The sequence below is a fragment of the Lathyrus oleraceus genome, chromosome 6 (genome assembly GCF_024323335.1).
Source record: "Lathyrus oleraceus cultivar Zhongwan6 chromosome 6, CAAS_Psat_ZW6_1.0, whole genome shotgun sequence".
Lineage (NCBI taxonomy): Eukaryota > Viridiplantae > Streptophyta > Magnoliopsida > Fabales > Fabaceae > Lathyrus > Lathyrus oleraceus.
Window position 1 is genome coordinate 521,717,866 of NC_066584.1, and position 72,089 is coordinate 521,789,954.

The 72,089-nt window shown below is 34.5% G+C and overlaps 3 protein-coding genes, 1 long non-coding RNA gene and 1 other non-coding gene across 5 annotated transcripts; 2 read left to right on the forward strand and 3 right to left on the reverse strand.

The window, feature by feature from the left end:
• Positions 1-3,924: 3,924 nt before the first annotated feature.
• Positions 3,925-17,228, reverse strand: LOC127096555 (F-box protein CPR1). The gene is made up of 2 exons (XM_051035109.1): positions 16,374-17,228; positions 3,925-4,026 (listed from the first exon to the last, which is right to left on the reverse strand). Exons 1-2 carry the CDS (start codon positions 17,226-17,228, stop codon positions 3,925-3,927), a joined length of 957 nt encoding a protein of 318 aa, XP_050891066.1.
• Positions 17,227-27,492, forward strand: LOC127096556 (uncharacterized). The gene is made up of 3 exons (XM_051035110.1): positions 17,227-17,242; positions 18,765-18,862; positions 27,217-27,492. The coding sequence occupies exons 1-3, from the start codon at positions 17,227-17,229 to the stop codon at positions 27,490-27,492; spliced, it is 390 nt and encodes a 129-aa protein (XP_050891067.1).
• Positions 27,493-30,661: 3,169 nt separating this feature from the next.
• LOC127092293 (uncharacterized) lies at positions 30,662-31,643 on the forward strand. Its single transcript, XR_007792151.1, has 2 exons — positions 30,662-31,004; positions 31,085-31,643. It is a non-coding gene; the product is annotated as an uncharacterized LOC127092293 (long non-coding RNA).
• Positions 31,644-33,851: 2,208 nt separating this feature from the next.
• Positions 33,852-33,958, reverse strand: LOC127098915 (small nucleolar RNA R71). The gene has a single exon (XR_007793599.1). It is a non-coding gene; the product is annotated as a small nucleolar RNA R71 (small nucleolar RNA).
• A 24,592-nt stretch (positions 33,959-58,550) lies between these two features.
• Positions 58,551-59,896, reverse strand: LOC127096557 (F-box only protein 8-like). Its single transcript, XM_051035111.1, has one exon. It carries the CDS (start codon positions 59,894-59,896, stop codon positions 58,676-58,678), a length of 1,221 nt encoding a protein of 406 aa, XP_050891068.1. The 3' UTR covers positions 58,551-58,675.
• Between the last annotated feature and the right edge of the window lie 12,193 nt (positions 59,897-72,089).

The following is a 72,089-nucleotide window of genomic DNA, read 5'->3' on the forward strand; positions in this document are numbered from 1 at the left end:
ATTAGATTCATTTACAAGTTTGAGTTAAGAAAAGATTTTGAAAATGCAATGACATAAGGCCAAAGTTTCTAATTTGCAGTAAAGAGTCTAAGTTAGAAAACACAACCAAAGAAGATTTGAAAAAAAGGGGAGAGATTTGAAATTTAAGAAGTGGGAGGAGATGAAGAGACTAATACTAAGCAAAAATTTAAAAGTTAAGATTTGAAACTATCTGACCAATAGGATGTAATCCAATAGACAAGAATGTCATATAGAAATCCACATTTCCTTTGGATTTTATAATCAAGCAATATCAATAAGCAAGTAGAAATATGAAGAGCATGGCATCAAATAAATATAGCAACATCCAAGCCAGCAACTTCATAGTCTTCTTCTTAATCTCCCCATGTATAAGATGACATACTCCGTGAATAGCTCAAAATAAGGCATTAGACACAGGTTCAAAGTGGCATTTGCATCAAGACCATGTAGCAGATGAACTCAAGTGGATCCCATACTTGATCAGATGAAATTTCAAATCACAAGAACTTGGTTTCAGAAATGTTGGCATTGGCCAAATCCTTTTGCATAGGGAATGTTGCCTAATTCTAAGTCCAAAGCTCGGATCAAATCCAACAGTCCACACAAACATTTTTTAGGGGTTTTTATTGTTTATTAGGTATGTTAACGTCCTAAGACCACAAGCACAAACAAGATACACAAACAAGTATATACAATCACAATATATGACTCAAGGGAGCAAATTGAAAATGACATTAATATAAACAAGTTAAATGATATGTAAAATGGCAAATGATAAATGGCTTGAATTTAAAGTGCATAAAGTAAATGACTTGAAATTAAAAGCAACAATAATAAAAGTTAGTCAAATGTTACTTGATTAGATGTTAGTGGAGTTTTGCTTTTCAATTGTTTAAGTCATCCTTTGGAGAACACTCAACCCTCTATTCACAAGCATGGGTCCTTGAACCAAGACATCTTCCAAAGGAATGAAAAAAGGCCAACTTTCCACACAATACCATGAAAGGGGGGAGACTTACAATCTCACTTACTAGAATTCTATGCCTTTGAGTCAAAATTTAACACTATGTTAAGTAATCGCAATTGGACTTATGTAGAAGTCACAACTATCTAAGGCCAGGCAATAGAAATTTTGGTGTCAATGCATGTTAGAGATATGGTATGATGGACCCTCCTCCTAAAACATACCACACACCAAATAAAATGATCAAAGGGTGGACCTAATCTCATCCATACTTGTATTGGTTCATCTAACACAAAGACATTGATGAACCAATTAACCTTAGGATATGGAGACTTCATTGGTCAATAAGATGATTAGGATAGAAAGGGATTGAAGATGAAGAGGGAGGGAAGGTGAGACAAACACAAATTGGTCATGGGAGGAATTTTATCAAATTAAAATCATTCATTCATTTTGGGAGATGAAATGTACATTTCATCAATTCCCTAAATCCAAGGATTTTAATCCAACAAAAGTCAAATCAACCTTGTCCTAGGCCCAAACACATAGTCAAACTTCACAAGTCAATAAAAATGGCTCAACATAATTTCTACTCAATTAAACAATTAAAAACCAAATTAAAATGCATTTAAATTAAATTATGTTTGATCGAAAACCAAAAACCTCTTCAAAACACCAAATAAATGGCCAATAGATTTATCATAGGTCAAACAAGGCCAAAAGACCTTGGAGAAAAAATTTCATTATTTTTTAATAGTCAGAAGTATTTTAAACAATTAAATCATGAAAAATATCAAAATTGATCCAAAAAATAGTTTTAATTCATAAAATAAAGATAAAAATATTTGAATTTTTTTGGTGAAAGTCCCATATTTTTTGGATCAATAATGAAATTAATATGAATTAATTAAAACTAAGCAATTAAATGAAATAAACAGAAATTCAAAAAATGAGAACCATCTGATCTCCCTCATTAATTGAGCTGGCATATCAGATGGTGAGAAACAAGCGGTCCACCATGCACCAGGTCAAGCGTGCTGCAACAATTATAATCAGAACCAAAGGCTGAGATTAAAATATTTTAAATGGATCATGTGGCTGAGATGTGTGACAATAAATCACCGGAGCCAGAGCTTCGGTCTTCTTCTCTAGTGGACCTAACCAAACTGGTCCACCATCAACCATCTCCAAAATGAAAAGGCAAGACATGGATTTAAATTAAAAAATGCTTAGGAGCTCAAATCTGGCCTCAATTTTGTCCAATTCCAAGTATATGAAAAGATACAGGGGTTGAATTTTGAGGATCATGAACTGAGTTACTTCGATTTGACCTCAAAAAAACTCAATCTTGTAGCCTACATTGGTAGGACTTCATCAAACCAACAATCAGTCAAAATGGATGAGTAATAAGGGAGAATCAAAGAAGAAAAGTTTCTGAAGTCTCACCTTCGAGGAGTTTCAGATTAGCTTGATCTTGCTTTCAGTTTGGCTTGGCTTGACTCTAGAAGCTTGCAAAATATGATTTGGATGGTTAAAAAGCTTGGACTCTTGGAGTTTCAATTCTAAAACAGAAGGAGAATTGAAACTCGATTTCTCAAGAAACCTTCAAGATTGTGCTTTCAATGGTGTTTGGGGAAGAAGGGGGTCGAATCTTGGGCAAGAGGGATCCTATTTCTGATCTTGAAGGGTCTTAATTATAGCCAATGTGAATGATATTTGCACATTTCCAAATTTGGAAAAATTTCAAATTCTCCCTTGCATGGATGCATGGGAGTGCATTAGTCTCATGAGATGATGTCATCTGATCCAAAGTTCAATGTACTTCATGCTTAAATCATGTTAGAAGCTCATGCAAATGTATATGGAAAGTGGAACTTGAAATTTTCCAAATGGTGCTTTAACTTACACCCATGTGCAAGTCCCTCAATTTTAATCTAAATGAGATGATATTTGATTTTTTGAAAGATGAGATAAAGGGGAACAACTTTCATGTTGAGTACTTTTTCATTTAAAGCTTGGATCATGATCAATTTTGAGGTGGAAGTTTGGGAAATCAAACATATTTGAAACTTTTCTAAGTCCCAAGTCAAATGTTCACTTCTTCCACCTTAAATAACTTTTTCTATGGATTTCAAATGAGAAAAATCCCTTCATCAAAGTTGTATCTCTTTCAAACCTCTTCAATTTGGTCATGAATTTGACCTCATTTAGATTTGGCATTAAGGAGTTATGCATTTTAGAAGTTGAGGAAAATCACTTGTTCAATGGTATTGGCTCAAAATGACCTATACTGTTTCCTCTTGACACATGCATTTGCAAATTTAATTTGCACTTCCTCTAAACATCAAAGTTGAAGTAGACATATTGAATTTGACCATGTAATTTTAATTGATCTCATCTCATAAACATTGAGCAAGTTATGGTCTTGGGAAGTTGACCTCCAAACTAGGGTTTAGACAAAATGACCTATAATCTTTCACCATAGAAAATGACTTTCCAAGCAAAACTAGGTCTTGACTTCAACATGAAAGTTTTTTGGAATGTCATCTTGAGTAACTTTGCGCTTGTAATATTTTTCATATGACATAAATTGTAGGAGATAGGGTCTAGAGAACCCAATTTTGACTAGTTGACTTTCTCTGGTCAACCACCATGAACCATTGTAAGACCCCAATTTTGACCCTAAGATCCCTCATGCTATCTCATCATATGCATTAGCATTGAGATCATACCTTGACATCATCCTTACCCCTCTTTCATTGGGTTTGTTTTGGCATTAGCATGAAGGAGTTATCAGAGAGAATATCATTTCTATTTTGGCCAAACCAAAAAACTTATGCATCACTCACATGCGATATTGTTCTAGTTGTTGTCGCTTCGTGCGTGCTACATGACTATGGTCATGCATTTCCGCACCACCCTTGTTGAGGGTTGTCACTTCACTTCTCTTCTCTGTTAAACTCATCCACCATCGTCATCTGTAACCATCTAGCCACTGCCAATGCAACTGTCGATTCGTCACCGCAAGCGACGCCTCCATCCTTCATCCATTAAATAAAGTTTATTATCAAGTTATCAACACAAGAATTTACCTAATTATTAAAAATAAACATGTGAAACAAAAATCATACTCATTCAAATTAAATTAAATAGAGAGTTGAATATTTACGAATTGTGACACATCATAAAAAATAAGGAAGACTAAATAAACAACAAATATATTTTCGTGCGTATTTTCCTGCGTATACATATCCACAGAAAATTCTTTATCTGTGGACTTTCCTCTAGATAAACATGTAGATAATCAAATTTTAGACAAGTAAGTCCGAAGACAATATATCTAAATGTTTATATATATTGCTTCCGTATAGATATACTAAATAAAATGGAAGCAGCTATGAATGATTTATCCATTATGAAAGACATTAATTAGTGTTTATTTATCTATTTTTTATTATGAATAATTATATATATATATAATATATATATATATATATATATATATATATATATATATAACATTGTACCGAGAATTTTTAATTTCCGATAGTTCAAAAAAGTTGGATTTTTCCTTAATTTTTAGAATTTCCAGTGATATGTAGGAAATTTTGAAATTGGCGGTAATTAACTAAATTTTTGCTTTTTTTTTCTATTTTGCAGTGAAGTCTAAGTGAAAATACCACACCATTGCAGGCATGCCCACAGATAGAGAGACATCCCAGGCTAGGGTTGATGAGGCAGAGTCTTTTCAACTACGGGTTAGACGAGTCGTTTCAACCGGTTCACATTGGAAATGGTTGGCTGAGCAGGGGCAGATATATGCACCCCGTAGCACCCGATACCGAGTGAAGTGGTGTCATTTAGAAGCTGGAACTCTATTGGAGGTGCAACACCATTGAAGTACACTTCTTCCTTAATCAAAAATTGACGAAGGGGCATTTTGAGATGTTTTTCTCAAAAACAAATGACCTTTATTTATACAACTTTAAATTCATTCCTGGCCACACAAAACGGTCGGTATAATCACAGTCGTCCAAAACTGTCTGCAAAATCGTAACCGTTGGAAATCTTATAAAATTGCACTAATGGAAATTTCATATTGGTTGAAATTTTCGGTATAACATAATACTTTTTAAAAATACCTGTAAATTTCAAGCGTACCGAATTTTTTTGAAATTTCTAGCATTAATTCATACCCGAAATTCTGAATACACTATTAGTTAATTGTACCAGAATTTTGAAATTACTTTCGAAATTTTTTTATGCAAATTTAATTCAAATTTTGAGCAGGGGAACTTTTCAAATTATGAAATTAAGTGGGATTCCAGGTATAAAAGAGTGGATGACATGTTAAATCCTCCTTCCTTGGTCATAAAGGTGAGGCATAACTGCCCATTAACTCTACAACATTGACCCAAACGAGCGTAAATACTTCTCGCCTAAAGAAAAATGGGACTCTAAATCATCATACATATCTTTTACAACCCTAAAGAGTATCACATTCACAATAACCATAATACAAGACTGGCATAACAGTCTGATTGCTATCAAGCATCGTCGGTCACTAGTGTAGCGGTAAATTTTTTGAGTTTAAGTTATTGATTAACTTAACACATAAAGCAAGAGTCGTCATCGCACATTTATTATTTCCAAAAGAAAAGGGAAAAAAGTACGAACAAAACCCAAAGAAAATTAAAAAAAAAACTAATAAAAAGAGAGGGGTCATACAATATTTTCACTTCACCCTTCTTGAGCTTTCACAAATCGCGGAGCAATGGAAGCACATACCACATAAACAATGCTCCTATATTAGGATCGGTGTTTAAAAACCAGATCGAACTAGCTAGTCAAATTGGGAATGAGATCTGATCTGATTGTTGAACCGAATAAATTATTAAAGGAATGGGCATCGACCAGAACCGATAAAAACCAACGAACCGACAATTTTAAAAAACCGACGAATTAAATGTTTGTTTTTTTCTTAAGACAAAACAATTTCGTTTTGATAAATATTTTTAAGAAATATTTATAATATAAATAGAATTTAAACAGTTATCTCTCCTTGAATTTAATTTATTAACCACTACAATTATTTTGTTATTCGTGCAATTAAACTTTATTCTAAATTTATTTAGTTTTGTATTATTTTGTTGTGTGGGATGACTATCTTTAAAAATTGAATTTAAAGAATGAATTTGTAAAATTGTGATATTTTGAAATTTTGTAGGTATGTAGAGTCATCTAGTTCGATCGGTGAATAAACCGAATTATCCGATTTAATCTGATTTAATTATCCAATTTGACCAGTGACCTAGTGGTTGACCAATGAACCAGTGACCCGATCCGATTTTTAAAACATTGATCAAAACAAACCTATTTTTAGACTCTATCGATGACGACATGTATTAATGTGCCATGGATTTGAACTTCAGTATGATATGAGCCTATTTAAGTCATTTACACAACAAATATTTAGTTACTCTTACTGAAGCAGCAGAGGGACCATGCAAAACAAAGGGTAAGAAAAAAGGAGGAAATGGTGAGTGTTGCACTATGTGTTGTCATTAGAGGAATATAGACGCACAAGGAGAACAGGAGAAGAAACATAGAAGAATGAACGTCTTTGTTTTTATTTTAAAACCAGAGTTTTTTAACATGAACAATTCAGCCAAACGGTTTTAACAAGTTCCTCTATTCTGATCCCACAAGCTTCACAGCAAATTCAACTGGGTTTGAAAGGTAGGATCATGTGATCCTATATGCGTCAACTAGCAATGCATTGCAAGAAAACCCTAATTTTAGGTCTTTTTGCTTCGTTTCTTCCAAAAGAGTCTGAAAGTGCTAAATATCTGAAAACAAGGGAAAAAAGAGCATAATAAAAATAAAATGATAATAAAGTCCTAATAAACATGTAAAATCCGAGTCAAAAACACGGTGTAATTCGGTGTGATCAAAGACCTTCGGTCTTATGCCTACGTACCAACATAAAAATAAGGGATCAAAACCCCGTAGTTCGTGGTAAAAATTTCAAAGAAATTGGTGAATTAATTTTAAAAAAAGTTTAGTAGAAAGAGGCACAAAGATGGCCAAAGATTTGAATGTGGTTGTTAGTTCTTTTTTGTCCCTTTGAAATTAAAGTCAATATGGTTAAGTTCATTCACAAGCTTGATTTAGGAAAAAGGTTAAAAATTCAATGGCATAAGGCCAAAGTTTCTAATCATTAAAACATGTCTAATTTGAAAAACACAAATAGAGAAGGCTTTGAAAAGAGGGAGATATTTGAAATTTAAGAAGTGGGAGTAGATGAAGAGGTTATCCTAGACAAAAATTTAAAAGTTAAGAGTTGGAAAGATCTGACCAATGAGATGCAATCGACAAGACTAGAATGTCAGATAGAAAGCCATTTTCCTTTAGACTTTATCAAGAAACAAGCATAAGCAATATCCAAGTAAACCATATGAAGACCAAGGCATCAAATAAAGATGGCCATAATATCCAAGAAAGCACTCCAATAGCTAACAACCTTCAATGTCCTCCAATGTATCAAATGAAATATTCCCTTGATACACTTACAAAAACAATGATCAAACACAGAGACAAAGTGACAAGTGAACCAAGGGGAACTCAATGCTTGCATCAGATGAAATACACTATCAAATATGTCTCTGTCTCAGAATAGGGGAATTGGTCAAGTCCTTTAGCATAGGGAAGTTGCCTACTTCTAAGTCCAGGAGTTCATATCAAGTCCAATAGTCCACCATGATATCTTTTAGGGATGTTGTTGTTACTAGGTATTTTGAGGTCCTAATACCACAAATAGGACAAAATCATAAGTACACAATATGTACAAATACAAATGATATGGCTCAAGTGAGCAAGGTGAAAATGACTGAAACATAAACATCTTGCATGAAATGTAAATGGCACTGAATGATAAATGTACTTGAATTTAAATTACATTAAGTAAATAACTTGAAAGTAAAGCAATGTTAATAAGAAGTTAGTCAATTTTTAGTGAAGAGTTTTAATTGTTTAAGTTATTCTTTGGAGAACACAACAACCATTCATTCACAAGTATGAATACATGAACCAAGACATCATCCATGAGAAGGGCTCCAACTTGGATAAATCAATAAGTATGCCACTAGCTCTGATGAATGGGAAAAGGTCAAATTTTCCCACAATGCCTTGAAGAATGGGAGACTTACAATCTCACTTACATGAATGATATGCCTTTTGGAACAACTTTAGCTCTATGTTAAACAATCGTAATTGGACTTATGTAGAAGTCACAACTATCTGAGGTCGAGAAATAAAAATATAGGTGTTAGTGATTGTTAGAGAGACGGTATAAAGAACCATACTCCTAAAACATACCACACACAAAAATAAAGTGGGAGAGACCTATCCCAATCAGACTCATGTTGATTCATTTGACACAAGGTCATTGATGAATCAAATAACTATTGATATTTGAGATTTCATTGGTCAATGGATGAGTTGGGAAGAATAGGGATGAAGATGAAGAGGGAAGGGGAGATAGAAACCCAAATTGATCATAGGAGGAATTTCATGTGATTAATACTATCCATTCATTTTGGGGGATGAAATTTACATTTCATCAACCCCCTAAATCCAGGAGTATTGGTCAAACAAAAGTCAAATCAACCATGACCAAGACCAAACAAAAAGTCAAACATCACAAGATCAATTCAATGTCTAAACAATATTTTTAAATAATTAAAAAATTAAAAATCAATTTTAAAATGCATTTTTAAATGGACAAAACCTCAAGTCCCTTCAAAACACCAAATAAATGGGCAAGGGATTTATCCTAGGTCAAACAAGGTCAAAGGACCTTAGACAAAAAATTTAACAATTTTTGGAAAGTCAGAAGTATTTTAAAATATTTAAAAATAAGTCAAAAATCAATTAATTCACAAAAATACCAAAATTAAACCAAAAAATGATTTTAATTCAAAATGTCGAAGAGGAAAATATTTAAAGATTTTTGGTGAAAGTTTCGTATTTTTTGGATTAAGAATGACTTTAATATTAATTAATTAAAATAATTGGATTAAAAGAAAAATCAGAAAATAAAAAGAAATTAGAAAAAATAAGGGCCATCAGATCTCCCTCATTAATTGAGGTGACAGATATGATGGCCACAAGCATGCACTCCATCATGCACCACAGTCAACACGTGTACACGCTTGGTAATCAAAAGCGAAGGCCAGGATTAAAACATTTGAACAAGATCAAATGGTTGGGAAGGCGCCAAAAATGGGATGACCTTCATATCGCAAAAATTGAGCAAGTTATGATTCATGGAAGTTGACCTCCTAACTAGGGCACAAACAAAATGACTTTCCAAGACAAATTAGATCTTTATGACAACATGAAAGTTGTTTGGAATGTCATAAAGAGTAAAGTTTCTTTTAGAATAATTTTCATATGACAACAATTGTAGGAGATAGGGTCTAGAGAACCCCAGTTTTGACTAGTTGACTTTCTCTGGTCAACCTCTTTGAACCAACTTGCAAAATTGAAGTTATATTGCTCTTCGGGGCTCATAGAGAATCATATGTTCTTGAGATGATGTATAATGAAGTATCCCATAATATCTTTGATCAATTGATGAAAAAACTTGTTGAGGAAGTCACACAAGATACCCAGATGAATTAGGGCTTCCAAGGCAAACAAGCTTCAAACTTTTGAGGAATTATTGATCAAATTGACAAATGAAGAACATGGAGATGCATATATGATGCTTATAACCATTTGAACATTTCCTTTATTGATCTCTTGCATTGAGGGTCTCAAACCCTAGTTGTGAACTTGGTGGGGGCACAAATGGACACACACCTACAAAGGTACACATAGACATATTTTTGGTATTTTGGTTAGAAAACAATAAAAAATAAAGTATGATACAATCAAAAGTGCTTGGTGATCTATCCCAATACAAACCCAATGAATGAGGGGTGGGGAGGATACCAAAGTGTGGTCTCAAAGCCAATGCAGATCATGAGATAACATGAGGGATCTTAGGGACAAAATTGAGGTCTTACAATCACGACTAGTGGGTAAATGTTACACTCAGTCTTATAGTGTAGATTATCAAGAGACAATTACCCCAGTAACCAAGCTCAACACTTGGAGGATACTTTTGTTACTAGAAGCAAACCAATATGGCCTCTATTAGAATTTTATGTGAAAATGATTTCCTACACGGAGAGGTTTTAGAAGAAATTTAGTCCTCAAAATACTTCCATTAACTGATGGTAAAAAACAGTCTGCCCTCTGCCGAAGGATTCGTGTCTGAGGGATTGTGTTGTGTTATATTTGCAAATAACCATTCCTAGGGAGATAGCTTAGGATTGCCTTAGGAAATGGGTGACGGTGAAAGGTCTCCTGAAGGGAGGTATCACCACGCCCTTACGTTTTCCTTGCCCATGGGAAGAAGAAACATTGGATAAGACATGTCTTGGATAATGGGAAAGTCAAGATAGTTACTGACTCATGTATCCCTTGGGAATAGGAATTCAACTTTCTACCTTTTGACTGGGTGGATGATGACCTTTTCCAAGAAAGCCCTAGGAATCAAGAATTCCTATAAATAACCCATCTTTCAAGTGGGGAGAGGAACTCATACATGCTTACTACTATCCATTATTACTCAGAGATCACTTCGCTCCTAGTAACCTTAATGACATTAATAAACAACATAAATTTTAGTAAATATTGCTCTATTTACGTCCCGAGATCTACATTAGTCACTATTGCTCAAACCAGGACTAAGACTTGATGTTCAGGCCATAGATTGTCCGATTTGGGACTCTTAACACCCCCTCCCAGGCCCAAGATTTACGTATGGACCCTGGAACTAAATGGTGGGTGGCCCAATGGATCTTAAACCAGACCCTATACCATCTTTAGAAATTGTAGGTTGGGACTAACTCATCCCTACAAAACTGAATTGTAAGGTGAGGATTGTCCCTACTTGAAAACACTTGTAAAGTGAGACTCTTAATATTAAAAAATACATGTAAAGCACAAAAATACATGTAAAGCATAGTAGCAGTATCACTCTACTAAGTTAATATATTTATTATCAAGTTACGAACACAACAATTTGCCTAATTATTAAAATTAAACCTGTGAAACAAAAACCATATCAATTCACATATTCGAACCTAAAAGAAAAAAAATTGATGTAAACATAGCAAAATGGGTGAATAGATGGTCCTAAACTTAAGGAATGCAAAAAACATGCAAAGAAGCTACCACACAGGGACATGTTTGGACACTACACCAACGAAAACAATTACATGCTGGCTGAAAGTAATGAGGATAGGATGCAACCATAACCACCACTTAGCCAAACCCTCCAACCTTCCATCAAACAGATTAGCTTCAATGTCTATCGTTCATCTTCATCTTCATCTTCAGACATGTTGCTCATGTACCTTCCTTCCTTATGTGAAACAATTTAGATTATCAAATGGAAAAAACTATCACTCTACTCATGGAATTATGCACAATTCATACTACTTGAATTGCATTTGCTACCTGTGAACTGTGATGGTTTCCTTCCATAATCTGTAATGATTTTATGTTATCTTCTATCCAAAGATCCGATAATTCTTGACATTGTTCACAAATTCCAAGAACTAGGTTGTTTAGAAGAGATTTATAAGTGCTTTTCACTAAAAATGAATTGTTTAAGTACATTTTTGTTGTAAGATAATTCAATCGTATTTTATGAACTAAACCATATTATTGATTTAGATTAGGCCTTGTCATGTTGACCTCTAACATGAATCCTTCCAACTAAGAATATGAATTGGCACATGATGATGTGGATGGTGAATGTTGCTTGTTGTGTCACAGGTCTGCACTAATTTTTAAGTGAATGAAGCTATGCAAATGATTTAAGCATAATTTCAAAACTCTTGAGAATCTAACTTAACACGTTGCTATCTGCTTTTTCTGTTTATTATCCATAACTAGTTACCTAATCTAACAAAAGTTGAAGCCTTCAGACCCAAATAATTAATATTGCACACGAAAGAAGGAAATTTTTAATAATTTAGAATACATTTAGTATCCATGTTTCTCTAGCTATCAACCACTGAGGGAACACCAGAGAGTGAGAAGTTGCAAGCGCGTATCATATTGCACTACTCTGGGCTTTTAAGTAGAGTATGATGTTTGAATCGAGGACCATATTGTTTCCAAACTACCTAGTTTGATCAAATCAGTGCTTTTCACATTCAAAAATAGTTGAATGAGCGTGCAACATGTCTGGGTTAATTTTTTGCGCCGCGACAATGTAGTATTTGATTCAATGCCCCAAATTCTACAAAGCAACAGTTCATTCCTAGTCTATTTTGCAAAGCATCAATATGTTGACTACTTCTAAATCATCATCGTCGCTATCATCATCATTACTTTTATCAATGATGAAGATTTTTATGATGACAGCAATGGAGATGATTTAATGTCTCAACAGATTTGATGTTTTGCAATATAAATTAATAGAGAACAAACAATTGTTTTGAAGAATTTGGGGCAATAAACCAAGTTCTATGTTTTAAAGAGTGATATAGATGAAGTATGAGATGGATGCAATTCGAAAATCATGTATGATCTAAGTTGCATTTCAAATATTACTTAATTTTTGGACTATTATTTTCTAAGTCAGTTTAAATGAATGCATGTTCAATGAAGGGAGTGAAACAAACAATCTACATACATTATAATAAACTCAACAACAACATATATATCAATAAAACAACAACAACATACCTTTTCCTAAAAAAAATCATGGAATAATCTGAAGTTGATCTACTTTTTGTTGCGAGGAAGAAAAAGTACAAGGCATATAAAACTTCCAAAAATGATTCATACTTCTTCTACTATTTCTCCATAGCAAAACAAAACATTTATGAACCACACCCATAATATGAGTTAACCTATTTTGGAAATATAAACTAGCATTAATATTATAATATAACAAGAAACAACAAAGTATTAGGGAAGTAAATCATGCCACACAAAAAATGCATGTTAACATAAATAAGCAGTACACTCTAAAATAAAAACCACAACATAACTACCATTAACATTGTAACATAATAAGCAACAACAACCAACAGTACATTGTTAACCCCAAAAGGAAGTAAATCATGCAACGACAAAAAGCAAAATGTTAACAACAACTAACAACAACTACCCATAACAAATAAAAAAAATCAACAACACCGACTAACAACAAATCATGTAAAACATAACAAAGTCTTCAATCTTCATGCCTAGTTGAACTCGTGCAATTCTCAAGGTCTTCATCAGATTCAGAGTTAGTTACATTCAGATTCATAAGGTCATTCACAATAGCTTCTACCTTCTTCATCTTTTCAGGGTTAAGATTCCTGAAATGAATCTTCTTATTTCCCGTTCCATCAGAAGGTACAACAACATACAACAACAAAAAACATAAACTATCGAACAAGGAAGAAGTAGAATACCTTTATATATGAAGCGAGAGCTAATGACGAAGAAGAGATAAAATGGGTGCTAGGGTTTCTCTGTGATAGATACGATGATATTGTCAAGAAGCGAGATCTAATTCGCTTATATTATAAATATGTAAACAATTCCACCATGTTTGTATTAAAAAACCGTGATAAATGTAATGAATTTCACAATGGTTCTCACTATCAACCGTGGTGATAGGTATTTCAATTTAATTTATATATTATAGTTATAAGCACAACATCAATTGTAAAGAAAAAGTATAAAATTGTTGGATCTGAGATTCGAAATGTGTCACTCCATAAATGTATAATCACGATTTATTAGTTTGACTGTAATGCAAGGTATTTTCGTAAATATAAATAAAAAATCGCATCCGTAATTGAGGTATTACCATGGTTAACAAACAGACCATTGAAGTTTAGTATGACGAAAGGTCTATTTTGTAGTAGTTATGATCCACGTAAGCCTCATATGGATGCTATAGAGAGGATATTAACATATTTGAAATCCACTCCAACTAAAGGAATATTGTTCTCAAAACAATGGTCACTTGAGGGTAGAAGGCGAAGGTTGCGAGAAACACAAAAAAAAGGGGTTTGAATTGGGTTTCTAAAACAAAAGCTTTTTCAAAACCAACTCCATCAAACAATAACACGAACAAGAAAATTAACAAAGTTATTTTTATACTGGTTTGCTGATAAGGAAGATACCTCCAGTCCACCCTACCAAGGTGATTTTTCCTTCTCAACAAGGACTTAATCCACTATAATCGAAACTGATGACAGACACCATAAATACAAACCGTGTTTGTCTTCTTGAGTCTATTTGACTAAAACCTAGTCACTCAAGGAAACCACTCAAACAACTTTGAGATTTACAAGTTTGTGTTTACAAGTATTGAATCTAAGAAAGCATATTAAAACAAGTTAAATACAATGAATATCTTCACACGATAACGAGCAAAAACTCTTGTGTGTTTATAAAAACTATACACAAAAATAATATGAAGTTCAGCAAAAGTGTGTGTATGAGCATAATTTTAGTGTAGTGAATTAGAAGCTTCTTCCATTCTTCCAAGCCTCCTTTATATAGGAAGTTGAAATATCAATTGGAGGGTAGAATTGGAATAGAAAATTGCAGTTGTCTCTTTGTGCAACGGTTTACATATAGGAGAAAAAATGGTACAATAGTGGAAGGAAGGGTGCTCTTGTACTGTGTACTACTTTTCTGATGTAAAAAACCTTTTGATCTTATCTTCTAATCTTCAGAGAGTTCTGACGAAATGATATTGAAGCATGCTTAGAATGATTAAGAGACTAGTTGACAAAATCTTCAGAACCTCGGTCTTCAAAGTCTTGACACAGTTCCTCAGAATTTGGTCTTCAGAGTCTTCAGATCTTGTTCTTCATAAGCTTCAGAACTTGAGCGGAGAATCTTGAAGGCTGACAATCCTCCAGAGACTATTCAATCAGAGTCATATTCATAAGCTTTAGCACAAACAATCATCAAAACCGTTGTCTAAGAGCTTTCTAGAACTCAACAACCTCTTGTAGAGCACTTGTATCTCTTCAGAGTCAGAGTATGTTGATTCCAGAATTTGATGACGTCATACGTCAGTTCTTCAGAGTCAGAACATGTTAGCAAAAGCTACACACTAGATAAAAACCATTAGTGTAGAAAATTATTCTCTAAGAAACAATGCATTATTATCATTAAAACTAAAGGCCAGATGCATAACCAAATATTTGTAGGATCAAGCGCTTACCACTGCGCTAAAAGCAATTGCTGTTAGTGAGGGTGCAACTTTATTTCCTTATAGTATGAGCCCTCAGGGGCTGCACCTAAAGCGAGGTTTGTAAGCTCCCTCTAAGCGCCATGGGTTGGGACGTTAAGCCCATTCGAATCCCTAAGGGTGACGCTAGATTTATTTATCCAACAATCTCTCCCCCAGTGTCAGCCGGGGGGATTCGAATCCATGACCAAGCTCTAATACCACTTGTAGGATCAAGCGCTTACCACTGCGCTAAAAGCAATTGCTGTTAGTGAGGGTGCAACTTTATTTCCTTATAGTATGAGCCCTCAGGGGCTGCACCTAAAGCGAGGTTTGTAAGCTCCCTCTAAGCGCCATGGGTTGGGATGTTAAGCCCATTCATCTTGTGGCAAGTTATTTTCATGGAAATTATAATTATAATGATGATGTAATATATATTGCTTCCGTATAGATATACTAAATAAAAAGGAAGCAACTATGAATGATTTATCTATTATGAAAGACATTAATTAGTGTTTATTTATCTATTTTACAACCGATTAATTAGTGTTTATTTATCTATATTGAAAGCTTTTATTTTTCTTTTAAAAACAGTTGAATAACCATCGACAGTTATATTGGTACCCATTTCCATACCGTAAAATCAGCACAAGGAGTAATGGATTTTAAAGATGCAAAATACACACATTGTTTTCATATAGAGATATGCATCAGTATCATGAAAAGTTACACAATGTTTATTCCTAAAACTCAAGTATATATGTTATGGTCTTCACTACCTGCATTTCAGCATATTCACGCTCTTAAAAATGAAATAGAGACATAATCAGTTTGCAAATTAAAAAAGAGTATACAATTCTTACAAATGAAATAGAGACATAATCAATTTGCAAATTAAAATTAAATTCATAAAACAAGATCCATATCACCAACTGTCTTCTTAAATTGTCAAATACATGATATAATAATTATGAATTTCTGAAGTTGACAAATCACTTTGTATACATGGTAAAAATCCTAATAACCATAGCAATATACCTCCGGGTGAAAATAAAAAGAGAAAAAAAAACTAGTTACTTGATCCTCCAATCGAAAGAAGGCTTTCCTTGTAAAGTCCGGTATAACAACAATAATCTTCTCCTTAACCAACCAATAAGATGCACCATTCATGTACAATTCCTCCCCATTAAATGGGTTACCAACACACCATTGAGCCATATCATCCATGTGGAGTATCTTCCAAGAATTATTTCTTAGACTATATATCTCAAAAAAGGAGAAATACATTATACCTTGTGGTGGAGGAGAATCAGGATCATAGTCATTACAGCTATCAAATGTTACATATTGAATCACCTTAAAGTCATCTCTTACTTGGTCATAACCAAACCCATGAAAGTCATGAAACACGCCAAGGCGAGGGTGTTTTGGTACAAGCTCATCGGGGCTAGGAGGAATGACAACGAATTCTTCGATAGCTGGGTTCCACAATACATATTTGACCTTATTAGAACCTCCCTTTACATTCTTTGTCCCGATACAAAAAACACCGCTAACACTTGTTTTTCCCAAAATATTAAGATAAAAGTCATCCTCTTGAAATGGAGGTGGCAAAATTAATTTGATTCTACTATCAAGCAAATGCAATTCAGGATGGTAACGATTAGCACAATCACGTTTAAATATGAGGAGATATGTACGATGATCCTCGGAATTGCTATGAGATATGAAATGGTTGCGGAACATATTGATGAAATGAGAATTTTCAAATAAAATGGACCATGATTTGCGTACGCAACCAAAACGCTTCAATGATTTAACGGGGAGTTTCGAAAGAACATGGAAGGCAACATCATCGTCAATATACTTTCTGCTAACCTTTGAATCAGACCACTTGTTGAATGGCAGTGATAGCTTCTGCTGATAATCCATGAACGAGTTGAACGGTGATGATTTCTTATGTTGATAATCCGTGGTCGAGTTTAACGGCGGTGATTACTTCTACAAATAATCTGTGGTCAAGTTGAACGACGGTGATTGCTTCTGCAAATAATCCATGGTCGAGTTGAACGGTGGTGATAGCTTCGGCTGATTCCGCTTACAAAGAGAGGAAATTTCTTCAATTCATCGATACCGTTGTTGCTTGTGTTTTCTTCTTGTGTTGTATATATATATATTATTATATATATATATATATATATATATATATATATATTATATATATATATATATATATATATATATATATATAATAAATTTACTCAAATGACCTATTTTTTCAAAAATTCTCAAAAGCCAATTTTTTTAGTAATTTGCTTTTGAATACAATTATTTTTATGTTTAATGATTCTATGAATACAACAACTCTTTTTTTTGAAAATTTGGAGCCCGGTTAATTTAACTTTTAAATATTATTATTATAATGAAATAAAATTTTATGGAAAAATAATTAAAAAAAATTCATAAAAGATTTAAATGTAAATTAAGTTCAAATAGTTTTTAAAATGCTAATTTAAATATTTTCTTATTTTATTAAAACTTATTTTGGATTTTAATATTTTTTTAAAATTATTTAATTTTGAAGTCATTTCAAATCATTTTTCATAAATATCATTTTTGAGATACAATTTTTAGTCTAAATTGTAATTAAGATTATATTTTAATTTTTAATAACGTATGTCTATATTATAATATATCAAAACTAGTCTTTAAATTTAGAAAAAATAAATATAAATAAAATTTATAATATTTTGAAAATCAATTTCATAAAATTTATTTTTGAAAATACAAAAAAATAAAAATAATTAGAGCTAAAACAGACCCTTCATTTGATTTAGATTTTGTGAAAAATCATTCTAAAATGTAAATCAAACTGAATATTATTCATTGATTCTGATTTTTTATCTTTAAATTTTAATTAAATGAATTAATATTCAAACTAAATAAACTCATTGTACCTCTATTATAGTAAGTATATATTTAAATTAATTTTGGTAAAAACAAATCAACAACCTGATTATAAAAATTATTTTTAAGGAAAAAGAGCAAATATTTTTTAATAAAAGATAATGAGTTTAGTGGATGCCCACGGTCTATATATATTTTATAAAATTAATTTTTTAATTGTAATTTTTAATATAAACTTTTGCCTTAAGAACACAAGTTAGCATTAATTTTTTTTATATAATCTCTCAATAAAAAATCACTAATCTATTAAATTATTTAATTTTGTTATAAATAATAACATAATTTGATGAGATCCGCACCTTGTCATTGAATAATGGTATAAAATTATTTTTTATTATGAGTAATTATATATATATATATATTATATATATATATATATATATATATTATATATATATATATATATATTAGAATTATTTTTTAGAATTTCCAGTGATACGTAGGAAATTTTGAAATTGGCGGTAATTAACTAATTTTTTGCTTTTTTTTTTCATTTTGCAGTGAAGTTTAAGGGAAAAGACCACACCATTGCAGGCATGCCCACAGATAGAGAGACATCCCAGACTAGGGCTGCTGAGGCAGAGTCTTTTCATTTACGGGTTAGACGAGTAGTTTTAACCGGTTCACATTGGAAATGGTTGGCTGAGTAGGGGCAGATATGTGCATCCCGTAGCACCCGATAACGAGAGAAGTGGGGTCATTCAGAAGCTGGAACTCTATTGGAGGTGTAACACCACTGAAGTACACTTCTTCCTTAATCAAAAATTGACGAAGGGACATTTTGAGATGTTTTTCTCAACAACAAATGACCTTTATTTATACAACTTTAAATTCATTCTTGACAATACAAAACGGTCGGTATAATCATAGTCGTCCAAAACTGTCTTCAAAATCGTAACCGTTGGAAATCTTATAAAATTGCACTAATGGAAATTTCATATTGGTTGAAATTTTCGGTATAACATAATACTTTTTAAAAATATCTGTAAAAATTTCAAGCGTACCGAATTTTTTTGAAATTTCTAGCATTAATTCATACCCGAAATTCTGAATACACTACTAGTTAATTGTACCAGAATTTTGAAATCAGTTTCGAAAATTTTGTATGCAAATTTAATTCAAATTTTGAGCATGGGAACTTTTAAAATTATGAAATTAAGTGGGATTCCAGGTATAAAAGAGTGGATGACATGTTAAATCCTCCTTCCTTTGTCATAAAGGTAAGGCATAACTGCCCATTAACTCTACAACATTGACCAAAACGAGCGTATATAAACACTTCTCGCCTAAAAAAAATGGGACTCTAAATCATCATACATATCTTTTAAAACCCTAAAGAGTATCACATTCACAACAACCATAATACACGACTGGCATAACAGTCTTATTGCTATCAAGCATCGTCAGTCACTAGTGTAGCGGTAAAATTTTTGAGTTTAAGTTATTGATTAACTTAACACATAAAGCAAGAGTCGTCATCGCACATTTATTATTTCCAAAAGAAAAAGGGAAAAAGTACGAACAAAACCCAAAGAAAATTAAAATAAAAAACTAATAAAAGAGATAAGGGTCCGAGGGTTAGTTATGCAAAGCGAATGTATGAGCATCCTAAACATCTATGGTACTCCATGGGAACATCTTTGAAAATAATCACATTTTAGTTTTTAAAAAGGTGTTGTTTGAAAAATATTGGAGGGATGGGAAAAGAAATAGTTTTCTTAATTTTTGTGTTTGCCAAGACTTTTGAAGTCTCATGCCTACGTACCAACAAAGTGTAATGGAGGATCAAAACCTCATAGTTCATGGTAAAAGTAACAAAGATGTTTGTTTTCATTCATTTTACTGAAAAGATATTTTGTCATTTTAATGAGAATACTCAACTAGTCATCCACAAGTATGAGAACTTTGCATCAACATGAGAAGAGCTCTAACTTGGATAGAGATCCATAAGTATGCCAATAACTCTCTTAGATGGAAAAGAATTATCGTCAATACTATGGGGATAGGAGAATTATATCTCAACTATGGAAATGACTCATGTCTAAACATCAAAGTTTTAAAATGAAAAGTGCACAAATGGGCACAAAATAATTTGAATTAGTTATACATTTTCTTAAGTATTTTGAAATTTGTTTGAACATGCTTAAGATGGATTAACTTTTATTAGAAAAAATGTATTGAAAATCACTTGACAAAGGTCAAGGTTTATTAAGAAAGTGGTTCAAGTTTGAAAACAAGTAGATTTTGAAAAGAGGGAGAATATTTGAAAATTAAAGAAAGATGGGAGAAGAAGAGACTATCCTAGAGCATAAAATAAAATCTAAGGAGGAAAGATCTAACCAAGAAATAGCAAGTTTTATGATATAAGTCAAGCAGGAATTCCCTCCTTTGGATTAAGCCTCAAGCAAGTCAAATAAGTAAAGAATAATTAATGTATCAGATGAAATCAAAATAACCAAGTCAAGTCTTCACAGAGAAATCCAAAGTCAAAGGTATCAGGTGAATCCCAAGGTCTCACATCACAATCTCCCAAAGCAAAGGTCAAATTCCTAACTCTAAGTCCATAACTCCATAACAATTCTAAGGATAGTAACCTCTAGTCCATAAAATCAAGAGAACCAATTTTTTTAGGGGTTTTCATTTTTATTAGTGTCTTCAAGAGAAAAGGAAGTCCAAATGGATAAAGGAAAAAGAGCATAAACATAAACAAAGGTCCAAGTGGACAAAGGGCAAATATGATATGGGCTAAAAAAAAGCATAAAGTAAATAGCAAGAAATAAAGAGCATAAGATAAATGACTTTAAAGTAAAGTTAAAAGGTTAGTAAATGATATTAGTAATCAAAAAGGGAATTGCAATTGGTCATATTTTGGAGAACACTTAACCATCCACTCACAAGCATGAAAACATGGGCCTTTATATCATATATTAGAAGGACTCTAACTTGGATAAAATCAACAAGTATGCCCCTAGCTTTGATAAATGAAAACGAAGCAATATTTTCACACAATAGCTTAAAGAGTATGAGACTTACAATCTCAATGATCCGCTGTCGGGCGCGGATCAAAAACGAGTATTTTTGACAAAACGTAGTTAACGACAAATTGACTCGGATTATCGTTCTCACAAGGATTCTTGAATGAATTAACCAATGATAGTAACGATTAATGGGGTTTTGGTTGGTTTAGGATTCAATTAAAAAAATAGATTAAAATAAGTGATTATTGAAATAAGCTGTAGCAACAATTTACTGATTCAGTCTTTGCCTATCATCGACTATCGTAATTCCAACCGCAGATTAACTATTCCTATTCGATTATAATATCAACTGACAAGCGCAATTGATAGTATAAGTTGTATGTTCCTATTATCCGAATTAAGCAAACGGGATTAAGTTTCATGAATTAAGCAAACATGAATTAAACGGACTCGATAACGAATTAAGCAAACGAAATCGTGACTTTAGTTAGGATCACACAATCAATCGGATTAAATCAATATAGCATATGTAAATCGGATTAAGAAAACAAAATACATATATTAATATTGAAAGGAATAAAAAACCTGAATAAGAATTACTAAAATCTCAAGGTATCGAAACCCGAATACAACAAATTGTTTGGATCGATTAGTTCTTCATGAGAATTCTTGCCAAAGCTTTCAAGTCTTTCGTGAATAGCGATCCTGCTAATATTATGCGGCTGCTAGGTATATGGAAAACAAGGAATTTGGTTTACAACCCAACTGGATCGAAAACATAACCCAAGCCCAAAACTAATGACCCAAAACTTAAATAAAACTAATGCTGCAACTTCAACGAATTTTCTGGCCCTCCTACATTCTGATTCAGCTCTCGACTTATGAACAAAAGTTGTAGACATTTTTCTTAGCTTTCCATCGAATGGTAGCACGTCTCTATCCGATACTCCTAGCTCAAGATATGATTTTTCTCGCGAAAGCTGCTAATGCTGAAAATTAAATACGAAAATTAAATAAGTGCAAAAATAACATAAATTATGAAAACACATTAAAACATAAAAATAATCAAAGCAAACCGAAGAAATGCTTAAATAAAAACATGGAAGAACGTGCATCAAAATGCACTGATCACCCAATTATGAAAATGACTTACTTTCGAGACATATTTAGCTCGATGTTAAGCAATCATAATTGGACCTATGTAGAAGTTACAACTATCTAAGGTCGGTCAATAATAATTTTTGTGTTAATACATACTATAGAAATGATATGTAAATCATTCTCCTAAACATATGCCACATAAAAAGAAAAAAATAGAAATGATCAAGCACAAGGCTAGGAGGATGGTCCAATACTTCAATTCATACTTATATAATGAATAAAATCAGTGATATGATTTGTCCCTTCTAAGTTAGGTGATCCTCATCCGGTCATTTAGCCCAACGGTACGAACTCTTAAAAATTCAGTTGATACTTAAGCAAAATTTGCTAAGTTAGTGCGAAAAAATTGAAAAATAGATCATAGTCACTAACAGGTTCACCTGCCTTGAATGTGTATGGATAGCATACTTAATGTGATTGCGCTAGAATGAAAAAGAGGTTGAAAAAATAGCAAAGAATATATATATTTATTTTTTCTTGAGATCATACACTTATTTGCATCGGCTTCTATAAGACCTCAATTTTGACCCTAAGATCCCTCATGCTATCTCATCATATGCATTGACATTGGGATCACACATTTGCATTCTCCTTACCCCTCATTCATTGGGTTTGCATTGGGAGAGTTTACCAAGCACTTTTGATTTTATCATTCTTTGTTCATTATTAACTAACCAAAATACCAAAAATATGTCAATGAATAGTTTGTTGCTTTTGTAGGTAGTGTGCGTGTTCACCCATGCTCTATCAAGCTCACATCTAGGGTTTGAGACCCTTAATTCAAGGAGTTCAATCAATAAATGGTTCACATTGACTCTAGACATCATATATGGATCCCCGTGATCTTCACATGTCATTTTGATCAAGAATTCACCAAGAGTTTGCGATTGTTTGCCTTGGAAACCCTAATTCATCTGGGTATCTTATGTGACTTCTTCAACAAGTTTCTTCAACAATTGATCAAATATTTCAAGGGATACTTCACATCACATCATCCTACACATATATGATCCTCCATGAGTTCCAAAAGTCAAGAGAATGTCAACCTAGAAAGATGGTTCATCTAAAGCTATGCCACATAAAAAGAAAAAAAATAGAAATGATCAAGCAAAAAGGCTAGGAGGATGGTCCATTACTTCAAGTCATACTTATTTTAATACCCTAATTTTGACCCTAAGATCCCTCATTACATCATGTTATTGCACAAGTGCATTGCCTCAAGGGTCATAGCATGTTTGGCTCCTTAACCCTAGGGTTGGGACTTGTTTGAGTGTTTTGAGACCACGAAGCATGCTTGTATTGTATATTATTGCTTTTCTTATTTGATTAATAACCAAAAGCACAAAAATATGTCACTAACTCTTTTTGTTTTGAAGCTCAAGTGATCATGTGCTCCACAATGCTCCTAGGAGGTTCCTAAGCCCAATGCAATGGCTAGATGAAGATGAGGAAGAAGCATGACAATGGTCCACAAATTTCCTAATCATCATATATGTCTCCCAAGTATATGAATTTTCCAATTTGATCAAGATAACCCAAAGGGCTTGAAGATTGTTTCCCAAGGAAACCCTAATTCCACTGTGCTTTGATTGTGCCTTGCCCATGAAGCAATCTGAACCTCTGATCAAATTTAATCAAATTAAGTTCTTTCATTCACCATTTTATGCATATATGAGCCTATTTTAGGTCTCTCAATCATTTATTCATCAAGATTGGAGGTTTGACTTCGAAAAGTTGACCAGTCAAGTCATCTGACTAAGCTGAGGTTCAGTGAGCTATACGATTTGATTTGTTTGTCAAATGAAGATGACCCCAAGAGAAAAAATGTTCCTAAGAACCATATTAACAACTTTCATGTTCATAAAAAAATCCATTTTAAGCTTGGAATGTCATCATTAATTTCAAAATATTATAGGTCATTTTGACTGAAACCCTAATTTTGGGTCAACTTACCAAGGGCATAACTTCCTTAATTTTTATGATTTAGAGGTGAGACCAAAGTAATTGAAAATATAGAGATGTATACTTCAAATGTTATGTTGGAAAAAATTTCATAATCCTAAAATAAATACATGTGATAATGAAAAACATTATAGGTCATCTTGGACCTAACTCATTGAATTTGAAAAAGTACCCAACTTCAAATGCCCATAACATTGTCATAGAAAATCCAAATGATGAAAACTTTGAGTCTAAGTTGACTAACTTGAAAATATCTACAACTTTAAAGATGGCAATTGTTTCATTTGAATCTTGTATCATGAGCACAGAGGGGCTTGATTAAGCTTACTTTTGGGTGACTTTTTCAAAATGATTTGAATATGTTTTACACTTGAATTTTCTAGGCCATTTTTTGATCAATTTGCACATGCCAAATGATTTTTTGCCCAAAATGACTTTTGTTCCTTATTTCAAGTGCTTTCCAACCATTATTCACAATAGTTCTTGGGGTCTACCATTTGGGAGATTCGAATTTCTTTTCATTATGTGCATTTTTGATATTTTATGATTAAACTTGGTATGCAAGCATTTCCCACTTCATGTGCACGTCCAAATGCCTTCTATGTGAACTCAGCAAGTTGCTTCAGCCATCCATGGGCCTTCCACCCGTCCACAAAGGCCCATGCACTCAAATTTTTAATTCTCATGCACACGAGCAAAGTGTGAACTCAGCCACATTCAACTATAAATAAACACCTCATGAGATTCATTTCACAACCTTTTGGGAGATCCCATATGCTGCTGTACTAAAACCATAACCCTCACCAAAGGAATCACTCATAATTTTTCAAATTTTTGAGCTTGAAATTCAGCAACATTAGCTGAGTTTTAAAGCCAGATTCCTTAGCCAATCATCTTTCATACATCCAGGGATCAAAGAGGAGCAAAGATCTTGGAGAATTCGTGGCCAGAAGTTCATCAATTCAAAGGTATAAACTCAAACTTTTTGGATCTGAAACTCCTAATTCAATGTAGCTTTCTTGTGCTTTGTGGTTCTCTGAAGTCCTCATACTTGAGGCAAGCTTTTGATGCATTCGATTTGCCATTTCATGAACAATCTGTGTGGACACCATGATTTTCTCCTTCATCTTTCTCTTAATATAGGAACATTGAAAGAAATCCATTGGTACAGTGATGATCTACATCACATGAGCTTCATTTCCATATCCTTGTTTCATATTTTTGTTAAGATTTGTTTTCTGCAACTTTTGGCCGGAGTTTGTGAGTCTGGCCGGAGAAGATGGTGGTTTCCACCACCACCACCACCACGTGTGCATGCTTATGACCATTGGATCTCCCTTCCACGATCTAATCTCACGCGTCCGTTTCAATTACTTTATTTAATTCGTTTTATGGCGCGTTTGATTGAAGCCTACCGTGTATCCTCAGATATAGACCATGCATTAGTGCCACGTCAATTAATGAAGTGGATCTAATGGCTCTACATTTTTCCCTTATTTCATTTTTCTTTTTATTTTCTGTTAATTCATTTAATTTTCATTAATTCATTAAAAATTCATTTGAAGTCAGAAAAATTTGAGACCAATTCAGAGAAATTATATGCTAGTTTCACCAAGACGGGATGAAATTAGTCAACAAAGTCTCACTAGGGTTCCTCTTCCAAAACATCTTTTTCTAACATGTCAACGCCAGTAAATTCTTTTGTTTCTCTTTCTTTAGAGGAATTGGTTGTCATGAGTGTCTGGTTATTTTTTAACATGAAGTTCTTCAATTGCACACGTGACGAACTTTGCTTCAACATTTCAACATTTTTTTCTTCATTTTGATCTTTTTCTTCTTGGGCTTCGTTGTCATTATCCTTAGTTGCTTCTTTTATGAGCCCATCAATGATATGATACTCTTTCACCTCATCAATAATATGATACTCTTTCACCTCCTCAATTTCCTAAACTTAGGACACTATTGGCTGACATGATCAGAAATGACACTTGGTGTAGGTCTCTCCTTACTAAACTTTTATAACTTTTTAGATGGAATGGACGCTTCACGGTGAAGATGCAGTATATCACAACACTTATTTTTTTTAATATTTTTTATTTTAAAACGTGGCATGATGTTTTGATTTAATTTTCGGAATGTTCTAATCATTGAGACGATTAATTTTCTAACATAGTGTTAGAATAAAACAAAAAAAAAACGAATTTTTATTTAATTCCCATCATTAGAGTGTCCAAACTTTAGTATGTTTAAGTGTTGATTTGCATCATTGTGATTTAACATAACACATTTCAATTATACTGAGAGAAATATGTATATAAGATGTATGTGAGTAATGCGGGTAGCTAGAGATTAAAATAAAGAAAGAGGTAAAGTTATTGGTACATATGCATATGAAAATAATTGAAATGTCTGAATATAAAAGTAATAAGAAAACAAGGGTGGTGGTTCCATTGTATGTTGTCTACCTTTGTTGTACAAGTGGTTTATTTCGCACTTGCCTCAGACGCTTGCCTTCAAGGAGAACAAGGGATGTCTACGGTGGTCCACGAGACTTATGTCTCTCACTAATGATGATATCTCTTGGTATAATTGTGTTTATGATGGCATTAAAATTATTGACTCTTGTGGTGAGTTCTCCAATGTACCTCTTCTTGGTACATGTGCCTAACAATTTTATTATACATGGTTTATGGCCTTCCAACCACTTGGATCCTTAACCAGAAAGTTGCAGGACCAGAGACAATCAGGGACAAATTTTGAATATGAAAACGGTGATGAGTTTGTTTGTTTATCATTAATTTTGTTTTATATTACATGTATCAATAACATGAACTTTTATTTATTTTTGACAGATTCCAGAAGATTTACAAAGTAAGCTCAAGAAATCATGGACAAGTTCAATAGGAGATAATGAAATGTTTTGGAAATATGAATGGTCGAAGCATGGAACATGTTACTACGATGGGAAGAAGCATAGGAAATTTACATACTTCAATACAACATACAACTTTTGGAGTGGATTTAACCTTTTTAATACACTCAAGGCAGAAGGGATTGTCCCTGTTACAGGAGGCAAGCAGTACACTACAGAGGCTGTAACAAAATCCATCAAAAAAACATGGGGATGAGGCTAGTGCCACTATTGGAGGAGAAGGAGATGACAAAGATATTTTTGAAGACTTTGAGCTCTTTCTATTATGAGCGTATGATTGCTATTGCTCCCTCAGACTTTACTGAAATGGTAAATATAGAGATGAGGCTAGAAGAGGGAGTTCGTGAAGGACGTCTGTCCCGTGATGATAATTCTTCGGCAAAGAAATATGGAGGATTTGCCAGAAAGAAGGAAGGAGAGACTCATGTTGTTTCTTCCCATAGTAAAAGAAGGCCCTCTGTGAGGAGGAAGGAAGTTCGACCAGTCGTCAACCAACACCAGGTGGCTCATATAGCACCTGTTTTTAGAGAAGCTCAACAACCAAAAAAACAATCTCGTCATCAACAACAGGCTTACCAGCCCCGTGGCAACAATAACAACAACAACACCAGCAATTATGAGAGGAAAAGGGTGACTTTTGACCCGATGCCTATGACTTACGCTAAACTGTACCCTTCCTTGATTGATAGGAAGTTGGTAACTCCATGTGATCCTCCTATTGTTCCATCCAATCCTCAATGGTGGTACAAGCCTGAACTTCATTGTGTGTATCATTCCGGTGCGCCCGGACATGGTATGGAGAACTGCTTTCCGTTGAAGATGAAGGTACAAGACCTCGTGAGGATTGGGATACTATCCTTTGAGGATATAAGCCCTAATGTTAAGAAGAACCCATTGCTCGAGCATAGGAAGGCGGCTGTCAACGTGGTCCAAGGTTGCCCTGGCAAGTATAAGGTCCTTTATGTGAATGATATAAAGCAGTCCCTAGTGGAAATGCATAGACTATTGTGTGAGTACAGTCAATATGAGCACGATCACGATAGGTGCCATGTGTGTACTGTCAATGAAAGAGGATGACGCAAGATAAGAAGGGACATCCAAGAGATGCTAGACCAAGGGATGATCGAGATACTTCAAAATCGTGATGAGGATGAAGTTGATGTTATTACCCCTATTATCAATATTCATGATCCTGTTGTCATCAAGTATGATGGCAACAAAAGGAAGGTGGTGCCAAATCTTGTGATAAAGCCAGCGGGCCCTGTCCCATATGTGTCAGATAAAACGGTCCCGTACCGTTACAATGTTGTTATGCTTGAAGATGTGAAGGAGGTGCCGTTTCCCTCAACCTTTGTTGTAAGCATATTCGATGTTAGTGGAGTGACCCGTAGTGGTCGTGTTTTCTCGGCTCAGCCGAAAGCCCACGAAAACGTCGTGAAGAGGGATGTTGTCATCGTGCAGCCCTGGTAGCGACACACATCATAAAGGAGGCAATAACGCAAATAAAGCTTCACACACAAATACATACATCAATTCAAAAACATGTATCCACATGAACATGCATAACATAACATAAGATTTGTGACTGCTCATAGAAGTCTGATCCCTAACTATACCAATGCAATACGTCAGGTCAAAAACACTTATTGGCCTTCCTCAATTAATGACCCGCTAAACAGAGCCTTTTTAACAAAGGACCTCCCCAAACAGTTTAACATATCCAGTAAATAAATCATCTCGCATGGTCGTTATCAACTAGTAAGCAGGTGTTCATCTCTCACATCCCCGACTTAGTAACCTATCCAGCACATGGGATACTTTCCATCAATTATTACATATGATTCTATCAAACAACGATCGGAGGATCATCAGAGTCCTACCCTATTTCCATAACATGATCGGATGATCATAGGTATCGTACGCAAGTTTCACCTGAATGGGATGAAACTGATCAAAGGGGTTCTATCAGAGTTTCATCAAGCAACGATGGTGGATCATCAGAGTCCTACCCGATTCCAATAGTATGATCGGATGATCATAGAAATCATATGCAAGTTTCACTCGGATAGGCGGAAACTAATCAAAGGGGTTCTACGAGGGTTTTATCAAGCAATGATCAGATGATCAGAGAAATTATATGCTAGTTTCACCAGGACGGGATGAAATTAGTCAAGAAAGTCTCACTAGGGTTCCTCTTCCAAAACATCTTTTTCTGACATGTCAACGCCAATAAATTCTTTTGTTTCTCTTTCTTTAGGGGAATTGGTTGTCATGAGTGTCTGATTATTTTTTAACATGATGTTCTTCTATTGCACACGTGACGAACTTTGTTTCAACATTTCAACATTTTTTTCTTCATTTTGATCTTTTTCTTCTTGCGCTTCGTCGTCATTATCCTTAGTTGCTTCTTTTATGAGCCCATCAATGATATGATACTCTTTCACCTCCTCAATTTCCTAAACTTAGGACACTACTGGGTGACATCGTCAGAAATGACACTTGGCGTAGGTCTCTCCTTACTAAATTTTATAACTTTTTAGATGGATTGAACGCTTCAAGGTGAAGATGCAGTATATCACAACACTTAATTTTTTTAATATTTTTTATTTTAAAACGTGGCATGATGTTTTGATATAATTTTCTGAATGTTCAAATCATTGAGATGATTAATTTTCTAACATAGTGTTAGAATAAACAAAAAAAGATGAATTTTTATTTAATTCCCATCATTAGAGTGTCCAAACTTTAGTATGTTTAAGTGTTGATTTGCATCATTGTGATTTAACATAACACATTTCAATTATACTGAGAGAAAGAGGTAAAGTTATTGGTACATATGCATATGAAAATAATTGAAATGTCTGAATAGAAAAGTAATTAAGAAAAATGGTATTTGAAAATAATTGAGATGTTCATAAATCATTAGAGATCATCGCAACTATATTCCTAAATTGTAACCAATTATGAAAAATAAGAAGCAAATTTACGTCATTTTGTATGAGAGAATTAAATTAATTAATTTAAAGTAGTAAAGTGTATAAAAGAAGCATTTCACGAAATAATAAATTATTAATAATAATAATAGTAATAGTGATAGAAAAAATAAGAAAACAAAATAGTTGATGGAAAAGGTCAAAATAAATGCTGGATTAAAACAAAAGAAAATATAAAAATAATGTGTTTCATTAAAGTTGCATTTTTCTATTTTTTTATAACTTGGTTTTTTTAGAAAAGAATTAATTGACAAGTAGATGAATTAAAGTAGGAGCCAATTGGAGTTAGAATTGTTGTTTATTCCGATAATATATTTACTTACTATTTTCTAAGTATGCGTGTAGTGTGTCTAGTGTGGTTTAAAATGGAAAGGAGATATTAGTTGAGTTATAAATAAGAGAGAAATTTGATGTAAAAATATTCATTTTAGTGAAAATGGCTTTATCATCATCAGTAATGAGTGTAGTAATAGTCTTAATAGGCATTGCATTTTCACTTAATATGTGTGTAGGAACTTATGACTATCTGTCGTTGAGTCTTCAATGACAACCCGGATACTGCAGGAGGACCGATATTAAAATTAAATGTCAAAACAGTCTAACAGTGCCTAACAATTTTATTATACATGGTTTATGGCCTTCCAACCACTTGGATCCTCAGCCAGAATATTGCTGGACTGGAGACAAGCAGGCACAAACTTTGAATACGAAAACGGTGATGGGTTTGTTTGTTTATTGTTAATTTTGTTTTACATTACATGTATCAATAACATGAACTTTTATTTTTTTTGACAGATTCCAAAAGATTTACAAACTAAGCTCAAGATATCATGGACAAGTGCAATAGGAGATAATGAAATGTTCTGGAAATATGAATGGTCGAAGCATGGAACATGTTACTACGATGGGAAGAAGCATAGGCAATTTACATACTTCAATACAGCATACAAGTTTTGGAATGGATTTAACCTTTTTAATACACTCAAGGCAGAAGGGATTGTCCCTGTTTCAGGATTAGGCAAGCAGTACACTACAGAGGCTGCAACAAAAGCCATCAAAAAGCACTACACCAAAGACACTGTTACATTCACTCCTCGATTCATGTGTTCTAATTCTCCACCAAATGAGTTATATGAAATTATTATGTGTTTGGATCATGACGGAATGAGTGCCATCAACTGTACAATGCCTTCATCTTGTGGCAACTTATTTTTATGGAAATTATAATTATAATTATAATGATGATGTAATATATATATTGCTTCCGTATAGATATACTAAATAAAAAGGAAGCAACTATGTATTATGAGTGTTTATTTATCTATTATGCAAGAGATTAATTAGTGTTTATTTATCCATTATGCTGTCTCAATGTATATTTTACAACCATGATAATTCTTGATGCATCTGTGCTTGAAGATTGATCCAGAGGCTATATTGAAAGCTTTTTTTTTTTCTTTTAAAATTAGGACAACTAATAATATATTCAACTCAATTTTAATAGTATTTGGATTAATAATACTGATATACTTATGTTGCATAACAGCAATGATGATTAAAACCTCTAACCAGGACTAGGAGTTGATGTTTTCAAACAATAATTCTGATTCTTTGGACACTTTAGTCACTCTTACTCTATTTACAGACCTTCTTTTAGATGAATGGTTCAAAACTCTCATAACTTTTGCACAATACTTGCTTCTAATATTATTCCAATAAGAATATCCAGTCCAAATACTTCAATTTTACTGTCAATTTTTAGTTTATCACAGAGAATATCATTTCTATTTTGGCCAAACCAAAAAACTTATACATCACTCATAACAACTATTAAAATAGTTTAACTATTTAAGATTAGTGGATATATATATATATATATATATATATATATATATATATATATATATATATATATATATATATATATATATATATATATATATATATATCTTATGCATCGCTCGATGCGTGCTACATAACAACTATTGTCAGGCATTTCCGCACCACCCTTGTTGAGGGTTGTCACTTCACTTTTCTGTTAAATTCATCCACCATCCTCATCTATAACCATCTAGCCGCTGCCAATGCAACTCTCGATTCGTCACTTCACTTCTCTGTTAAACTCATCCACCATCGTCATCTATAATCATCTAGCCACTGTCAATACAACTCTCGATTCATCACTTCACTTCTCTGTTAAACTCATCCACCATCGTCATCTATAACCATCTAGCCACTGCCAATGCTAGGGAATTTAGGTGTTGATGAAGATATGCAAATCATATATCAAAACATTCTCTCAAGTGTTATGCTAGGGAATATGAACATTATCAAGAAGAAAGATGTGATTCACACCTATCATACATCAGGATTAGGAATGACATCACTTAATACATTCATGAATACATAAAGTTTGTTAGAGAAGAGACGGGAGTAACACTGACGATGTAGGACATTCCTTAAGCTCCTGAAGGTAGTGTTTACAAGCCTTTAAGAAAGAGGAAACAAATTTCTTATGAATCTGAAAAGGTAGTTCATAAACCACATAAGAAGAATGTTCCACAACTGACAGAGGTTCAGAAGGAGGTTCAATAAGTGTTTTTCACAATTATCTTGATGCCTACCAAGATTAAGAGTGGAGCTACTGGCAATTCTCCTCAGAAAACAACCACTTTTGAACTGCTTGTTAATAAGAAGAAGTTGAGGAAGATTGTGCTACCATTTGTTGATGATGAAGAAGTAGAGGATGAATAACCTTTCCTTAAGAGAACAAAGGTTGTGTATAATGATGCTCAGAACATTCATGATAACATGAAACTATATCACATTTTTAGACTTGATTTAATCAAATTATATCGTTATTTGATTCAATTTATTTTATATTATTCGATATTACTCGGTATTTTCTTATTATTTATTTCAGGTATCATTATTTAAAGCACATGTGAAAAAGAAAGAAAAGGGGTGCAAAAAGAAGATTTTCTAGAAAAGCAGCAAGCTGAAGCACCAAAGCCCAGCCCACGTTTGGAACAAAAAAATTGTTGTCACGACCGCAACAAGCATGTGCCGATCGCCACGTCCTAAGACCTAGTGTTACGACCGTAACACATAGTGTGACGGATGTCACACATTCCACTCCTATATTTTGGGCTTTACGTGCGTGACTGAGTTGACAGTTTCTCCTAAATTCTCTCCAGCTCGTGCTCTTTGAGATTACGCTGCTCCATCACAGGATGAGCCGCATTCAAGTATTGTTCCACCCGCAATCAAAGCGAACAACTTCGAACTTAAACCTTCGCTGTTGCAGGCAGTGCAACAGAATCAATTTTCTGGAAATCCTACCGAGGATCCAAACCTTCATTTATCCGTATTTGTCCAATACGCTGACACTGTTATAGCTAATGGTGTCACTTCAGAGGCAATTCGACTTTGTCTCTTTCCTTTCTCGTTAAGAGATAAAGCTAGAAGATGGCTTCAGTCTCTTCCTTCCAACTCAGTCACCACATGGAATGAGTTGAAGAAAGTCTTTCTTGCCCGATATTTTCCTCCAAGCAAAACAGCTATGTTGAGAGCCCAGATAAATGGATTTAAGCAAAAAGATAACGAATCTCTTTTCGAAGCATGGGAAAGATACAAGGACATGATGAGACTTTGCCCACACGATGGTTTAGAGGACTGGTTAGTAATTCACACCTTCTACAATGGTCTCTTGTACAACACAAGGTTAACAATAGACGCCGTCGCCGGTGGTGCGCTTATGGATAAACCTTACACCGACGCTTATCAACTTATCGAGAGCATAGCCCAAAATCATTATCAGTGGGGAAGCGACCGAACAGTGGTAGAAAAACCTCAAACAAAAGGTGGCATGTACGAGATAAGTAGCCTTGATCATGTTAATGCAAAAGTGGATGCTCTTGCCCAGAAAATTGAAAGTTTAAATGTATCACCTCCAGCCACCGTGGTTGCCGTAACTCAAAATTGCGAGGTCTGTGGAATTCAAGGTCACACTCCTACAGATTGTCAACTCCTAACAGGAATTCAAACAGATCAGGTGAACTATGCTCAAGGAAATCCTTACTCGAATACCTATAACTCAAACTGGAAGAACCATCCCAATTTCTCGTATAAAAGTAACAACGCTTTATACGCACCAGGTCAAGCTCCCAGTCAAGCTCCGGTTGTACCACCTGGATATCAAAAGTCGACCCCATCTACACCTAACAATAATGTTCCTAGGAAATCCAACTTGGAAATCATGATGGAGAACTTCATAGCTTCTCAACAGCAAACCAATAAAGAGTTCTTAAACTAGAATGTACACACTAGCGAACAGATTAAACAACTAGCAAGTAAAGTAGATGCCCTGGCTACCCATAACAAAATGCTTGAAACACAAATCTCTCAAGTAGCTCAACAACAAGCGTCTACTGCTGCCCCAACTGGTACATTTCCTGGACAGCCACAACCTAATCCGAAAGGCCACGCTCATGCAATTATATTACGAAGTGGTATAGAGGTAGAAGGACCATCTGACCCAAGGATTGAGAACCAAAACTCTAAAAAGTCAACTGAGGAAGAAGGTACACCTAAGGAAAAGGAAGAGTGTAATAAGGAAACCGCAGAAAAAAAAGAACCTTATGTACCTCCACCGCCTTACAAACCACCTATCCCTTATCCTCAAAGGCTAATTAAAACCAAAAACGCGGGCCAATTTAAAAAATTTGTTGACCTACTGAAACAATTAAACGTCACAATTCCTTTTACAGAAGCTATTACACAAATGCCCTCATATGCTAAGTTCTTAAAAGAACATTTATCTAATAAAAAGAAACTTGAAGATAACGAAATCGTTACACTCACTGCTGAGTGTAGCGCAATAATCCAAAATATGCCTCCTAAACTTAAAGATCCTGGTAGTTTTTCTATACCCTGTCATATAGGAAAATTTGTCATAGACAAAGCTTTATGCGATTTAGGAGCCGGTATCAGTGTTATGCCCTTGTCCATATGCAAGAAACTTGAAATGGGAGAATTAAGACCAACTAAAATGTTTGTGCAATTAGCAGATCGTTCCGTTAAATATCCCGTAGGAATTCTTGAAAACGTTCCCGTACGCATAGGTCAATTCTACATTTCCACCGATTTTATAATTGTGGACATAAGAGAAGATGAAGTTACCCCCATTATATTGGGAAGACCCTTCTTAGCAACTGCCGGTGCTATCATAGACGTAAAACGAGGACGACTCACTTTCGAAGTAGGAGAAGAGAAAATTGAATTTATTCTTTCCCTACTTTTGAAAGCACCTGCGATAGAAGACACATGTTACTTCATGGATATCATCGATGAATGCATAAAAGAAACAAAATTCGAAAATGACGATTTGTCCGACTATCGTGTAGAAGACAGACTGAACCAATGTTTAGCAATAACATCAGATCCTACGCAATGCCTTAAGAAACCAACCCTCGACCTGAAAACACTTCCCAAAAATCTGAGATATGAATTCCTAGACTTAGAACTTGAACGACCAGTAATAGTCAATGCAGACCTACGAAAACTTGAAACCGAAAAACTCCTACATATCTTAAGAAAATATCCAACCGCATTAGGATACAACATCACCGATCTTAAAGAGATAAGTCCTTCTATTTGTATGCACCGCATCATGCTAGAAGAAGACTGTAAGAGTTCTAGGGAACATCAGAGGAGACTAAACCCGATCATGAGTGAGGTAGTGAAGAAGGAAGTAACGAAGTTATTAGAGGCAGGTATCATATATCCTATATCCGATAGCAAATGGGTTAGTCTTGTACACGTAGTACCAAAGAAAGGAGGTATAACAGTGCTCGAAAATGAAAAAGGAGAAACTATAACCAAACGAATTGAATCGGGATGGAGAATGTGCATTGATTATAGAAAGCTAAACAAAGTAACCCGAAAAGATCATTTTCCTTTACCATTCATAGACCAGATGTTAGAACGACTATCCAAGCATTCTCATTTCTGCTATCTGGACGGTTACTCAGGTTTCTTTCAAATACCAATTCATCCTGATGACCAAGAAAAGACAACGTTCACATGTCCTTTTGGTACCTTCACTTATCGACGAATGTCGTTTGGCTTGTGCAATGCTCCTGCAACTTTCCAAAGGTGCATGATGGCAATATTCGCCGATTTTCTCGATAACATCATGGAAGTCTTTATGGATGACTTTTCCGTATGCGGGCAAAGTTTCGAAGAATGTCTTGAAAACCTAGAAAGAGTTCTAGAACGATGTGTAAAAGTAAACCTAGTACTTAATTGGGAAAAATGTCACTTTATGGTACAAGAAGGAATTGTTTTAGGACACATCATATCAAATAGTGGAATTGAAGTAGACAAAGCCAAAATAGAAGTAATCGAAAACCTTCAACCTCCGAAAACTGTGAGGGAAATACGAAGCTTCTTAGGACATTCCGGTTTTTACCGACGATTCATTAAAGATTTCTCTAAAATAACTAAACCTTTAACAGAATTATTAATGAAAGACGCTGAATTCATCTTCGACAATAAATGTTTAGAAGCATTTCAAACACTTAAACAAGCATTGATCTCCGCGCCCATAATGCAAACCCCGGATTGGAATGAACCTTTTGAAATAATGTGTGACACAAGTGACTACTCCGTAGGCGCTGTTTTAGGACAATGAAATGATAAAAAACTTCACGTCATATATTATGCGAGTAGAACTCTAGATGAAGCACAAATGAATTACGCCACAACCGAGAAAGAACTTTTAGCAGTAGTATTTGCACTAGATAAATTTCGTTCCTACTTGGTCGGAGCTAAAATAATCGTTTACACTGATCACGCTGCCATTAAGTACCTCTTAACAATAAAGGACACTAAACCTAGACTCCTAAGGTGGATCTTGTTGCTACAAGAATTTGATTTGGAAATCAAAGATAAAAAAGGAACTGAAAACGTAGTAGCAGATCACCTCTCTAGACTCGAAAACCTGGAATCGGAAAGAACATTGATCAATGATGATTTCTCGTACGATAAACGTATAGCTAATTTGGAAGAAAATAGAGCTGACAAACAGGTAGAGACCACCTTGGCTGTATGCGTTACACCATGGTATGCTGATTTTGTCAATTATTTAGCCGCCTGAGTGGTTCCACTTGATTTATCCTACCAACAAAAGAAACGATTCTTCCATGACATAAAACATTATTACTGGGACGACCCTTTACTTTTCAAAAGAGGCTCCGATGGTAATTTCCGTCGTTGTATACCTGAAGAAGAGGTAGAAAGTATAATCTAACATTGTCATTCCGCTCCTTATGGTGGACATGCAAGTACATCCAAAACCTGCTCTAAAATCCTACAAGTCGGTCTTTATTGGCCAAACATATGGAAGGATGTACATACCGCTGTCAAGAAATGCGATAGGTGTCAACGCACAGGAAACATATCTAGACGTGACGAAATGCCACAAAAAGGCATTTTGGAAGTAGAAATTTTTGATGTGTGGGGAATAGATTTCATGGGACCTTTTCCACCTTCTTTTGGTAACAAGTACATACTCGTAGCGGTTGACTACGTATCAAAATGGATTGAGGCTATAGCTTCTCCAACAAACGACACACGAGTAGTAATTAAACTCTTTAAGAATATAATCTTTCCAAGATTTGGTGTCCCAAGAATAGTCATCAGTGACGGTGGATCTCATTTGATATCTAAAATACTCGAAAAATTATTGTTTAAGTATGGTGTAAAACATCGAGTAGCAACACCTTACCATCCTAAACTAGTGGACAAGTGAAAGTGTCTAATAGAGAAATTAAACAGATATTGGAAAAAATTGTCGCTACATCGAGGAAAGACTGGTCATCAAAATTACCCGAAGCTTTATGGGCATATCGAACCGCTTACAAAATTCCCATAGGAACAACCCCATTTAAGCTTATTTATGGTAAATCGTGTCACATCCCAGTGGAGTTAGAACATAAGGCCTATTGGGCTATTAAAAATTTAAATTTAAACTATAACGCCGCCGGTGAAAAGCGAATTCTAGATATAAACGAATTAGAGGAACTTAGACAAGATGCATACGAAAATGCTAAAATCTACAAGGAAAGAACGAAAAAATGGCATGATAAACGTATATCAAGGAAAACTTTCAAACAAGGCGATGTAGTCCTATTGTTTAACTCTAGACTTAAGTTATTCCCAGGAAAACTACGCTCTAGGTGGTCTGGCCCTTTCAAAGTCACTAATGTCTTTTCTAGTGGGGCTGTAGAAATTAAAGGAAAATTTATTGAATCATTTATCGTAAACGGGCAGCGTCTAAAACATTATCATTATGCTGAAAACAATGAAGACTCGCAAGTCCTGCACTTAGACGTATTGTCTCCAAAATTAATAGATTAACATTTAATAGTTTTCTGTCGAGCTTGCGACATTAAACAAAGCGCTTCATGGGAGACAACCCACAAATTTTTATTTTTATTTGATTATTCTTTTGATTTTATTCAGTTTTCATTCTTCATTTTCTTTATTTTATTAATTTTTTCTTCTTTTCTTCTTTTGACATCTGGCCAAATCTTGACTAAAATTCTTGTTTTTCTTTTCTTTAGTTAACACTGACCTGATGACACATATTGATCACATGGGTATTAATTTCCGAGGGAGAGCTCAGAGACAAAAATTTGAAGAACTTGTTGAGAGAGAGATGCACCCAAATTTTTATGCTGATGATTGTGCAATGACCGTACTTGGGCTAAGAGATAGTGTCATATATCTGCTGAATCAAATAGGGTGGGAAACGACTCGTATTCGGAGACAATTTGTTACTTACCGGAGGCTAACTCTAGAATTCCTTAGCTCCCTGATTTATTTACCGAACCATGGAAAAGGAATAAACTGAGGTTTCATTCAATTCAGGATGTTCAATATGGTGTATCAGTATAACATTAGAGAATTTACTAACCTCTTAGGGTTCCCTACTTCTTTTGACACATTCACCATGAACCAAGAGGACCTCTTTGAATATCAAGAGCTTGAGCATTTTTGGGGAAGTTTGACGGGAAATGACGAACCTGAGGAACATGAGTTTCTTTCTGGAAACATACATAACTCAACTTTTCGTTATTTCCACAAGATCCTAGCACACACTCTTTTTGGGAAAATTTCAAACATTACCACAGTATCACGTGATGAACTTTTCATAATATTTTGTGCTTCCCAGAATCGTCCAGTGAATGGTGCCACTTATATGTTGGCGAGTTTTGACCTCCTTATTCAAGATGACCGTGCACCGATTCAAAAAGGGGGATTGATAACTATGATTGCTAATGCTATTGGATTGCGCCAAGCCATGCTTGATTTGAACCCTTTTTGCGGTATTCAGCCTATGAATATAAATTTCCTTTTCAACACTATGTTTATAGGAAATCTTGGACCTGAAAAGTTTGAACTATTAATTAACAACCAAGCTTTTTACCTATTCACCATGCCTAGCCCGATGAATAGTGTCCATAACCGAAATAATTGGCTCTACAACCTGGATGGAATGCCTTCTCCTATTAGATCTGTTGAAACCATCCAAGATTATGAGATTCTTGACAACCAGATTCCTAATGCTGAGTCTGATCCGCAGACACCAACTGGTTACCATGATGTTGCCTCTCCACCTTATCCTATCCCGTCCGCAGAATCGATAATACCTGATTTTAGACATCATATGCCCGGAACTGATTATAATACCGTTATTCAAGCTTTGATGTCAGAACAAGATGCCATTAGAGAAGAGTTAACTATGATGGGACATGAATTTATGGAACACATGAGTAGAATGACAAATCAATTTCACGAGTTGCTACACCGTGTCAATTCCTTTGCTCCTCTGACGAGAGATTCTACAAGTGGCTAGAAGAATTGCAGTTAACTAGTTTTAGTCTTAGGAAATTTATAGTTTCGTTTGACAATATTTTTAATCTTAGGATTTTTTTTCTGCATGTTTTATTTTATCTTCAGTCAAATATTACATTATGAAGCTACTGGCATTATTGGTTAAATTAAATTTCATTTTGATTTATGCACTGTCTAAAATTACCAATGCTGATATATATTGTATGCTACTACTTACATGCTAAATTTATGATCACGTACAAGTATACACTACTCCTAATATTATATACTACAACCTGTATTTTTGCTTATTAGAGAAAAAACATATATATTCTATGGTGTAGTAAAGTAGCATCCATGACACAATTTATCAAGTCAAAGTAGCATTGATATTTATGGTCATGGAAATTCAAAAATAATAATAATAATAATAATAGAAATAATAATAATAATAATAATAATAATAATAATAATAATAATAAAAAAATAAAAACTTGTCACGAATTTTAACCAATGCATGCTGCCACCCTGCATCGTGACGAACGTTTTGACCGTTGCATGATCAGAGGTGTGATGAGCGTAACGCATGCTGTCACGGTCGCAACACCCCTATGACGCCCGTCACGCATGCTGTCACGAACGTGACAACTTACTTTCTCGTAAATGTTTTTGACCGTTATGCTGTCACGAACGTGACACATTGCTGCCTCGTAACCTTGTCGTGACCATTACCCCCATTCAATTCACCTCTTTATCCCCATTAATTTTTTTTTCTCACCAACTTCTCCTCCCAATTTCAAAACTCCTTCTTACCTTCACCACATTTTTCATCCTACACCACATCATTCCAAAAACCATTCTATACAAAAAAATTCATCCCCTTTTCCTTTCTCCCTTTTTTCTACCGACCAATCAAAATGGCGGAGAACCAACATCAAGAAATGCAATTTGGAAATATTATTTTCCGAACTGAAGATAGTAACTATCAACGGGAGCAATTTGTTCGTTTCCAGCAATGCGGTGTCACATCTACCAGATACCCAGATTTCAATTGCTTACAAGAATTGGGATTACACCAAAGAGTGCAATGGCTTCTTAGGCTATCCGATTTAACTTTTCTGTGCACACAAAATCATCCAACATACCCATCACTCACCTTGGAGTTTTTAAGCTCTTATTCATACACCACTCCAACCGGTGAGGACGAGTACTTAACCGGTGTCGCAAAATTCCGTATGTTCAACACTGAGTACGCACTATCTCAAGAACAGTTGAGTGCCATGCTACGTTTTCATGAAGGAGACGACGTCCACCCAAGAATCCCTCCAAACTCAGAGTGGAACACGATCGCATTCGAACTTTTTTGAAAAATATCCGGTGTGGTAACCACCAATTGGGATGCATTACTTGCTTCACACATACACAACCCCACTGTCCGGTATTTTGTCCGTATTTTGCAAAACACCATCTTTGGAAGAGCCAACAACAGCAAAGTTAACGCGAAAGAATTATTCTTCCTACACTGCATCTTTTCAGCAAATACAAGGGTCAACGCCGCCTCTTTCTTACTTCACCATAACCGTACCCTTTGTGCTCGAGGCAAACAACCTTTTGTGATTGGAGGATTAATAACCACCATCGCACTCGGTTTAAATTTAGGGGACCGACTTCAGAATTTGCAATCTTTGCCACCCCTGTTTATGGATATCAGCTATTGTCGCTCCTGCCGCTTAATCAAAAATATGGTAGGCGGGAATTATTATCTTATGTTGAATAACCAAGAAATCCCAAGCATCGTTTTGCCCAACATTGCACTCACCAATGTTACTACCCCAACAGATTCATCTACGATTTGAATGCTCCCGAACCTACCATGCCTACACAAGCAAACCCGCCCCCAGACGAGTTTGATGAAGTGGAGCAAGGTGATCAAGGTCCTGAACAACATTCTGTCCCACATGATCCTTCCGATAATGTAGTTGGTCCATCCTCCCGACGTCGTCGAAGAAGAAGGCCTGCAACAAATGATGACATCATGGATGCTATTGAACATCAAGACCAACGGCTTGATGCCATGCATGCGCAGAATAACGAAGTAATGCAACTGATGCACCAGATGCAACAATAACAACAAGAGAGGAATGCAATAACCGACCAGAGGTTCACTGACTTACTTAACAGGTGTGATGACTTGGCAGTACGTGAACGATCACAGGGTCCGAGAACAAGAGGACGCAGACAGAATTGAGTTTGGGTACCATTTTTTCCTTTTTTTCGCTTTTTTTGAAACATTGGGGACAATGTTTTATTTAAGTGTAGGGGGAAAACTTTGTTTCATTCATGTTAAGATTTCCTATCAGTATGTTTATTTCCCTTTCAAGTATGTTATTTCCCTTTCAATAATAATTTTTTTTTTCTTAAGTCAAGTCCCTAGTGTGAAAATTTTTATTATCTATTCTCCTCAATTTTCTTGAGCCATAACAAAATTCAACACACTCAATAAGTATAAAGGTTGCTTATTTTATAAAACTTGAGTGAAATTAAGACAAAATTATTACCGTCCCAACACTCTAAAAACCTCAGCATGTTAGATCAGTTTAAGTACCTTTTATACCAATTCCTTGAACTTTTAGTTTTATAGTAACCCCGAGTAGTTTATACGAGAAGTCGGCACCATCTTAATAGTAAACTACGTGGAGAGCCTATGAATACAAGTGAATGATTCCCAAAATAACATATTAAAAATCAGGAAATGCACTAGTTAAGTTAGGTGATCCTTACCCGATCATTTAATCCAAAGGTTGCGGACCCAACAAAAAACATAGTATGAACGATCCATTGTGAGTTGGTTCAGCGGTTTCTGGTGCTGAACTTGGTAGGGCGGACTACGGTCCGATCCCCCACAATTTGCAATAGACTAAATAAAGAAGTTATCCAACTTATGTACCAGAACTTCTAACTAAAAGGGGATCAGAATCGCTAACCGGTTACTCCACTATGTGTACGAAAAGATAAAGGGCTTAATGTGATTTCGCTCGAATGAAAACGGGTGAAATAAGAGTAAAAGAACTAGGCTGAGCTATAATAGCATGACTCGAACTGGTTTGCATAAGGTGAGGTTATTTAGTGTTGTTACGGTAGTTTTTGATGTTAAGATTAAACTCAGGTTATTTCTAACGAGATTTACTTGCAACCTATTACGAATTGATGTGTGTTTGGAAATTTCATCTGGCTAATATTTTAAAAAAAAATCGATTTCTACATTATTTCTTGCTTGAGGACAAGCAAAAGTCTAAGTGTGGGGGAGTTTGATAACATGAAACTATATCACATTTTTATACTTGATTTAATTAAATTATATCGTTATTTGATTCAATTTATTTTATATTATTCGATATTACTCGGCATTTTCTTATTATTTATTTCAAGTATCATTATTTAAAGCACATGTGAAAAAGAAAGAAAAGGGGTGCAAAAAAAAGATTTTCTAGAAAAGCAGCAAGCTGAAGCACCAAAGCCCAACCCACGTTTGGAACAAAAAAATTGTTGTCACGACCGCAACAAGCATGTGCCGATCGCCACGTCCTAAGACCTAGTTTTACGACCGTAACACATAGTGTGACGGATGTCACACATTCCACTCCTATATTTTGGGCTTTACATGCGTGACTGAGTGGACGGTTTCCCCTAAATTCTCTCATGCACTCAGAGACGCTTTGAACCATACTGAAGACACATTCTAGGAGACGGTTATCTTGGGAGGTTAATATAAATAAACCTCACAAAAGCCAATTGAAGCGCTCTCTTCTCCGTACAATTTTTCCAGCATTCTAATTTTTCAAGCAATTTATTTATTTTTTTTTCTTTTTCTTTTAGTTTAATTTCCGAAGCATACAATTTACTTTCTCACGATAGTTTCTTTACCGGAAACTATTGTGTAATTTTTACTGGATCTAACCTTACGTTAGATCATAGTATTTTATTTCCTTGTTTTTACTTTCCTATCTGATCGAGAATTGTGAAGAACAAATCCAACCGACTTGTGGTAGAGTGTTCGAGCATCGAAGCGTAAGAGATAAAATCCAGATTTCTAGTATTTTTCCAAGTTCATTAATTAATTGATTTATCGTTTTAATTTACATATGCTTTGTTCCGCTGTTAATATATGTTTTTTGTTTGATATGGCCGTATTTATGCATGATTATTGTTTATGCATGTTTATCATGTCTGGCTAATTAATTTAGATATCGGTATGTAGAGTAAGCGGAATAAAGGAATCCAAATTGAGTTGGTTTAAATTTATTTCAGAATATAGTCACTCTTTTTCTTGTCTCAATTTACAAAGTTAATGCCAAGGTTTTTGTACGAGAGTAAAAGACATAAAGAAGTTAAAATCAATAGAACGACGGTTTGAGTTTTTAACTGGACAATGTAAATTGAACATTAACTTTAAATCAGGGCGAAAACAATTTTTAAGGTTAATTAAATTCTAATTATTTTCAAAAATTATTTTTAAAAGTTAAATTTGAGGGCGAGAGTTAAGCATTTAAGTTTAATCATATAATCTAAGTCAACAGAGCGAGAGTTTGAGACGAGGGCGTTTAAACGGTTAGTATTTTCTCAAAAGGAGTTTCTATAGATTCTATTATTTTCAAAAGTGATTTTAGACTTAACGAAATAGTGAGAGTGTACGTTAAAATATAAAGTCATAGTCTAATTCAACAGAGCGAGAGTTTGAGGAAAAGACTTTTAATTAATAGTGTCTACTGAAAAGACTTATTTTAAAATTAAGAAAAAGACCAACGAAGATTTGATTCCCCAAATACGACGAACTACATACTGATATCCATATTATTTGATATTTTATCTAGATCCAAATTTAGTTTTATTTTGTCCCCCTAATCATTAAAGTATCATCCGCCTTAGCTTTACGCAGTAACCCTAGAAAAACGGTAGATCGATTCATTAAGTCCCTGTGGGATCGATATCTTTTAAAACTACGCGATTAGACTGTGCGCTTGCAGTTAGTAACCCGATAAACTCATAAAGTCGCGACCAATTCCCGCATAAGATGTTTAAGAATGAGAAAAACGGATAGCTACTGCTCTACACAATAAAGCTATGGAAAAGCCTTATATTGTTGAAGTTCTTTTGAAGCAAGTAGAAGTTGAGGTTGTGACAAAAATTATGGAGAAGGAAGCTAAGTGTCCTTCTAATGTTGGTACTCTTGATATAAAAGAAGAAGTCGTCGTTCATACTCGTGAGGCCTATGAGGAGGAAGTTCAACCTACTTCATATGCTAAAGTTACTATGAAAATAGGTACTCATCTTAATTATATCTCATATATAATATTAAATTCTTTTGTTCTAGAGGAATTATCAAATCACCTAGCTGATGAATTATCTTCTGATCATAACCAACCAACTTATGTGTCTAATTTAGAACAACCAACACCCATCAACATTATACTTGAACCACACATTGAGGTGTCTAGTGCTAAGCCTTCTAGCACTGGTTTTGGTAAATCCAACTTGAATCCTATGAACATCATGCCTTACCAAGTCATCCCTATGGAAACTACACCTTATGTTGAACCTTGTTCAATCTGACATTGCTATTATATTTGAATATGATTAAGGAATCTATGACCAGCCAATACTTGAACCTCAAAATTGACCCTAACACTAACAAGAAATCCCCACTCACACCAATTACTACTCAAAATGAGGTTGAACAAGTAACTCTAAACTAACCTCCAAAAGATCCACAACTGACAACTACTAGAACTACAACCTGTCCAAAATTCTGAACAATCTGACCATCACAACTCACCTTCAGTGACAAAATATGTTGTGTCAAAATCTAACACATTACCTTTACCTAGTCCCTCTACACCTCACTCTGCTATATGCCCAACCCTTCCACCTTACATGAACTACCAAATGGAAGAGTTTAGAACTATTACTTTTGATAGAGTTCGAAATTTGGTTGCTGAGAGGTGTTGCGGTAAATTCCTGACCATTAAGCTATGGATAAACTTAACGTCAATAAAACAATAGTCACCACCGCGCTTTTATGTTTCCAAAGGAAAAGAAAACTTACGAACAAAACCCAAAGATAAGAAGTTTTAAAATCAAAACTAATAAAATGTCAGAGATTACAGGTAAGGGGGTTGGTTACACAGAGGGAAGGTGTTAGCACCTAGAGTGTCCTAGGTACTCCTAAGAAGCCCTTTTTTAATTGTGTATGTGTTTTGGTATAAAATGATGTTTGCAATGAATGGAGTGTGGGGATGAGAAAAGAATTCATTAATTAAATTTTTGTGTTTGACTAGACCTTCGGACTTGTGCCTACGTACCAACATAGAAATGAGGGATCAAAACCTCATTTTTCGTGGTATCAATTTCAAAGTGAGTGAATTGCTTTTAACAAAAGTTTAAATTTTGAAAGAGGCACAAAGGGCCTAAAAGAGTTTGAATGAGTGTTATTTCTTTTTGTCTTTTGAAATTTTAAGTCAATATGATTAGATTCATTTACAAGTTTGAGTTAAGAAAATATTTTGAAAATGCAATGACATAAGGCCAAAGTTTCTAATTTGCAGTAACGAGTCTAAGTTAGAAAACACAACCAAAGAAGATTTGAAAAAAAGGGGAGAGATTTGAAATTTAAGAAGTGGGAGGAGATGAAGAGACTAATACTAAGCAAAAATTTAAAAGTTAAGAGTTGAAACTATCTGACCAATAGGATGTAATCCAATAGACAAGAATGTCATATAGAAATCCACTTTTCCTTTGGATTTTATAATCAAGCAATACCAATAAGCAAGTAGAAGTATGAAGAGCATGGCATCAAATAAAGATAGCAACATCCAAGCCAGCAACTTCATAGTCTTCTTCTTAATCTCCCCATGTATAAGATGACATACTCCGTGAATAGCTCAAAATAAGGCATTAGACACAGGTTCAAAGTGACATTTGCATCAAGACCATGTAGCAGATGAACTCAAGTGGATCCCAATACTTGATCAGATGAAATTTCAAATCACAAGAACTTGGTTTCAGAAATGTTGGCATTGGCCAAATCCTTTTGCATAGGGAATGTTGCCTAATTCTAAGTCCAAAGCTCGGATCAAATCCAACCGTCCACACAAACATTTTTAGGGGTTTTTGTTGTTTATTAGGTATGTTAACATCCTAAGACCACAAGCACAAACAAGATACACAAACAAGTATATACAATCAAAATATATGACTCAAGGGAGCAAAGTGAAAATGACATTAATATAAACAAGTTAAATGATATGTAAAATGGCAAATGATAAATGGCTTGAATTTAAAGTGCATAAAGTAAATGACTTGAAATTAAAAGCAACAATAATAAAAGTTGGTCAAATGTTACTTGATTAGATGTTAGTGGAGTTTTGCTTTTCAATTGTTTAAGTCATCCTTTGGAGAAAACTCAACCCTCTATTCACAAGCATGGGTCCTTGAACCAAGACATCTTCCAAAGGAAGGAAAAAAGGCCAACTTTCCACATAATACCATGAAAGGGGGGAGACTTACAATCTCACTTACTATAATGTCAAAATTTAGCACTATGTTAAGCAATTGCAATTGGACTTATGTAGAAGTCACAACTATCTGAGGCCAGGCAATAGAAATTTTGGTGTCAATGCATGTTAGAGATATGGTATGATGGACCATCCTCCTAAAACATACCACACAAAAAATAAAATGATCAAAGGGTGGACCTAATCTCATCCATACTTGTATTGGTTCATCTAACACAAAGACATTGATGAACCAATTAACCTTAGGATATGGAGACTTCATTGGTCAATAAGATGAATAGGATAGAAAGGGATTGAAGATGAAGAGGGAGGGAAGGTGAGACAAACACAAATTGGTCATGGGAGGAATTTTATCAAATTAAAATCATTCATTCATTTTGGGAGATGAAATGTACATTTCATCAATCCCCTAAATCCAAGGATTTTAATTCAACAAAAGTCAAATCAACCTTGTCCCAGGCCCAAACACATAGTCAAACTTCACAAGTCAATAAAAATGGCTCAACATAATTTCTACACAATTAAACAATTAAAAACCATATTAAAATGCATTTAAATTAAATTATGTTTGATCGAAAACCTAAAACCTCTTCAAAACACCAAATAAATGGCCAATAGATTTATCATAGGTCAAACAAGGTCAAAGGACCTTGGAGAAAAAATTTCATTATTTTTTAATAGTCAGAAGTATTTTAAACAATTAAATCATGAAAAATATCAAAATTGATCCAAAAAATAGTTTTAATTCATAAAATGAAAGATAAAAATATTTGAAATTTTTTGGTGAAAGTCCCATATTTTTTCGATCAATAATGAAATTAATATGAATTAATTAAAACTAAGCAATTAAATGAAATAAACAGAAATTCAAAAAAATGAGAACCATCTGATCTCCCTCATTAATTGAGGTGGCATATCAGATGGTGAGAAACAAGCGGTCCACCATGCACCAGGTCAAGCGTGCTGCAACAATTATAATCAGAACCAAAGGCTGAGATTAAAATATTTTAAATGGATCATGTGGCTGAGATGTGTGACAATAAATCACCGGAGCCAGAGCTTCGGTCTTCTTCTCTAGTGGACCTAACCAAACTGGTCCACCATCAACCATCTCCAAAATGAAAAAGCAAGACATGGATTTAAATAAAAGAATGCTTAGGATCTCAAATCTGGCCTCAATTTTGTCCAATTCCAAGTATATGAAAAGATACAGGGGTTGAAGAAGAATGGATGAGTAATAAGGGAGAATCGAAGAAGAAAAGTTTCTGAAGTCTCACCTTCGAGGAGTTTCAGATTAGCTTGATCTTGCTTTCAGTTTGGCTTGACTTGACTCTAGAAGCTTGCAAAATATGATTTGGATGGTTAAAAAGCTTGGACTCTTGGAGTTTCAATTCTCAAACAGAAGGAGAATTGAAACTCGGTTTCTCAAGAAACCTTCAAGATTATGCTTTCAATGGGGTTTGGGGAAGAAGGGGGTCGAATCTTGGGCAAGAGGGATCCTATTTCTGATCTTGAAGGGTCTTAATTATAGCCAATGTGAATGATATTTGCACATTTCCAAATTTGGAAAAATTTCAAATTCTCCCTTGCATGGATGCATGGGCGTGCATTAGGCTCATGAGATGATGTCATCTGATCCAAAGTTCAATGTACTTCATGCTTAAATCATGTTAGAAGCTCATGCAAATGTATATGGAAAGTGGAACTTGAAATTTTCCAGATGGTGCTTTAACTTACACCCATGTGCAAGTCCCTCAATTTTAATCCAAATGAGATGATATTTGATTTTTTGAAAGATGAGATAAAGGGGAACAACTTTCATGTTGAGTACTTTTTCATTTAAAGCTTGGATCATGATCAATTTTGAGGTGGAAGTTTGGGAAATCAAACATATTTGAAACTTTTCTAAGTCCCAAGTCAAATGTTCACTTCTTCCACCTTAAATAACTTTTTCTATGGATTTCAAATGAGAAAAATCCCTTCATCAAAGTTGTATCTCTTTCAAACCTCTTCAATTTGGTTATGAATTTGACCTCATTTAGATTTGGCATTAAGGAGTTATGCATTTTAGAAGTTGAGGAAAATCACTTGTTCAATGGTATTGGTTCAAAATGACCTATACTGTTTCCTCTTGACACATGCATTTGCAAATTTAATTTGCACTTCCTCTAAACATCAAAGTTGAAGTAGACATATTGAGTTTGACCATGTAATTTTAATTGATCTCATCTCATAAACATTGAGCAAGTTATGGTCTTGGGAAGTTGACCTCCAAACTAGGGTTTAGACAAAATGACCTATAATCTTTCACCATAGAAAATGACTTTCCAAGCAAAACTAGGTCTTGACTTCAACATGAAAGTTTTTTGGAATGTCATCTTGAGTAACTTTGCGCTTGTAATATTTTTCATATGACATAAATTGTAGGAGATAGGGTCTAGAGAACCCTAATTTTGACTAGTTGACTTTCTCTGGTCAACCACCATGAACCATGACCAAGACCAAACAAAAAGTCAAACATCACAAGATCAATTCAATGTCTAAACAATATTTTTAAACAATTAAAAAATTAAAAATCAATTTTAAAATGCATTTTTAAATGGACAAAACCTCAAGTCCCTTCAAAACACCAAATAAATGGGCAAGGGATTTATCCTAGGTCAAACAAGGTCAAAGGACCTTAGACAAAAAATTTCACAATTTTTGGAAATTCAGAAGTATTTTAAAATATTTAAAAATAAGTCAAAAATCAATTAATTCACAAAAATACCAAAATTAAACCAAAAAATGATTTTAATTCAAAATGTCGAAGAGGAAAATATCTAAAGATTTTTGGTGAAAGTTCCGTATTTTTTGGATTAAGAATGACTTTAATATCAATTAATCAAAATAATTGGATTAAAAGAAAAATCAGAAAATAAAAAGAAATTAGAAAAAATAAGGGCCATCAGATCTCCCTCATTAATTGAGGTGACAGATATGATGGCCACAAGCATGCACTCCATCATGCACCACAATCAACACGTGTACACGCTTGGTAATCAAAAGCGAAGGCCAGGATTAAAACATTTGAACAAGATCAAATGGTTGGGAAGGCCTCAAAAATGGGATGACCTTCATATCGCAAAAATTGAGCAAGTTATGATTCATGGAAGTTGACCTCCTAACTAGGGCACAAACAAAATGACCTATAATCGTTCACCATAAAAAATGACTTTCCAAGACAAATTAGATCTTTATGACAACATGAAAGTTGTTTGGAATGTCATAAAGAGTAAAGTTTCTTTTAGAATAATTTTCATATGACAAAAATTGTAGGAGATAGGGTCTAGAGAACCCCAGTTTTGACTAGTTGACTTTCTCTGGTCAACCTCTTTGAACCAACTTGCAAAATTGAAGTTATATTGCTCTTCGGGGCTCATGGAGAATCATATGTTCTTGAGATGATGTATAATGAAGTATCCCATAATATCTTTGATCAATTGATGAAAAAACTTGTTGAGGAAGTCACACAAGATACCCAGGTGAATTAGGGCTTCCAAGGCAAACAAGCTTCAAACTTTTGAGGAATTATTGATCAAATTGACAAATGAAGAACATGGAGATCCATATATGATGCTTATAACCATTTCAACATTTCCTTTATTGATCTCTTGCATTGAGGGTCTCAAACCCTAGTTGTGAACTTGGTGGGGGTACAAATGGACACACACCTACAAAGGTACACATAGACGTATTTTTGGTATTTTGGTTAGAAAACAATAAAAAATAAAGTATGATACAATCAAAAGTGCTTGGTGATCTATCCCAATACAAACCCAATGAATGAGGGGTGGGGAGGATACCAAAGTGTGGTCTCAAAGCCAATGCAGATCATGAGATAACATGAGGGATCTTAGGGACAAAATTGAGGTCTTACAATCACGACTCGTGGGTAAAGGTTATACTCAGTCTTATGGTGTAGATTATCAAGAGACAATTACGCCAGTAACCAAGCTCAACACTTGGAGGATACTTTTGTTACTAGAAGCAAACCAATATTGGCCTCTATTAGAATTTTATGTGAAAATGATTTCCTACACGGAGAGGTTTTAGAAGAAATTTAGTCCTCAAAATACTTCCATTAACTGATGGTAAAAAACAGTCTGCCCTCTGCCGAAGGATTTGTGTCTGAGGGATTGTGTTGTGTTATATTTGCAAATAACCATTCCTAGGGAGATAGCTTAGGATTGCCTTAGGAAATGGGTGACGGTGAAAGGTCTCCTGAAGGTAGGTATCACCACGCCCTTACGTTTTCCTCGCCCATGGGAAGAAGAAACATTGGATAAGACATGTCTTGGATAATGGGAAAGTCAAGATAGTTACTGACTCATGTATCCCTTGGGAATAGGAATTCAACTTTCTATCTTTTGACTGGGTGGGCGATGACCTTTTCCAAGAAAGCCCTAAGAATCAAGAAATCCTATAAATACCCCATATTTCAAGTGGGGAGAGGAACTCATACATGCTTACTACTATCCATTATTACTCAGAGATCACTTTGCTCCTAGTAACCTTAATGACATTAATAAACAACATAAATTTTATTAAATATTTCTCTATTTACGTCCCGAGATCTACATTAGTCACTATTGCTCAAACCAGGACTAAGACTTGATGTTCAGGCCATAGATTGTCCGATTTGGGACTCTTAACACCCTCTCCCAGGCCCAAGATTTACGTATGGACCTTGGAACTAAATGGTGGGTGGCCCAATGGATCTTAAACCAGACCCTATACCATCTTAAGAAATTGTAGGTTGGGACTAACTCATCCCTACAAAACTGAATTGTAAGGTAAGGATTGTCCCTACTTGAAAACACTTGTAAAGTGAGACTCTTAATATTAAAAAATACATGTAAATCACAAAAATACATGTAAAGCATAGTAGCAGTATCACTCTAGTAAGTTAATATATTTATTATCAAGTTACAAACACAACAATTTGCCTAATTATTAAAATTAAACCTGTGAAACAAAAACCATATCAATTCACATATTCGAACCTAAAAGAAAAAAATTTGATGTAAACATAGCAAAATGGGTGAATAGATGGTCCTAAAGTTAAGGAATGCAAAAAAAAACATGCAAAGAAGCTACCACACAGGGACATGTTTGGACACTACACCAACAAAAACAATTACATGCTGGCTGAAAGTAATGAGGATAGGATGCAACCATAACCACCACTTAGCCAAACCCTCCAACCTTCCATCAAACAGATTAGCTTCAATGTCTACTCGTTCATCTTCATCTTCATCTTCAGACATGTTGCTCATGTACCTTCCTTCCTTATGTGAAACAATTTAGATTATCAAATGGAAAAAACTATCACTCTACTCATGGAATTATGCACAATTCATACTACTTGAATTGCATTTGCTACCTGTGAACTGTGATGGTTTCCTTCCATAATCTGTAATGGTTTTATGTTATCTTCTATCCAAAGATCCGATAATTCTTGAAATTGTTCACAAATTCCAAGAACCAGGTTGTTTAGAAGAGATTTATAAGTGCTTTTCACTAAAAATGAATTGTTTAAGTACATTTTTGTTGTAAGATAATTCAATCGTATTTTATGAACTAAACCATATTATTGATTTAGATTGGGCCTTGTCATGTTGACCTCTAACATGAATCCTTCCAACTAAGAATATGAATTGGCACATGATGATGTGGATGGTGAATGTTGCTTGTTGTGTCACAGGTCTGAACTAATTTTTAAGTGAATGAAGCTATGCAAATGATTTAAGCATAACTTCAAAACTCTTGAGAATCTAACTTAACACGTTGCTATCTGCTTTTTCTGTTTATTATCCATAACTAGTTACCTAATCTAACAAAAGATGAAGCCTTCAGACCCAAATAATTAATATTGGACACGAAAGAAGGAAATTTTTAATAATTTAGAATACATTTAGTATCCATGTTTCTCTAGCTATCAACCACTGAGGGAACACCAGAGAGTGAGAAGTTGCAAGTGCATATCATATTGCACTACTCTGGGCTTTTATGCAGAGTATGATGTTTGAATCGAGGACCATATTGTTTCCAAACTACCTAGTTTGATCAAATGAGTGCTTTCACATTCAAAAACAGTGGAATGAGCGTGCAACATGTCTGGGTTGATTTTTTGCGTCGCGACAATGTAGTATTTGATTCAATGCCCCAAATTCTACAAAGCAACGGTTCATTCCTAGTTTATTTTGCAAAGCATCAATATGTTGACTACTTCTAAATCATCATCGTCGCTATCATCATCATTACTTTTATCAATGATGAAGATTTTTATGATGACATCAATGGAGATGATTTAATGTCTCAACAGATTTGATGTTTTGCAATATAAATTAATAGAGAACAAATAATTGTTTTGAAGAATTTGGGGCAATAAACCAAGTTCTATGTTTTAAAGAGCGATATAGATGAAGTATGAGATGGATGCAATTCGAAAATCATGTATGATGTAAGTTGCATTTCAAATATTACTTAATTTTTGGACTATTATTTTCTATGTCAGTTTAAATGAATGCATGTTCAATGAAGGGAGAGAAATAAACAATCTACATACATTATAATAAACTCAACAACAACATATATATCAATAAAACAACAAAAACATACCTTTTCCTGAAAAAATTCATGGAATAATCTGAAGTTGATCTACTTTTTGTTGCGAGGAAGAAAAAGTACAAGGCATATAAAACTTCCCAAAATGATTCATACTTCTTCTACTATTTCTCCATAGCAAAACAAAACATTTATGAACCACACCCATAATATGAGTTAACCTATTTTGGAAATATAAACTAGCATTAATATTATAATATAACAAGCAACAACAAAGCATTAGGGAAGTAAATCATGCCACAAAAAAAAGGCATGTTAACATAAATAAGTAGTGCACTATAAAATAAAAACCACAACATAACTACCATTAACATTGTAACATAATAAGCAACAACAACCAATAGTACATTGTTAACCCCAAAAGGAAGTAAATCATGCAACGACAAAAAGCAAAATGTTAACAACAACTACCCATAACAAATAAAAAAAAAAATCAACAACAACAACTAACAACAAATCATGTAAAACATAACAAAGTCTTCAATCTTCATGCCTAGTTGAACTCGTGCAATTCTCAAGGTCTTCATCAGATTCAGAGTTAGTTACATTCAGATTCATAAGGTCATTCACAATAGCTTCTACCTTCTTCATCTTTTCAGGGTTAAGATTCCTGAAATGAATCTTCTTATTTCCCGTTCCATCAGAAGGTACAACAACATACAACAACAAAAAACATAAACTATCGAACAAGGAAGAAGTAGAATACATTTATATATGAATCGAGAGCTAATGACGAAGAAGAGATAAAATGGGTGCTAGGGTTTCTCTGTGATAGATACGGTGATATTGTCAAGAAGCGAGATCTAATTCGCTTATATTATAAATATGTAAACAATTTCACCATGTTTGTATTAAAAAACCGTGATAAATGTAATGAATTTCACAATGGTTCTCACTATCAACCGTGGTGATAGGTATTTCAATTTTAATGTATATATTATAGTTATAAGCACAACATCAATTGTAAAGAAAAAGTATAAAATTGTTGGATCTGAGATTCGAACTGTGTCACTCCATAAATGTATAATCACGATTTATTAGTTTGACTGTAATGCAATGTATTTTCGTAAATATAAATAAAAAATTGCATCCGCAATTGAGGTATTACCATGGTTAACAAACATACCGTTGAAGTTTAGTATGACGAAAGGTCTATTTTGTAGTAGTTATGATCCACGTAAGCCTCATATGGATGCTATAGAGAGGATATTAATATATTTGAAATCCACTCCAACTAAAGGAATATTGTTCTCAAAACAATGGTCACTTGAGGGTAGAAGGCGAAGGTGGCGAGAAACACAAAAAAAGGGGGTTTGAATTGGGTTTCTAAAACAAAAGCTTTTTCAAAACCAACTCAATCAAACAATAACACGAACAAGAAAATTAACAAAGTTATTTTTATACTGGTTTGTTGATAAGGAAGATACCTCCAGTCCACCCTACCAACGTGATTTTTCCTTCTCAACAAGGACTTAATCCACTATAATCGAAACTGATTACAGACACCATAAATACAAACCGTGTTTATCTTCTTGAGTCTATTTGACTAAAACCTAGTCACTCAAGGAAACCACTCAAACAACTTTGAGATTTACAAGTTTGTGTTTACAAGTATTGAATCTAAGAAAGCATGTTAAAACAAGTTAAATACAATGAATATCTTCACACGATAACGAGCAAAAACTCTTGTGTGTTTATAAAAATTATACACAAAAATAATATGAACTTCAGCAAAAGTGTGTGTACGAGCGTAATTTTAGTGTAGTGAATTAGAAGCTTCTTCCATTCTTCCAAGCCTCCTTTATATAGGAAGTTGAAATATCAGTTGGAGGGTAGAATTGGAATAGCAAATTGCAGTTGTCTCTTTGTGCAACGGTTTACATATAGGAGACAAAACGGTACAATAGTGGAAGGAAGGGTGCTCTTGTACTGTGTACTACTTCTCTGATGTAAAAAACCTTTTGATCTTATCTTCTAATCTTCAGAGAGTTCTGACGAAATGATATTGAAGCATTCTTAGAATGATTAAGAGACTAGTTGACAAAATCTTCAGAACCTCGGTCTTCAAAGTCTTGACACAGTTCCTCAGAATTTGGTCTTCAGAGTCTTCAGATCTTGTTCTTCAAAAGCTTCAGAACTTGAGCGGAGAATCTTGAAGGCTGACAATCCTCCAGAGACTATTCAATCAGAGTCATATTCATAAGCTTTAGCACAAACAATCATCAAAACCGTTGTCTAAGAGCTTTCTAGAACTCAACAACCTATTGTAGAGCACTTGTATCTCTTCAGAGTCAGAGTGTGTTGATTCCAGAATTTGATGACGTCATACGTCAGTTCTTCAGTGTCAGAACATGTTAGCAAAAGCTACACACTAGATAAGAACCATTAGTGTAGAAAATTATTCTCTAAGAAACAAAGCATTATTATCATTAAAACTAAAGGCCAGATGCATAACCAAATATTTGTAGGATCAAGCGCTTACCACTGCGCTAAAAGCAATTGCTGTTAGTGAGGGTGCAACTTTATTTCCTTATAGTATGAGCTCTCAGGGGCTGCACCTAAAGCGAGGTTTGTAAGCTTCCTCTAAGCGCCATGGGTTGGGATGTTAAGCCCATTCGAATCCCTAAGGGTGACGCTGGATTTATTTATCCAACAATCTCCCCCCCAGTGTCAGCCGGGGGGATTCGAACCCATGACCAAGTTCTGATACCACTTGTAAGATCAAGCGCTTACCACTGCGCTAAAAGCAATTGCTGTTAGTGAGGGTGCAACTTTTTTTCCTTATAGTATGAGCCCTCAGGGGCTGCACCTAAAGCGAGGTTTGTAAGCTCCCTCTAAGCGCCATGGGTTGGGATATTAAGCCCATTCGAATCCCTAAGGGTGACGCTGGATTTATTTATCCAATAATATTATTCTTACACAAGGATACACAGATGTCCATTGGGCAGGTTCAGCAGATGATAAAAGATCTACCTAAGGATATTTCACCTTTGTTGGAGGGAACCTTGTAACTTGGAGGAGTAAAAAGAAATTGGTAGTAGCTAGATCAAGTGGTGAAGTAGAGTTTAGAGGTATGGCACTTGGAATGTGTGAACTGTTATAGGTAAAAAGTGTATTGTCAGACTTGGGTTTTGATCCAAAAGAGGCTATGAGTTTGTATCGTGACAATACATCTGCCATATAGATTGCTTATAATCTTCTCTGACATGATTGGACAAAACATGTTGAAATTGATAGACATTTCATGAAGGAGAAATTTGAAGCTGGGACAATTGGTTTTCCGTTTGTAAGATCTGAGCAATAATTTTCTGATATGCTCACTAAAGGAGTAGCAAACGAGGTGTTTAACGAATCTCTATTCATGTTGGAAATGTGTGACATCCATGCACCAACTTGAAGGGATCTTAATATGCATTGCATTTTCACTTAATATGTGTGTGGGAAGTTATGACTATATTTCATTGAGTCTTCAATGGCAACCTGGCTACTGCAGGAAGAGCGATATTAAAAGCACACGTCAACTGTAGAATGAATGCCATCAACTGTAGAATGCCTTCATCTTGTGGCAACTTATTTTCATGGCAATTATAATTATAATGATGATGTAATATATATTGCTTCCGTATAGATATACTAAATAAAAAGGAAGCGACTATGAATGATTTATCTATTATGAAAGACATTAATTAGTGTTTATTTATCTATTTTACAACAGATTAATTAGTGTTTATTTATCTATATTGAAAGCTTTTATTTTTCTTTTAAAAACAGTTGAATAACCATCGAAAGTTATATTGGTACCCATTTCCATACCGTAAAATCAGCACAAGGAGTAATGGATTTTAAAGATGCAAAATACACACATTGTTTTCATATAGAGATATGCATCAGTATCATGAAAAGTTACACAATGTTTATTCCTAAAACTCAAGTATATATGTTATGGTCTTCACTACCTGCATTTCAGCATATTCACGCTCTTAAAAATGAAATAGAGACATAATCAGTTTGCAAATTAAAAAAGAGTATACAATTCTTACAAATGAAATAGAGACATAATCAATTTGCAAATTAAAATTAAATTCATAAAACAAGATCCATATCACCAAGTGTCTTCTTAAATTGTCAAATACATGATATAATAATTATGAATTTCTGAAGTTGACAAATCACTTTGTATACATGGTAAAAATCCTAATAACCATAGCAATATACCTCCGGGTGAAAATAAAAAGAGAAAAAAAAACTAGTTACTTGATCCTCCAATCGAAAGAAGGCTTTCCTTGTAAAGTCCGATATAACAACAATAATCTTCTCCTTTAATCCCAAGCTCCTCAAATATTTGGGTGCTCAAATCGACATAGGCTAGCTCATTATCTATTTTTCTAAAAAAAATGTATCCCTTCTTCCCAAATCCAATTGGGGGCCAGTCAATGGAAGGCATGGGGCCACAAATAAATAGTTTGATCCATGATTCTTTCACACCGAGTTCACCCAAAATAGATATGTGAAAAATATTATTCTTGTCATGATTTATGATAAAAGCAATTGATCCATTTAACGCCGTCAAGTGTCCATAATTCAAAACAGATCTTTCATCAATGGGTGTTGTAAAGAACACCTCATGACTCATGTCAAATGACATCATAAATATTTGATCATGTTTACCCCTAACCAACCAATGACATGCACCATTCATGTACAATTCCTCCCCATAAAATGTGTTACCAACATACCATTGAGCCATATCGTCCATGTGGAGTATCTTCCAAGAATTATTTCTTAGACTATATATCTCAAAAAAGGAGAAATACATTATACCTTGTGGTGGAGGAGAATCAGGGTCATAGTCATTACAACTTGAGCTATCAAATGTTACATATTGAATGACCTTAAAGTCATCTCTTACTTGGTCATAACCAAACCCATGAAAGTCATGAAACACGCGAAGGCGGGGGTGTTTTGGTACAAGCTCATCGGGGCTAGGAGGAATGACAACGAATTCTTCAATAGCTGGGTTCCACAATACATATTTGACCTTATTAGAATCTCCCCCTTCATAATTTCTCCCGATACAAAAAATACCGTTAACACTTGTTTTTCCCAAAATATTAAGATAAAAGTCATCCTCTTGAAATGGAGGTGGCAAAGTTAATTTGATTCTACTATCGAGCAAATGCAATTCAAGATGGTAACGATCAGCACAATCACGTTTAAATATGAGAAGATATGTATGATGATTGTCGGAATTCCTATGAGATATGAAATGGTTGCGGAACATATTGATGAAATGAGAATTTTCAAATAAAATGGACCATGATTTGCGTACACAACCAAAACGCTTCAATGATTTAATGGGAAGTTTTGAAAGAACATGGAAGGCAACATCATCGTCAATATACTTTCTGCTAACCTTTGAATCAGACCACTTGTTGAACGGCGGTGATAGCTTCTGCTGATAATCCATGAACGAGTGGAACGGTGATGAACCTTATCATTGCCACGCACTTATGACTGGAATTTTCTTCTAAACCAATACCTACTACACACTGCATTATACCGGGGTTACTTGTCTCTATAAATTCCCACGAATAATCCTTATTGCCTCCCAATAAACTCTTGCAACATAAAATATTCCACATTCTACACTTAGTCCACATGCTCCAGCTTAGCTTATCTTTTGTTGGCTATCATCAACTAAACTTCTTAGAATACAAGACTCACTGCTCGAAAAATGTATGTTACTTTACATCCATCTCAAGACAAGGAATCCATTACACTTACTTGTGACCATAATACTGCTATCACATACTTCTCTTAACACCAAGGTTTAACTTCCTCTATTCCACTATGTAACACCCCAGACTGCTCTCAGGATTATCAACTAACCCCACAAATCAACACGGGCCTTTTCAACATGTTTTGTCCTCACTCGCACGCTTTCCAGGAAACTTCCCAGAAGGTCACCCATTCCAATACTACTCCAAGTCAAGCACGCTTAACTATGGAGTTCTTATTGATTAGGATACCGAAAAGAAGATGCATCTTGTTGATATAGGTAATACCAATTAATCCTTATAAGCCTTCTTTCAACCATGTAGTCTCATACCTGCACAGCCTCAGGATCCCTCTCATTCCGATATGAATTCGGTTTTTCCCCTAGAAGCTGCTAGGAGTGTCTCATTGTCATGCATCATGCATCGACAACCACTCCATCGCCCTCGGATGTTACATGTAACCACTCTTCGGCCTCTCTGACCTCGTGTGTCACACACTACATACTCTAGAAATCCTCGATGTGAACAATCATCAACTACACGCCCATAACTTTGTCTTAATGAATCTTAATGGTCCCATTGTGCCTCTATCTAAAATGTGCCCCATTACAACAGTTGTATTGCAACATCCATACTACTTCCGCACTCGGTGTTGACTTGTCTCCCTATGATAATTCTCTCCGTTCCAATTACAAAACCATTCTACTAGAAGTCCTTAAATCCAACTTAATTGCTCTTATCCTCAACCAGTTCTCATACAACCAAAGCCCACTGGAGCTTCCATTACTATATAATATGCGCTATCGGCCTCCAACACAAACTCTTATAATTGATCTTTAGGTAATTCATCATTCCATTATGGTCCATTATGATCTTTAGGTAATTCTTCATTCATGTTAAGATTTCCTATCAGTATGTTTATTTCCCTTTCAAGTATGTTATTTCCCTTTCAATAATATTTTTTTTTTCTTAAGTCAAGTCCCTAGTGTGAATTTTTTTATTATCTATTCTCCTCAATTTTCTTGAGCCATAACAAAATTCAACACACTCAATAAGTATAAAGGTTGTTTATTATATAAAACTTGAGTGAAATTAAGACAAAATTATTACCGTCCCAACACTCTTAAAACCTCAGCATGTTAGATTAGTTTAAGTACCTTTTATACCAATTCCTTGAACTTATAGTTTTATAGTAACCCCGAGTAGTTTATACGAGAAGTCGGCACAATCTTAATAGCAAACTACGTGGAGAGCCGATGAATACAAGTGAATGATTCCCAAAACAACATATTAAAAATCAGGAAATGCACTAATTAAGTTAGGTGATCCTTACCCGATCATTTAATCCAAAGGCTGCGGACCCTACAAAAACATAGTATGAACGACCCATTGTGAGTTGGTTCAGCGGTTTCTGGTGCTGAACTTGGCAGGGCGGACTACGGTCAGATCCCCCGCAATTTGCAATAGACTAAATAAAGAAGTTATCCAACTTATGTACTAGAACTTCTAACTAAAAGGGGATCAGAATCGCTAATCGGTTACTCCATTATGTGCGCGAAAAGATAAAGGGCTTAATGTGATTTCGCTCGAATGAAAACGGGTGAAATAAGAGTAAAAGAACTAGGCTGAGCTATAATAGCATGACTCGAACTGGTTTGCATAAGTGTTAGATACCCAAAAGTGCTTATTTGAGCTATCAAATATGGGTATCTTTCACTCCATTTCCTTGCTAAAATGTTCAAAACCACCCTTGTTTTAGATGAAATGCAATTCAATGATAAACGATCTTGGTACCTTTGATTTGTGTGTTATTGTGCAGGAAGTAGGCATGAAATAATAGAAAGTGAAGACACAAGAAATTTGGCAAAGGGATCAAATCAAACAAGCATTCATCAGCTTGCTCGCTAGGCGAGGGCTGTGGCGAAGCACTCGCTAGGCAAGCGTCCAGCGAGAGTCCAGCGAAATGCTCCAGTAATTTACAGTGGCAAACATGACCAAACTCGCTAGGCGAGCTGCTAGCGAGGTGGGTAGCGAACACTTCCAGACTTGGTGAAAAGCGCAACCAGCACTCACTCGCTAGGTGAGGCTCTAGCGAGTTCCCAGCGAGCATTCCAGTAGCAAAACCTCTCAACCTCGCTGGGGCGAAGGTTGAAGCGTGCCCTTCGCTAGGCGAACATGACAGTCTGGGATAGGCTGTTTCTCTGGGCGCAGATGCCTCAGGTGCCTTATTTTGGGGCTCGCTAGGCGAAGCAGTCTGCTCGCCTAGCGAGCATGACAGCCCAGAAATAGCACTATAAGTAGCAAGTGCCACTTTTGAGAGCCATACTTCATCTTTCCATACTTTTGTACTTTTTCTAGATATTTTCCAGCTTTTGCTCTAGAGATCTTTTTGACCTAGATTTCATTTCTCTTCATCTCTTAACCATCTTTTACAAAAAGAAGGTGGATTCCCATCCAATCTCGATTATTCGACTCAGATGTTGATCAACCTTCTTCCGAAACTTGCCGACCAAGCTACCATGAAAATGAGTAGCTAAGTCCTCCTTTTGTCAAGGTTAGATGTAGATGATCATTAGCTTTGTGTGTAAATGTAAGGATCTTCATTTGTAAACTCTTTAATGGTGAATATATGATGAAAACTTTGTTCTTATTCAAAACTCTTTGTGTTGGTTTATTATCGAGAGATGTTTACCAACTCTTAACCTAGGTTTTCATCCAATCTTGTTTGTTAGCTAGAGATAGTAATGAATGATTTTGTTCACCATAAGGTTGAACCAAAATGTTGTCATTTTGATAGATTGTGTTAGAGATAAACAATGGATCAAAATGGGAAAACTCACAATGTGTGTTCGAGAGAAACACATTGGGAGGACTTTGTGAAATAATTTATCATCTAAAGGAGTTTATAAGATTGTTGACCGAACAAATACATGCAAAGTGATCGTTGAACCCTAACTTTGGCAATATTTCTCAAATATTCAAACCATAACTTTTACCGCATTTTATTACATTTTTATGCAAGATAATGTGACAACAACCAAAACCCTATTGTTACCTAAAGCTAGAATTAATACAACCATCGAACGGCGGTGATATCTTACAATCCCTGTGGATACGATAACAAAAACCCGACACTTAAGATTACATCTAACAATAAGGTGGGGTTATTTAGTGTTGTTACGATAGTTTTTGATGTTAAGATTAAACTCAGGTTATTTCTAACGAGATTTACTTGCAACCTATTACGAATTGATGTGTGTTTGGAAATTTCATCTGGCTAATATTTAAAAAAAAAATGATTTCTACATTGTTTCTTGCTTGAGGACAAGCAAAAGTCTAAGTGTGGGGGAGTTTGATAACATGAAACTATATCACATTTTTAGACTTCATTTAATTAAATTATATCGTTATTTGATTCAATTTATTTTCTATTATTAGATATTACTCGGAATTTTCTTATTATTTATTTCAGGTATCATTATTTAAAGCACATGTGAAAAAGAAAGAAAAGGGGTGCAAAAAGAAGATTTTCTAGAAAAGCAGCAAGCTGAAGCACCAAAGCCCAACCCACGTTTGGAACAAAAAAATTGTTGTCACGACCGCAACAAGCACGTGCCTATCGCCACGTCCTAAGACCTAGTGTTACGACCGTAACACATAGTGTCACGGACGTCACACATTCCACTCCTATATTTTGGGCTTTACGTGCGTGACTGAGTGGACGGTTTTCCCTAAATTCTCTCATGCACTCGGAGACGCTTTGAACCATACTGAAGACACATTCTAGGAGACAGTTATCTTGGGAGGTTAATATAAATAAACCTCACAAAAGTCAATTGAAGCGCTCTCTTCTCCGTACAATTTTTCCAGCATTCTAATTTTTCAAGCAATTTATTTCTTTTTTTTTTCTTTTTCTTTTAGTTTAATTTCCGAAGCATACAATTTACTTTCTCACGATAGTTTCTACACTGGAAACTATTGTGTAATTTTTACTGGATCTAACCTTACGTTAGATCATAGTATTTTATTTCCTTGTTTTTACTTTCCTATCTGATCGAGAATTGTGAAGAACAAATCCAACCGACTTGTGATGGAGTGTTCGAGCATCGAAGCATAAGAGATAAAATCCAGATTTCTAGTATTTTTCCAGGTTCATTAATTGATTAGTTTATCGTTTTAATTTACATATGCTTTGTTCCGCTGTTTATATATGTTGTTTGTTTGATATGGTCGTATTTATGCATGATTATTGTTTATGCATGTTTATCATGTCTGGCTAATTAATTTAGATATCGGTATGTAGAGTAAGCGGAATAAAGGAATCCAAATTGAGTTAGTTTAAATTTATTTCAGAATATAGTCACTCTTTTTCTGGTCTCAATTTACAAAGTTAATGCCAAGGTTTTTGTACGAGAGTAAAAGACATAAAGAAGTTAAAATCAATAGAACGACGGTTTGAGTTTTTAAATAGACAGTGTAAATTGAACATTAACTTTAAATCAGGGCGAAAGCAATTTTTAAGGTTAATTAAATTCTAATTATTTTCAAAAATTATTTTTAAAAGTTAAATGTGAGGGCGAGAGTTAAGCATTTAAGTTTAATCATATAATCTAAGTCAACAGAGCGAGAGTTTGAGACGAGGGCGTTTAAATGGTTAGTATTTTCTCAAAAGGAGTATCTATAGATTCTATTATTTTCAAAAGTGATTTTAGACTTAACGAAATAGTGAGATCGTACGTTAAAATATAAAGTCATAGTCTAATTCAACAGAGCGAGAGTTTGAGGAAAAGACTTTTAATTAATAGTGTCTACTGAAAAGACTTATTTTAAAGTTAAGAAAAAGACCAACGAAGATTTGATTCCCCAAATACGACGAACTACATACTGATATCCATATTATTTGATATTTTATCTAGATCCAAATTTAGTTTTATTTTTTCCCCCTAATCATTAAAGTATCATCCGCCGTAGCTTTACGCAGTAACCCTAGAAAAATGGTAGATCGATTCATTAAGTCCCTGTGGGATCGATATCTTTTAAAACTACGCGATTAGACTGTGCGCTTGCAGTTAGTACCCCGATAGACTCATAAAGTCGCAACCAATTCCCGCATAAGATGTTTAAGAATGAGAAAGACGGATAGCTACTGCTCTACACAATAAAGCTATGGAAAAGCCTTATATTGTTGAAGTTCTTTTGAAGCAAGTAGAAGTTGAGGTTGTGACAAAAATTATGGAGAAGGAAGCTAAGTGTCCTTCTAATGTTGGGACTCTTGATATAAAAGAAGAAGTTGTCGTTCATACTCATGAGGCCTCTGAGGAGGAAGTTCAACCTACTTCATATGCTAAAGTTACTATGAAAATAGGTACTCATCTTAATTATATCTCATATATAATATTAAATTCTTTTGTTCTAGAGGAATTATCAAATCACCTAGCTGATGAATTATCTTCTGATCATAACCAACCAGCTTATGTGGCTAATTCAGAACAACCAACACCCATCAACATTATACTTGAACCACCCATTGAGGTGTCTAGTGCTAAGTCTTCTAGCACTAGTTTTGGTAAATCCGACTTGAATCCTATGAACATCATGCCTTACCAAGTCATCCCTATGGAAACTACACCTTATGTTGAATCTTCCCAACCAAACCTTGTTCAATCTGACATTGCTATTATATTTGAATATGATTAAGGAATCTAAGACCAGTCAATACTTGAACCTCAAAATTTACCCTAACACTAACAAGAAATCCCCACTCACACCAATTACTACTCAAAATGAGGTTGAACAAGTAACTCTAAACCAACCTCCAAAAGATCTACAACTGACAACTACTAGAACTATAACCTGTCCAAAATTCTGAACGATCTGACCATCACAACTCACCTTCAGCGACAAGATATGTTGTGTCAGAATCTAACACATTACCTTTACCTAGTCCCTCTACACCTCACTCTGCTATATGCCCAACCCTTCCAACTTACATGAACTACCAAATGGAAGAGTTTAGAACTATTACTTTTGATAGAGTTCGAAATTTGGTTGCTGAGAGGTGTTGCGGTAAATTCATGACCATTAAGCTATGGATAAACTTAACGTCAATAAAACAAGAGTCACCACCGCGCTTTTATGTTTCCAAAGGAAAAGGAAAACTTACGAACAAAACCCAAAGATAAGAAGTTTTAAAATCAAAACTAATAAAATGTCAGAGATTACAGGTAAGGGGGTTGGTTACACATAGGGAAGGTGTTAGCACCTAGAGTGTCCTAGGTACTCCTAAGAAGCCCTTTTTTATATGTGTATGTGTTTTGGTATAAAATGATGTTTGCAATGAATGGAGTGTGGGGATGATAAAATAATTCATTAATTAAATTTTTGTGTTTGACTAGACCTTCGGACTTGTGCCTACGTACCAACATAGAAATGAGGGATCAAAACCTCGTAGTTCGTGGTATCAATTTCAAAGTGAGTGAATTGCTTTTAACAAAAGTTTAAATTTTGAAAGAGGCACAAAGGGCCTAGAAGAGTTTGAATGAGTGTTATTTCTTTTTGTCTTTTGAAATTTTAAGTCAATATGATTAGATTCATTTACAAGTTTGAGTTAAGAAAAGATTTTGAAAATGCAATGACATAAGGCCAAAGTTTCTAATTTGCAGTAAAGAGTCTAAGTTAGAAAACACAACCAAAGAAGATTTGAAAAAAAGGGGAGAGATTTGAAATTTAAGAAGTGGGAGGATATGAAGAGACTAATACTAAGCAAAAATTTAAAAGTTAAGAGTTGAAACTATCTGACCAATAGGATGTAATCCAATAGACAAGAATGTCATATAGAAATCCACTTTTCCTTTGGATTTTATAATCAAGCAATATCAATAAGCAAGTAGAAATATGAAGAGCATGGCATCAAATAAATATAGCAACATCCAAGCCAGCAACTTCATAGTCTTCTTCTTAATCTCCCCATGTATAAGATGACATACTCCGTGAATAGCTCAAAATAAGGCATTAGACACAGGTTCAAAGTGACATTTGCATCAAGACCATGTAGCAGATGAACTCAAGTGGATCCCAATACTTGATCAGATGAAATTTCAAATCACAAGAACTTGGTTTCAGAAATGTTGGCATTGGCCAAATCCTTTTGCATATGGAATGTTGCCTAATTCTAAGTCCAAAGCTCGGATCAAATCCAACAGTCCACACAAACATTTTTTAGGGGTTTTTGTTGTTTATTAGGTATGTTAACGTCCTAAGACCACAAGCACAAACAAGATACACAAACAAGTATATACAATCACAATATATGACTCAAGGGAGCAAAGTGAAAATGACATTAATATAAACAAGTTAAATGATATGTAAAATGGCAAATGATAAATGGCTTGAATTTAAAGTGCATAAAGTAAATGACTTGAAATTAAAAGCAACAATAATAAAAGTTAGTCAAATGTTACTTGATTAGATGTTAGTGGAGTTTTGCTTTTCAATTGTTTAAGTCATCCTTTGGAGAACACTCAACCCTCTATTCACAAGCATGGGTCCTTGAACCAAGACATCTTCCAAAGGAAGGAAAAAAGGCTAACTTTCCACACAATACCATGAAAGGGGGGAGACTTACAATCTCACTTACTAGAATGCTATGCCTTTGAGTCAAAATTTAGCACTATGTTAAGCAATCGCAATTGGACTTATGTAGAAGTCACAACTATCTGAGGCCAGGCAATAGAAATTTTGGTGTCAATGCATGTTAGAGATATGGTATGATGGACCCTCCTCCTAAAACATACCACACAAAAAATAAAATGATCAAAGGGTGGACCTAATCTCATCCATACTTGTATTGGTTCATCTAACACAAAGACATTGATGAACCAATTAACCTTAGGATATGGAGACTTCATTGGTCAATATGATGAATAGGATAGAAAGGGATTGAAGATGAAGAGGGAGGGAAGGTGAGACAAACACAAATTGGTCATGGGAGGAATTTTATCAAATTAAAATCATTCATTCATTTTGGGAGATGAAATGTACATTTCATCAATCCCCTAAATCCAAGGATTTTAATCCAACAAAAGTCAAATCAACCTTGTCCCAGGCCCAAACACATAGTCAAACTTCACAAGTCAATAAAAATGGCTCAACATAATTTCTACTCAATTAAACAATTAAAAACCAAATTAAAATGCATTTAAATTAAATTATGTTTGATCGAAAACCTAAAACCTCTTCAAAACACCAAATAAATGGCCAATAGATTTATCATAGGTCAAACAAGGTCAAAGGACCTTGGAGAAAAAATTTCATTATTTTTTAATAGTCAAAAGTATTTTAAACAATTAAATCATGAAAAATATCAAAATTGATCCAAAAAATAGTTTTAATTCATAAAATAAAAGATAAAAATATTTGAATTTTTTTGGTGAAAGTCCCATATTTTTTGGATCAATAATGAAATTAATATGAATTAATTAAAACTAAGAAATTAAATGAAATAAACAGAAATTCAAAAAAATGAGAACCATCTGATCTCCCTCATTAATTGAGGTGGCATATCAGATGGTGAGAAACAAGCGGTCCACCATGCACCAGGTCAAGCGTGTTGCAACAATTATAATCAGAACCAAAGGCTGAGATTAAAATATTTTAAATGGATCATGTGGCTGAGATGTGTGACAATAAATCACCGGAGCCAGAGCTTCGGTCTTCTTCTCCAGTGGACCTAACCAAACTGGTCCACCATCAACCATCTCCAAAATGAAAAAGCAAGACATGGATTTACATACAAAAAAAATGCTTAGGAGCTCAAATATGGCCTCAATTTTGTCCAATTCCAAGTATATGAAAAGATACAGGGGTTGAATTTTGAGGATCATGAACTGAGTTACTTTGATTTGACCTCAAAACAACTCAATCTTGTAGCCTACATTGGTAGGACTTCATCAAACCAACAATCAGTCAAAATGGATAAAGGGGAACAACTTTCATGTTGAGTACTTTTCCATTTAAAGCTTGGATCATGATCAATTTTGAGGTGGAAGTTTGGGAAATCAAACATATTTGAAACTTTTCTAAGTCCCAAGTCAAATGTTCACTTCTTCCACCTTAAATAACTTTTCCTATGGATTTCAAATGAGAAAAATCCCTTCATCAAAGTTGTATCTCTTTCAAACCTCTTCAATTTGGTCATGAATTTGACCTCATTTAGATTTGGCATTAAGGAGTTATGCATTTTAGAAGTTGAGGAAAATCACTTGTTCAATGGTATTGGCTCAAAATGACCTATAATGTTTCCTCTTGACACATGCATTTGCAAATTTAATTTGCACTTCCTCTAAACATCAAAGTTGAAGTAGACATATTGAATTTGACCATGTAATTTTAATTGATTTCATCTCATAAACATTGAGCAAGTTATGGTCTTGGGAAGTTGACCTCCAAACTAGGGTTTAGACAAAATGACCTATAATCTTTCACCATAGAAAATGACTTCCCAAGCAAAACTAGGTCTTGACTTCAACATGAAAGTTTTTTGGAATGTCATCTTGAGTAACTTTGCGCTTGTAATATTTTTCATATGACATAAATTGTAGGAGATAGGGTCTAGAGAACCCCCAATTTTGACTAGTAGACTTTCTCTAGTCAACCACCATGAGCCATTGTAAGACCCCAATTTTGACCCTAAGATCCCTCATGCTATCTCATCATATGCATTAGCATTGAGATCATACCTTGACATCATCCGTACCCCTCTTTCATTGGGTTTGTTTTGGCATTAGCATGAAGGAGTTATCAGAGAGAATATCATTTCTATTTTGGCCAAACCAAAAAACTTATGCATCACTCACATGCGATATTGTTCTAGTTGTTGTCGCTTCGTGCGTGCTACATGACTATGGTCATGCATTTCCGCACCACCCTTGTTGAGGGTTGTCACTTCACTTCTCTTCTCTGTTAAACTCATCCACCATCGTCATCTATAACCGTCTAGCCACTGCCAATGCAACTGTCGATTCGTCACCGCAAGCGACACCTCCATCCTTCATCCATTAAATCAAGTTTATTATCAAGTTATCAACACAAGAATTTACCTAATTATTAAAAATAAACATGTGAAACAAAAATCATATTAATTCAAATTAAATTAAATAGAGAGTTGAATATTTACGAATTGTGACACATCATAAAAATTAAGGAAGACTAAATAAACAACAAATATATTTTCGTGCGTATTTTCCTGCGTATACATATCCACAGAAAATTCTTTATCTGTGGACTTTCCTCTAGATAAACATGTAGATAATCAAATTTTAGACAAGTAAATCCGAAGACAATATATCTAAATGTTTATATATATTGCTTCCGTATAGATATACTAAATAAAATCGAAGCAGCTATGAATGATTTATCTATTATGAAAGACATTAATTAGTGTTTATTCTATTTTTTATTATGAATAATTATTATATATATATATATATATATATACATATATATTATATATATATATATATATATATATATATATATACATATATATATATTACATATATATATATATACATATATATATATATATATATATATATATATATATATATATATATATATATATATATATATATATATAACATTGTACCGAGAATTTTTAATTTCCGATAGTTCAAAAAAGTTGGATTTTTCCTTAATTTTTAGAATTTCCAGTGATATGTAGGAAATTTTGAAATTGGCGGTAATTAACTAATTTTTTGCTTTTTTTCATTTTGCAGTGAAGTCTAAGTGAAAATACCACACCATTGCAGGCATGCCCACAAATAGAGAGACATCCCACGCTAGGGTTGATGAGGCAGAGTCTTTTCAACTACGGGTTAGACGAGTCGTTTCAACCGGTTCACATTGGAAATGGTTGGCTGAGTAGGGGCAGATATGTGCACCCCGTAGCACCCGATACCGAGTGAAGTGGTGTCATTCAGAAGCTGGAACTCTATTGGAGGTGCAACACTATTGAAGTACACTTCTTCCTTAATCAAAAATTGACGAAGGGGCATTTTGAGATATTTTCTCAACAACAAATGACCTTTATTTATACAACTTTAAATTCATTCTTGACCACACAAAACGGTCGGTATAATCACAGTCGTCCAAAATTGTCTGCAAAATGTAACGTTGGAAATCTTATAAAATTGAACTAATGGAAATTTCATATTGGTTGAAATTTTCGGTATACTATACTAGTTAATTCATACCCGAAATTCTGAATACAATACTAGCATTAATTCATACCCGAAATTCTGAATACAATACTAGTTAATTGTACCAGAATTTTGAAATTACTTTCGAAAATTTTGTATGCAAATTTAATTCAAATTTTGAGCAGGGGAACTTTTACAATTATGAAATTAAGTGGGATTCCAGGTATAAAAGATTGGATGACATGTTAAATCCTCCTTCCTTGGTCATAAAGGTGAGGCATAACTGCCCATTAACTCTACAACATTGACCAAAACGAGCGTCTATAAATACTTCTCGCCTAAAAAAATGGGACTCTAAATCATCATACATATATTTACAACCCTAAAGAGTATCACATTCACAACAACCATAATACACGACTGGCATAACAGTCTGATTGCTATCAAGCATCGTCGGTCACTAGTGTAGCGGTAAATTTTTTGAGTTTAAGTTATTGATTAACTTAACACATAAAGCAAGAGTCGTCATCGCACATTTATTATTTCCAAAAGAAAAAGGGAAAAAGTACGAACAAAACTCAAAGAAAATTAAAAAAAAAACTAATAAAAAGAGAGGGGTCATACAATATTTCACTTCACCCTTCTTGAGCTTTCACAAATCGCGGAGCAATGGAAGCACATACCA

Bases quoted from the DNA above. Each gene is read 5' to 3' on its own strand.
- LOC127096556 (XM_051035110.1), top strand. The intron at 18,863-27,216 runs GTTAGACGAGTA...TATTTTTGACAG, and splicing joins CAGAGTCTTTTCATTTACGG to ATTCCAGAAGATTTACAAAG.
- LOC127096557 (XM_051035111.1), bottom strand. From the start codon at position 59,896: ATGGATTATCAGCAGAAGCTATCACCGCCGTTCAACAAGTGGTCTGAT.
- LOC127096555 (XM_051035109.1), bottom strand. From the start codon at position 17,228: ATGGATTATCAGCAGAAGCTATCACTGCCATTCAACAAGTGGTCTGAT. The intron at 4,027-16,373 runs GTAACTAGTTTT...TAATGGATGAAG, and splicing joins TCTTTCGATTGGAGGATCAA to GATGGAGGCGTCGCTTGCGG.